The 72,089-nt window shown below is 47.9% G+C and overlaps 1 protein-coding gene across 1 annotated transcript; it reads left to right on the forward strand.

The window, feature by feature from the left end:
- The first annotated feature begins 4,019 nt into the window (after positions 1-4,019).
- Positions 4,020-57,669, forward strand: LOC143998091 (uncharacterized). The gene is made up of 4 exons (XM_077493842.1): positions 4,020-4,859; positions 29,064-29,210; positions 31,149-31,203; positions 57,566-57,669. Exons 1-4 carry the CDS (start codon positions 4,053-4,055, stop codon positions 57,667-57,669), a joined length of 1,113 nt encoding a protein of 370 aa, XP_077349968.1. The 5' UTR covers positions 4,020-4,052.
- The last annotated feature ends 14,420 nt before the right edge of the window (positions 57,670-72,089 follow it).

The raw sequence follows: 72,089 nt of genomic DNA on the forward strand, positions 1-72,089 counted from the left end.
AAGCCGAGATTTTCAGCCCCTTTTTTTAGGCTGAAAGTGCCCCCCTCGGCTTATACTCGAGTCACCGCCGTCTGCCTACTCGATCAGCGCGTCGTGCAGACAGACGGCGGCCATTCCACCATTCAAAAGCCGCGCCTGTCTGTGATAGGCGGAACACTCAATTTCCCAGCAGTCAGTGGTCCGCCTATCACGGACATCCGCTCATCCTCATACTACAGACGAGGATGAGAGGATGTCCGTGATAGGCGGAACACTGACTGCTGGGAAATTGAGTGTTCCGCCTATCACAGACGGAGGCGCGGCTTTTGTACGGTGAAATGGCCGCCGTCTGTCACAGACGAGGAGAAGAGGTGCGGCGATCCTGGCATGACCACCGTATGTTTTTACATGCAGATCGCTGCAGAAGGACACAGGCTGCAGAAGGACAAAGAGGCACAGGACACAGGTAGGCTGGACACAGGGATGGACACAGGTAGGCTGGACACAGGGATGGACACAGGTAGGCTGGACACAGGGATGGACACAGGTAGGCTGGACACAGGGATGGACACAGGTAGGCTGGACACAGGGATGGACACAGGTAGGCTGGACACAGGGATGGACACAGGGATGGACAGGCATGTCTCACCCTCGGCTTATACACGAGTCAATAAGTTTTCCCATTTTTTTTGTGGTAAATTAGGGGCCTCGGCTTATATTCGGATCGACCTATACTCGAGTATATACGGTACATTGAAAGCACAATTAAATAGTCCAAATATCCTATAGTATTTTGATGTGCATAAGACGTTGAAGACTGAAGTAGGCTACGCTCAAATTGAGAAGGAATTATTGGGACTAGTATTTGACTGTGTAAAATTCCATAATTATGTCTATGGCTGCCCTGTGACCATGGAGACAGATCATCAGCCACTCATAACCATATTGAGAAAACCCCTGCACACAGCATCTGCGTGCATCCAGGAATGATGCTAAAGCTTCAACGGTACCACCTGAATGTAATCTATAAACAAGTCAGTGAACTGTTTGTTGCAGATGCTCTTTTATGTGCACTCCTCCCCACTTCTGATAATGCTGAAGCTATTGAGAATTATGAAGTGTTGGCTCTGGATGGAGTGTTGCCATCCAGAAAGATTCTGGAACTAAAGCAAGAAACACAGGCCAATGCCACCTGTCAGCTCCTCATGGACATTATTCTCAATGGGTGGCCTGGCTCCTTTAAGGAAATCCCACATGATATCCGACCATTCTTCTCTATTAGGGATGAATTGACAGTGGATGATGGATTAATCCTGCGTGGTCAGAGATATGTCATCCCTCATTCTCTCCAGAAATACTACTTGACATAGCTCCATCAAGGTCATCCTGGCATTCATTCCACTAAGCGAAGGGCGCGTGAAACTGTGTTTTGGCACACTAGATACACTGACATTGAAAGAGAAGTTTCCAGATGTACAAGAACAGAAAAGATGGATCTCATACCAAGGAATAAAGGTCCCTATCACAATTGAACCAATTTGTCTCATTAGACGGTGTACCTCCACAACTATGAAGTAATCACGGACAAAAAAGGGAAAGACAATAATGGAAAGCCACCATAAAAGTCATCCCATAGGGAAAGAGTTGTATATGGAGAACCAACAATGGTATGTTATTTGATAGTATAGACTTTATTACACAAAATTTACCAAAAATTGCCAAACATTTGGGAGGCACAATGGCCCACCCCATAAACACTAAGGCCGCGTACACACGCGGGGACTGTTCGCTCAACTTTGTCCGCTGAACAGTGTTTCGGACAGTTTCAGCGGACAGTCTGCTGAACAAAGTTTTTCGGAAATTCCGAAAAACTGTCCGCTGAAACTTTGTTTCAGCGAACAGTCCCCTCGTGTGTAGGCTTGTTCGTCAAACTAAGTTCCGCGCATGCTCAGAAAGGATTTACACGCCGAAGTTTGCATTGCAGTGTATAGGACGTCGTTTTCTAGTCCCGTCGTACGTGCCGTTCACGTCATCGCGCACGGTTTCAGCGGACTGTTCGTTCGTCGTGTGTGGGCAAGTCCGTCCATGCTAATTTTGAGCGGACTGTCCGCTGAAACTGTTTGACGGACAAAGTTGAGCGAACAGTCCCCGCGTGTGTACGCGGCCTAATTAAAAAATGGTTAAAAAGACAACATTGTCACTCATACTCAGCACAACAGGACACCACTCACATAAGCAGGTATACAACCATGACCTGAATATACTTCCTAGGGTATTGGGCCATAGAGGTCTAGGTAGGGGGCAGGGCCACCATCAGGGGGGTACAGCCCATATACTTGTAAGGGGCCCCAGTGTGTGGACAGGCCTGGCCGACTGGCAGGGATGTGAGAAGGCAGGGGCGGGTGCAGAGGAGCTCCGTGGATGCTCCTGAATGTGTGTGAGTCGGCAGGCTCCTGTTCTGTCATGAGCTGACATCGGACTCTTTGCTGCTACCTCTGGCCATTTCCTGCATGTGCACCCATATGCACATGGAAATAAGAGCTGGGACTAGGACCACCTTCCAAGTAGGGATGAGCCAAACACTCATCCGCATTCTCATTCGCAACAGAACAGGCAAAAAATGTGTTTGAACACGCAAACACCATTACTCGCAGCTATAATGAATTGTCGGTCCCTGCAATACACATAAAAGTCATTGAAAAAAAGGCATGGGATTCACCCACAGACCATTGCAAGGCCCTTCGGGTCTGGTTTGAATATTAAGGGTGTGGAGGAGATTTTAAAATATAATATTTATAGCAAGGAGCTTAAAGGAAACCATTCTGAGGACTTTCTAATAAAATTTCCATGTCTCGTTTTATGTATATTATATATATATACATATATATATATATCTATATCTATATCTATATATATATATATATATATATATATATATATATATATATATATATATGTATATGTGGGCAGAGGTTTTTACTGGAAGATATCATGATAGATTACCTTTTAGAAATACAGAAATGTCTCCTATCTCGTGGGAACCATTGAATGTCCCCAGGTGTTAGGTGAATTCCCTTTTTGTTTTACCAATCATCTTTGCAGACGTTGAGGCTCCATCTCCCCAGGGGTCATTAACATGCTAATGTCGGAACTGTTTGGGCTGAGGGATCAAAGGAGGTGGTTCATTAATTAATAGACTGAGTGGCACCGGAAGTTTAGGCAAACATGGACATTTCAGTGAGCTTCAGAGTTAGCCAATCAGAGTGTGAGACAACTAGAACCAATAGGCATTTAGACTTCAGAATTAGCCAGAGGTTGATGCAAACTCAGAGCCAATGGGTGTGTTCCATCTTCTGATTGGCCGAGAATGCATATGAAATAGGGGCGACAGGATGTCCGTGTAACGTATACTTGTATCTCTAACCTATTTCTATCTCTAACCTATCTCTTTCCCAGGACTCTCTTCTCCCAGGATCGCTTCTCGGCTTTTTGGCTAAGATCAAGTGTAGTATCGACTATAGCCCTTAGGGGTGTCTCTGCTTCACAGCTAGGACGTTGAGAACCACTTGTATCTATCCAAGCCATTAGGTCCTTGTGGGGTACCCTCTGCTCGGCCTTGTAGGATCGTTGATTAAATTCAGCTTCACCTACTTGCTGCTATTGGGCCAGAGGCTTAGCCCCCACAAGGAACGAGATTGCGGTCTTCCCTCCTCCCCCCCTCCGCATTACTACCTTCGGGCAGTAGATGCAAGAGCCTTTATAAAGGCTTCAGAGCGAAGACGTCGAGGAATCCAGAAGGAAGCCGCCGAAAGAACACCTGAAGCGACTTCTCTCTCTCCAAGACGATGGGGAAGAGCGAGAGAAAGACCAGCAAGAAGAACCCCGCTCCAGCCACTTCCACCAAGGTCCCCGGGGATGTTGCTGCCCCAACCCCCACCTCTACCCCGGCCAGCACCAGCCAGCCGGGACCAGCCAAGCCTTCCCCCCCTGCAGACGGGCTCCCTACCTTGGAGTCCTGGATGAAGCAGACGGTAGTGCTGCAACTGAAGGAGGTGGACGGAAGGGTCCCCGACATGACCCCGGAGATCTTCGGCAAGAAGATGATCCTGGAGCAGGGGTTCAGCAAAGCGGAAACGCTTTCAGTGCAGGCCTTCACAAGAGGTACATTTTTTGTAACTTTTGTGTCTTTCCAGGCCTGCAGAAGATACTGGGATATGGTCAAGGCGAGTGGTCCTGAATCCCCCTTCCGTAAGTTCGCTGCGAACTGCCCCATAACACGGGACGAGAAGTGGGTGACGGTGGCCATGAGGAACCCCCATACCTCAGGTAAGGATATAGCCACTTACCTCCAGAGGTTCTGCACCGTGGTGAAGGACCCCGTCCGAATCCTCGATGCCAACGGCTTCTGGATAGGTAAGTGGTCAGTACTCTGCAAGTTCAGGAAGGACCCTTCGGGGGACATCCTGCACCTGCAGCCCTGCTTCTCCCTGGGCAACTCCGCAGGCATCCTTTTCTACCCCGGTATACCCTTCACCTGCAACAGGTGTAGCAACACCGGACACATGGGGAAGGACTGCAAAGAACCTGCTTGCAGGTCCTGTAGGGTTGCAGGCCACGAGACCAAGGATTGTCCGAGGTCCAAAGCCTGCAACCTCTGCGGAGCGGCTGAGCACGTGTTTAAACACTGCCCCCAGCGGTCCCGGTCCTATGCTGGCGCCCTGATCCAGGGCAAACCATCCTCCAGCACCAGGAAGAAGCCACCGGAAAGGGAAAAAGAGCCACAGAAGACCACGGGTAAGCACACCCCTACCCCCACCCCTGTCCAGGCCCCAGCCCGGACCCCGGCCCCAACCTCCAGCACCCCCCCACCCGCCACCCCGGTGCTGGAGGATACCCTCCCCACCCTCCCCCCACCCACCCCGGACCTGTCCTCCCTGGAGGACTTCCCCACCCTCCCTTCCACCCCCACCAGTGGACTCTCAGGAAGCCGGAAACGGAAGCCTAGTAGTCCAACAGCAGAGGAACCCGCTTCCTCCACTAAAAGGCCCACTGGCGACCGGCGCGAAAGCGAGGGACCAGAGCCAATAGTGGAGGACCTCGAGTCAGCGGGGGAGGAGGATGAGGACGTGGAGGGAGAGGAGGAGGTCATGGCCATCCCTGAGCCTGACCTCCCCTCCGACATCCACGTCCCCATCACCAAGAAAATGATGGATGCTGTCCTGCAGGAGCTCGGCCTGTCCGAGAACACAGGACAAGCAGAAGAGGCAGCAGAAGAAGAAGCGAGGTAAGTTCGGTCCCTTACCGACTAGACCTCATACCCCTTTTTCATTATGGCAGAGATCTCAATCTTTTCCATTAATGTGAGGAGTATCAAGGATACATCTAGGCGGCAAGCGGCACTGACATTTCTTGCCACACAGCAGAGTGATGTCTACATGCTCCAGGAGTGCGCACTTCCTCCTCTGAGGAGGTACACCCATCTGACCTCCCAGTGGACCCTCGGTCCCTCCTACTGGTCCGGGGGTGGCGATTGTAAGTCTGCAGGTGTAGCCATTCTTGTCAGGGGTGGGCGCTTCGCGGTTGACTCCATCCATGAGCTAGTCTGTGGCCGTCTTCTGGTCATAGACGGTTCATGGGTGGGAGAGCCAATTAGGCTCATCAACGTGTACGCCCCCCCAGATAAGAACGAGCGGCTGGAACTTTTCCAGACCCTGCGGACCCAACTCGTCACCACCAGGGCAGTAGTAATCGGCGGTGATTTTAACTGTCCGATAGAGGAGGATGGGCGCAGCTCCAGCATGTACGCAAAACTTGATGCTACATCCAGGCTGCTCAAGGAGATGATCTCGGAGGCTTCCCTGCAGGACACCGTGGGATCCATAGGGAAAGGTACCGTGAACTACTCATGGTGCCGTCCCGATGGATCAGTGCGTTCCAGGATCGACTTCGTGCTCACTTCAAGAGCAGTCAAGCATCGCGATTTCTCCATGATCCCCTGCTTTTTCTCTGACCACAGGGCTATTCACTTTCGGGGTGACCTGGGCGAGGGCTTTGCCCGCGGAAGCTGAATAGTACCCTGCTGGAAAATGAGGAATTGATGGGGGAACTCCGGGAGGCCTATGCCACCTGGAAGGAGGAAAAGCGATTCTTCGGAAGGGTAAGTGACTGGTGGGAGTTTGTGAAAGTCAAGCTACGCAGCTTCTTTCAGGCAAGGGGACGACAGCAAGTGTGTCAGGAAGAAGGAACTCAGGAGACTGCAACGTCAGTTGCAGTCCCTGCAGGACCTTCACCACTGTGGCTGGGACGTTAGGCAAGACCTGGAGGACACCAAGAAGAGCCTGAAAGGGCACTTTGAGGAAGAATCCAGGCACATTGTCTTCCGTGCCAAGGTGGAGAACCTTGAGAAAGGTGAGAAGTGTAATTCTTTCTTTTTCAGGAAACTCCACTCAGGACACACACCCTTGTCTGAGCTGCGTGACGAGACCGGAACACTCCAGAAGGGAAAGGAGGCTGTGATGCAAGTGGTCAGCGACTACTACACCAACCTCTACTCCCCGAAAACAACAGATTCACAGGCAGCCGACAGGTTCCTGTCAGGTATCTCTAACCAAATTGATCCTGCAGGTTCGTCGGACGTCAACGCCCCCTTGGTGTTGGAGGAGCTGCACTCTGCCGCTAGATCCTTTAGGCAAGGCAGGACCCCGGGCTGCGATGGTCTCCCAGTTGAACTTTATGTAACGCTGTGGGATCTCGTAGGCCCGGACCTGCTCGAGCTGTACGAGGAGATGGTGGTGGAGGGCAGAATGCCTCCGACCCTAAGGGAGGGGATGATCACGATTTTGTATAAGCGCAAGGGGGAGAGATCGGACCTGAAAAACTGGCGTCCGATCTCTCTTCTGAACGTGGACTACAAAATCCTCGCCAAGGTTTTGGCCAACAGGCTGAAATCTGTCATCGGACAGATCATCCACCCGGATCAGACTTGTGGCATTCCTGGTCGCAGGATTGCGGACAGCCCCGCGCTTGTCCGGGACACGGTCCAGTACATTCATGGCCGCCGTGTGCACGCGGCCCTGGTCAGCCTTGACCAGGAGAAGGCCTTTGACCGTGTCTCCCATGAGTTTATGTGCAGCGCTCTGCGCAGGTTTGGTCTTGGGGAAATGTTCTGTTCATATGTAAATGTAATGTACAATGAAATTTGTAGTGTGGTGTTGGTGAACGGTTGGAAAACTGACCCCTTTCCAGTGTTGTCTGGGGTCAGACAAGGCTGCCCTCTCTCACCTCTGCTTTTTGTCTGTTGTATAGAGCTCTTCGCCCGAAGCATCAGACGGAACCCAGAGATCAGAGGGATCACCGCACCAGGACCAGACAGACGGGAGGTCAAGTGCTCGCTCTACATGGATGATGTGACGGTGTTCTGTGCCGACCGGCACTCCATCGACACACTCGCCCAGACGTGTGAGGACTTCGGCCAAGCTTCAGGGGCAAAAGTCAACTGCGGGAAGTCGGAAGTCATGCTCTTCGGAAAGTGGTTCCTGCCTTCTTCTGCACCTATGCCCTTCAGCGTCAAAGCAGACTTCATCAAAATCCTTGGGGTCTGGTTTGGAGCAGAGGGCGCAGCCCTGAAGTCCTGGGAAGAACGACTGGCAAAGATGCGACAGAAGTTTGGACTTTGGAGCCTCCGAGAACTCAACATCGAAGGTAAAACACTGGTACTCCGCAGCGAGATTCTCCCTGTGTTGCAGTACCTCGCCCAGGCCTGGCCCCCTCGGGTTAACACCTGCAAGGCCATCACCAGGGCAGTGTTTCACTTCATCTGGAGCTCCAAAATGGACAGAGTAAAGCGGGCGGTTATGTTCAAGGAACCCCTCAAGGGCGGCAAGGGCGTGCCCGACATCGCCACCCTACTGAGGGTCTTCTTTGCCTGTAACTGCATCCGCAGAACTTTGGTGGACAGAACTGTAGACTCTGGCGGTAACTCCATGTCCCGTTTTTTCCTCCTGCCTCTCTGGAGGTCTCTTGGATGGGACAAATGGGACAGCTCCATCCCTTACAACTGGGACACTCCTTGGTATTACTTGGACACTTTCAAGTTTATTAAGGAGCAGGGGCTACATGGAGTGAAGCCCGACTTGTGGAAGCCAAAAACTATCCACAAGTTGATCAGAGCATCAGACATTGTTGAGACTGTTCCAGGCCTCCCTTCAGCCACTTGCAAAGTGGTCTGGAGGAATGTTTCTTCACAGAGACTTACCAACAGGCACAAAGATCTGGCATGGATGGCAATCCAAGGGGGGTTGCCACTCAGGACATTCATGCATGCCAGAAACCTGTGCAGATACAGACACTGCCCCTTTTGCATCATCCAGGAGGAAACTGCTCTGCATGTTTTCTGGGAGTGTCCCTTTGCACAGGGCCTGTTGAGGGCTCTGGAACCTGATCTCAAAGACTTTGTTCCACAGACTGCTATAACACACTTTGGTGTGTTAAACGGACTCTTTTGTGGGACTCACTCACAAGAGGACATTGATAGTGCCTGGCGGGTGCTGTGTTGTTTTAAGGACGCTGTTTGGTGCGCCAGAAAGCGCCTCATCAACCAGAGGGAGAGGATGTCCATCCAGGACTGCCGCAGACTGATTCACAGTCTGCTCAGAGACTATCACCTGATGGACAACAAGGAGGAAGAGGAGGTCTGAAGATTTCCCCTCCCCCCCCCCTCCCCCACCACTATGTACCCTTTTTGGCAGTTCAATAAAGCTTCGGGCCTGTGAACTCTTTCTCCCCCCCCTCCCCACCTTCTCCAACCCCCCCCATCACACCTGTTGCTCTTTGAAATGCCATCTAGATTTTGACTTAGACTAAGACTGTATGACGTGATATGTATTTAGCAATGGTTTTTGGTAATGCTTTCAGGGTAATGCGGCGTCATGCATGATGTGATGTTTCGGGGTATTATTACTCTGCGCAACACATCAGGCATCATACCGCAGGATGAATGTAATTAATTTATTTGTATGTTTGGAACTGTATTGTCATGTAGTGTATTTTATGCGCTGCGTCGCAGTACAGTGTGGAATGTACCCTGTTAAAAGTATTTTGTTTTTTGTATATTTTCTTGAAAAATAAAGTATACATTTTCAATCAAAAAATATCTTTCCCAGGACTTGTCTTGAAATATTGATAACCCTATTGATTGTGTATGTCTATTGTAACCATATGGCCTAAATTATCTTTGCATCCTAAGCAACACTGTACCTTCCCAATCTTTGAGATTGAAATGCACCTGTGGGCCTAGATCACACTGAATGTCCTTGATGTGTGTGAATCTATCTTTCTGTGTAAACTACTAACTGGGGATCATAAGCTTTGTAATTACCGCTATAAATCGTATTGCAATTAGGTGTGCATGAGTTAACTACCTCCTGTACTACAAGTGCGCATAGGTAGGAATGGCCGAACTGTTCACCCGGCGGTCGGTTCGCGGCAATGTTTGCGTGTTCGCGATTCGCCCGAACGGTGGACTATTGCCGCTGTTCACCCGGCGGACATATCTGTTTACAGTGTGAAAGAACTTTGACCCATGATGACACATCCATCATGGGGTACAGGACAGCCAATTGAGAAATTTTTCAGCACATGGACAATTGGACATTCCCCCTACCTTATAAATAGACATGATCTGGCGGCCATTTTACATTCTATCTTATGTCAGTGTAGGGACAGGACGCTGTGTGCAGCAGGGAGACTGTAGTGACACAAATCACTAGCTATTAGGGCCACAAAAGTAATTTTAAGGACTGGTATAGGTGTACAGTATATAGGGTTCTGCTGTGCTGGTGATTGCTGAGTGCACTGCTGACTGATTCTGCAGCTGTCTTTTGTCAATGTAAACCCTGTGTGGAGCAGGGACAGTCAGTTTAATCACTAGCTATTACTATTAGGTCCACTAATTAAGGACTGGTATAGGTGTACAGTATATAGGTTTGTACACGTATAATATACTTTCTTCCGAATATACTTGACTGCTGCCCGATTCTGCAGCTGTCTTTTATCAGTGTAGGGACAGAGGGACAGTCTGCAAATCACTAGCTACTAGGTCCACAAAGGTCCTTGTAAGGACTGGTATAGGTGTACAATATATAGGGTTGTGGTGCACTGCTGCTGACTTCTGCCCTATTCTGCAGCAGTCTTTTATCAGTGTAGGGACTGAGGGACAGTCTGCAAATCACTAGATACTAGGTCCACAAAGGTCCTTGTAAGGACTGGTATAGGTGTACAATATATAGGGTTGTGGTGCACTGCTGCTGACTGCTGCCCTATTCTGCAGCAGTCTTTTATCAGTGTAGGGACTGAGGGACAGTCTGCAAATCACTAGCTACTAGGTCCACCAAGGTCCTTGTAAGGACTGGTATAGGTGTACAATATATAGGGTGCTGGTGCAGGGCTGTGCTGCAGATTACTGCCCTATTCTGCAGCAGTCCTTTATCAGTGTAGGGACAGAGGGACAGCCTGCAAATCACTAGCTACTAGGTCCACAAAGGTCCTTGTAAGGACTGGTATAGGTGTACAATATATAGGGTTGTGGTGCACTGCTGCTGACTGCTGCCCTATTCTGCAGCAGTGTTTTATCAGTGTAGGGACTGAGGGAAAGTCTGCAAATCCCTAGCTACTAGGTCCAAAAAGGTCCTTGTAAGGACTGGTATAGGTGTACAATATATAGCGTGCTGGTGCAGGGCTGTGCTGCAGATTACTGCCCTATTCTGCAGCAGACTTTTATCAGTGTAGGGCAGTGATGGCGAACCTTGGCACCCCAGATGTTTTGGAACTACATTTCCCATGATGCTCAACTACACTGAAGTGTGCATGAGCATCATGGGAAATGTATTTCCAAAACATCTGGAGTGCCAAGGTTCGCCATCACTGGTGTAGGGACTGAGGGACAGTCTGCAAATCACTAGCTACTAGGTCCACAAAGGTCCTTGTAAGGACTGGTATAGGTGTACAATATATAGGGTTGTGGTGCACTGCTGCTGATTGCTGCCCTATTCTGCAGCAGTCTTTTATCAGTGTAGGGACTGAGGGACAGTCTGCAAATCCCTAGCTACTAGGTCCAAAAAGGTCCTTGTAAGGACTGGTATAGGTGTACAATATATAGGGTGCTGGTGCAGGGCTGTGCTGCAGATTACTGCCCTATTCTGCAGCAGTCCTTTATCAGTGTAGGGACAGAGGGACAGTCTGCAAATCACTAGCTACTAGGTCCACAAAGGTCCTTGTAAGGACTGGTATAGGTGTACAATATATAGGGTTGTGGTGCACTGCTGCTGACTGCTGCCCTATTCTGCAGCAGTCTTTTATCAGTGTAGGGACTGAGGGACAGTCTGCAAATCCCTAGCTACTAGGTCCAAAAAGGTCCTTGTAAGGACTGGTATAGGTGTACAATATATAGGGTGCTGGTGCAGGGCTGTGCTGCAGATTACTGCCCTATTCTGCAGCAGTCCTTTATCAGTGTAGGGACTGAGGGACAGTCTGCAAATCACTAGCTACTAGGTCCACAAAGGTCCTTGTAAGGACTGGTATAAGTGTACTATTTGGTGTGCAGTAAATAGGTGTGTAATACACGTATAAAATACTTGTACATATAGAAAGCATAGTATAGAGCATTTCCACTGTGCAGCATTGTGACTGCTGAGCGGTTCTGCAGTGATACTACAAAGAGTGACAAACACAATAAAAAAAAAAGTATTATAACTAGTGTGATAGACCAGTGGCCCCCAAAACCGACAGATTGAAGCGGGGTGTTATATACCTTCTTCCACATACATACTGCACTTCTCTAGAGACTTTTGTCACAGGGTCATTTAAAAAATGACAGGCAGAGGAAGAGGCAGGCCCTTCCGCAAGGGTGGTAGGGGTAGGGCAGGAGCAACAGGCTTGAGCCAAAGTGGCAAATTGCAGAAGGTGCGTGCGATTACATCAAAGGACGCACCAGACTTAGTTGAGTGGCTCACTCTGCCTTACTCTTCTGCACCCTCCTCATCCTCTCGATCTGTGCCCTCTTCTTCACTCTCTGCTATGTGCACAAGAGCATAAAGACACCACCACCACCATATACCTTCCGCTTGAGTCACAGGAATTATTTTCCGATCCATATCAAGACATTTCCGATGCTCAGCTACTTTTGGCATTGGATCAGGAAGAGGAGGTAGCAACAACCGCCACTCAGGAGTCTGATGACAGTACCCAGATCATCCAAAGGAGGAGGTTGGTCCCCGCTGTTGCTGCCTACTCCTTGATATCTAATTATAGCAATGGGGAAGGTGACGTTGATGATGACGTGTCTAGTGATGTCACGTGGGTGCCCACAAGAGAGGAAGAGGAGGGGAGTTCAGAGGGAGATATGGACCAGCAGAAAGGGAGGAGAAGCAGGAAGAACTTAGCTTGCACAGGAGGGACAAAGAAGACTGCGAATGTATCAGGGCGAGGCATCAACCATGTACGGTCACATCTGGTGCTCCCAGGACCCTGGCACATGGCTCCGCAGTGTGGGCTTTTTTTAACGTGTCCGATGCTGACAATAGTGTTACCATCTGCAATCTTTGCAGTCAACGCATAAGTCGCGATAAGCCCAACACTCACCTAGGGACGACCGCCTTAAGAAGGCACATGAGCTGCCATCACCGAGCCCAGTGGGAGCAACGGAACACACAAAGCCACACTCCAGGCTCTCACCATCCAGCCTTGTCTTCTACTACGACTTCTCCTCTCTCCTCACAATTGTCCTCCACTCCACCTTCCATCACGCCATCCTCACGTTTTTCTGGAAAAAGGCAGGCTTCCGTGGGCCAAATGTTCGAGCGTAAAAAAATGATGACGTCGGACAACCCTCTTGCCCAAGGCTGGCTTGTCAGAACTGATAGCCCGCCAACTACTGCCATATAAACTCAGAGGCCTTTCAAAAATTTGTGGCCATTGGAACACCACAATGGAAAGTCCCAGGAAGGAAGTATTTCTCACAGAAGGGCATCCCAGAGCTATATGGCCATGTTCAGCGGCAAGTGAATGTATCTCTGGCACACAGTGTGGGTGTCAAGATACATCTGACCACAGACACGTCGTCTAGTAAACACGGGCAGGGAAGGTATATCACTTTAACTGCCCACTGGGTGAACCTTCTGACGGCCGTCAAGCATATAACCCGTGGCACCCGTGTAGATTTGGTTTTACCACCACGGATTGCATGCAGGCCTGCCTCTTCTTCTCCTCCTCCTACTCCATCCTCCTCCCTCTCCTCCTCAGCTGACTCCTCCGTTTCCGCTGCTAGCGTCTCTTCCGCTGTGCCGCCAAAGCTCCCCAGAACCTATTCAACATGCCAGGTGAGACGTCATGCTGTGTCTGTTGTGCCTGGAAGCCAAGAGCCACACTGGCCCTGCACTCCTTTCAGCTTTGCGTTCACAGGCAGATCAGTGGCTAACACTGCTCAATTTGACAGTTGGTAAAGTGGTGTGTGACAACGGTGCCAATCTGCTTAGCACATTGAAACAGGGCAAAATTACGCACGTGCCATGCATGGCACACGTCTTAAACTTGGTCGTGCAGCGATTCGTTGTCAAATACCCTGGGATCCAGGACATCTTGCGGCAGGCAAGGAAAATCTCAGCCCATTTCAGAAGACCTTACACGGCCATGGCTCGCCTTGCTGACATTCAGCAGTGACACATAGTGATGGACGAACTTCCGACGGGACGTTTCACGAATGCGGACCGCGAACGCGGCTGATAGTTTGCGAACCGTAACGTTCGCGGCGGGCCCCATTGACTTCAATGGGAGGCGAACTTTGCAAACCTACAGGTCAATTTTGCAGCCACAAAATAATTACTAGCTGTGCAAACATAGTCCCACCACATGGCCAATGACATAACACATGTATGAGGTGAATCTGGGATCGACAACTACAAGCATTCTTTTTTTTATATGTGAAATTGTGACAATTCAGGACTGTGGAGCGCATGAAGGCAATGGAGGAGAGGGAAGGTCAGGGTAGGCAAAGAAGAGGGTGCAGGAGATGATCACCAGCAGCGTGACATACAGCAATGACACCTGCACTGTGATAGTCATCTGACACCAGCACCGTGATAGAGAGCACTGACATCAGCAGCGTGACATAAAGCACTGACACCAGCACCGTGATATACAGCACTGACACCAGCACCGTGATATACAGCACTGACACCTGCACCGTAAGCAGCCCCAGGAGGAAGTCAGCATAGCACAGGGATGGTGGGAGCCCCTCATAATGAGCATAGCAAAGGGATGGTGGGAGCCCCTCATAATATGCACAGCAGAGGTACAGCCCCAGGAGGAAGTCAGCACAGCACAGGGATGGTGGGAGCCCCTCATAATAAGCAACCCCAGGAGGATGTCAGCATAGCACAGGGATGGTGGGAGCCCCTCATAATAAGCAGCCCCAGGAGGAAGTCAGCACAGCACAGGGATGGTGGGAGCCCCTTATAATAAGCATAGCACAGGGATGGTGGGAGCCCCTCATAATGAGCATAGCACAGGGATGGTGGGAGCCCCTCATAATATGCACAGCAGAGGTACAGCCCCAGGAGGAAGTCAGCACAGCACAGGGATGGTGGGAGCCCCTCATAATAAGCAGCCCCAGGAGGAAGTCAGCACAGCACAGGGATGGTGGGAGCCTCTCATAATAAGCAGCCCCAGTAGAAATATGACATCGCTCAACCTCTTCAAACAGGAGGGTATGGGCATATAGTACGGTGTGCTTTTTTTGGACAAGGAAGTGAGCCAAATGAAGAAAGAAGGTCTGTGTGCTCGAATAAAAAAATCGTTTATAGACATATACATGGTCTACTGGTCACATGTGTTGAATTCCTCTGAGATCCATGCCTCATTCATTTTTAGAAATGTGAGGTAGTTAACACGGTCGTGAGCTAGGCGAGTACGCTTTTTGGTCACGATCCCCCCTGCTGCGCTGAATGTCCTTTCGGACAGGACACTGGACGAGGGGCAAGCCAACAGTTCGATTGCGAATTGGGCAAGCTCTGGCCAGAGGTCAAGCCTGCCCACCCAGTAGTCCAGGGGTTCATCACTCCTCAGAGCGTCCACATCGGCCGTTAGCCCGATGTAGTCGTACACCTGACGGTCTAGGCGTTCCCTGATACTGGATCCGGATGACACCTGTCGATGGGTTGGCTGAAAGAATGAACTCATATCAGAAGTCACCAACACATCTTCAAACCGGCCTCTTCTTGCAGGCGCTGTTGGATTGGTACCCGCAACTCCTTCTCTGGGAGTGGGAATTGCTCCTCTGCCAGCGCACGCAAAAGCAGAATGCAGCATTTCTCCAAGCAAGACCTGGAAGTGCTCCATTCTGACAGCCCTCTGTGACAGCGGTAACATTTCCGCCATTTTGTGTTTGTACCGGGGGTCTAAGTACGTTGCCACCCAGTACTGGTCCTTGACCCTTATGCTTTTTATACGGGGGTCCCTATTAAAACACTGGAGCATGAAGGCCCCCATTTGCACTAAACTGGAAGCGGTGTGGTGGCCTGGCTCCTGCTCATCATCCAGGATAATGTCGTCCTCTTCATTCTCCTCTCCCCATCCACGCACAACAACAGGGATCCCAGAAAGGTTTAAAGCATGCTCTTCTTGCTCCTCCTCATCCGCCCCGGCACCATCCTCCTCTGACTCCTCTTCAGACTCCTGTTGTTCACTTGTCTCAGAGTAGCCCCCCCTGGGAATTCATCCAGCATTGCGACTTCCTTATCTTCCCGCTCCTGCTCCTCCACAGCTTGATCAATAACACGACGCAATGCACGCTCCATAAAGAAGGCATAAGGTACCATGTCACTGATGGTGCCATGGCTGCGACTGACCAGTTTGGTGATCTCCTCAAATGGCCGCAGAAGTCTGCATGCGTCGCGCATGAGCAGCCACTGGCACGGTGAAAAAAAACCCAGCTCCCCAGAACCTGTTCTGCCGCAGAGTTCATACAGGTTGTAAGGCTGGCCGCAGGCCAGCCTGTATTTGTAGAAGGAGCCTGAGAGGGCTATTTAAACCTCCTCCTCTGTCAGGGCCAGTGTTGTTAGGATTTCTGGGAGGATGGTCGTCACTTCCAGCTCCCCCCGCGCCCCCCCCCACCGGCATGTTCCAGCATGTCCCCCCTGACTGATGGAGGATCAGTTCCTCGTCTGTCCCCATCATCCCTGGGTTCTACTTGGGCCGCCCTGCCCATCCTTGCGCCCCCATGCTCCAACTTCATGGGGGGGGTTCCTGGGGAGCGTCCTCCTCCTCACACTCTCCCCCTTTGCTCATTCTGGCTGGTGTGCAGCCCTCCCCACTTCCCGCGGCGCTCATGCCAGGGGGAGCTGGGGGGGGGGGGTGGTGTCCGCCTGCCCGTCCTTCCTTCCAGCCTCGGTGTGGCTGGCATGCCCTCAGTCCGCCAACCACATGGCTGTCAGAGCCCTTGGCTGTTGAGCAGGGAACGAGGGTTAGATCGTCAGCTCTTGGGCACACATGGGCGTGTATGTGTCGTGGCGATGTCCCCTCCCCTCACTGTCACTCCAGGAACAGCTGCTGCTTCGTCCTCCTCGCTGTGCACACAGCCCGGGGCCCCGGTCCTTGTACCTGCCTCCTTGGCAGCTGCCGTTGTAGTCTGGCTCTCTGGACATCGCGGCAGCCAGGCACCACTTGGCCAAGTTTTGGGACGCTCCGACGAGGTGGGACAGCGGCGACATCTCCGGCAGTGACAGGTGCACGCCCTGCCGGGACCCCTCGGACTCCTTGGAGGCGTATTGTGCTCTGCCCGCCATTTCTCCTGGTGAGGGGAGGGAGAGGTAGTCGGCCGCCGCCGGCTCCCCTTCTCCCCTCGCAGGTACGGAGCACCCGTCGTTTCTCCTCGTGGGGGGAGGGGGAGGTGATCAGCCGCGCCGGCTCCCCCTCCCCCCTCACATATGCAGTGTACCCGCCGATTCTCCTGGCGGGGGGAGGTAATCGGCCGTGCCAGCTCCCCCTCCCCCCTCACATATGCAGTGTACCTGCCGATTCTCCTGGTGGGGGGAGGGGGAGGTATTCGGCCGCACCGGCTCCCCCCCCCTCACATAGGCGTTTTTCGTCCGGAAAGTAGGCACGGTGATTACAAAATCAGCAAACACTCAGTTTCCTGAGCTCCACGTGGTGGGCCTCCTGAGCTCCACGTGGTGGGTCCCCCCCTTTCTGAGCTCCACGGGGTGGGCCTCCTGAGCTCCACGTGGTGGGTCCCCCCCTTCCTGAACTCCATGTGGTGGGCCTTCTGAGCTCCACGTGGTGGGCCTCCCCCCGCCTGTGCTCCACGTGGTGGGTTTCCTCCCCCCACCCGCCTGAGCTCCACGTGGCGGGTCTCCCCATCCGCCTGTGCTCCACGTGGTGGGTCTCCTCCCCCCACCCGCCTGAGCTCCACGTGGCGGGTCTCCCCATCCGCCTGAGCTCCACGTGGTGGGTCTCCCCACCCGTCTGAGCTCCTTGTGGCGGGTCTCCCCCCCCCCCCGCCTGAGCTCCACGTGACATTTCTGTCACAACACTCAGTCTAGCATTTCTGTCACGGCAAGTAGGGGGGGCTTAGCGTTTCTGTTCAGCATTTCCGTCACAGCGCTCTGTGTGGCATTTCCATCACAGCGTTCTGTGCGGCATTTCCGTCACAGTGTTCTGTGCGGCATTTCCGTCACAGCGTTCTGTGCGGCATTTCCGTCACAACGTTCTGTGTGGCATTTCCGTCACAGCGTTCTGCGCTGCATTTCCGTCACAGCATTCTGCGCTGCATTTCTGTCACAACGTTCTGTGCAGCATTTCCGTCACAGCGTTCTGTGCAGCATCTCCTGTCAGCGGTCTGTCCAGTATTGTTGTCATGGCGGTCTGTCCAGCATTACTGTCATAGTGGTCTGTCCAGCTTTTCAGTCATAGCGTTCTGTCCAGCATGTCTGGCATAGCGTTTCTGCCCCTGGATGCCTGTCATAGCGTTCTGCCCCGGCATGTCTGTCATAGCGTTCTGCCCCTGGACTTCTGTCTGCCCCTGGACTGCTGTCATAGCGTTCTGCCACTGGACTGCTGTCATAGCGTTCTGAACCAGCATTTCTGTCATGGCGTTCTGAACCAGGATTTCTGTCATGTTGTTCTGAACCAGGATTTCTGTCATGGAGTTCTGAACCAGGATTTCTGTCATGGCATTCTGAACCAGGATTTCTGTCTTTGCATTTCTGTCCAGGATTCTGCTGTTGCGTCGCTGTCTCAGTTTTTCTGTTATAGCATTTCTGGCCCAGGATTTCTGGCATTTTATTTATGCCTCAGCGTTTCAGTCTTGGTTGTTGCTGTCATTGCGTTTTGCCTCTGGTTCTGTCACTACGTTTCGGCATCAGCGTTAAGTTTCAGCGTTTTCTGTCATAGTGTTTTTCATCATGGCATGTTGTGTTTCTGTCTCAGCGTTTTTCTGTCTCAGCGTTTTTCTGTCTCAGCATTTTCTGTCTTTGTGTTGCTGCCAGCATGCCTGTCATAGTATTTCAGACTTGGTGTTCAGTCTCAGATTTCTTAGAGGGGCGTTGTTCACTCATGGCATACTCTGGTAGTCGTTCGTCTTTGTTGATTGTCATGTCCCATCGTGTCTGTGTCATGTTTTGTACCTGGGTCAGGTAGCTAGGGCTCACACGTCAGGATCTGTCACGTCTATAGATCCATACGGGCTGTGGTTTCGTTTATTAGATTGTTGTCCACAATCTTCTCGCCCGTATACCATACGTCATACGTTGCATGTTCATTCACCACATCCATACGACTACCCACCATTGCCTGTGGGTACACTAGCCCTGAGTTTTCAGTTAATTACCTGTCTCTGCACTGCAGGTTACTCGGGTTTACTTACCACTTACGTGTGGGTGGGGGGGTCCGTCCGTCAGGTTCTTTTACGCGCAGTGGTCTTGACTTTTCTGCTCATATTTCATTCTTAGTTAGGCAGGGGGTATTGTTGTTCTTATGTCTGGTTGTCTGTCGTTTCTCTAGTTTGTGTTTCAGGTTGGCCCGTCTTGGCATCCATACCGATATCATCCATGCCTGCTATCACTTCCTTCAGCCCGGCCGTTGTTGGGGGCTAGTTGATTGGTGCTGATGTCTTTTCACCACTGGGCTCACCCTTGGGTCAGAAGTCGAAAAAATTTCCTTCAGTTGATGTCCTGTTGTGTTGAGGCCCTGGTTACTGCCCAGGGATGTGTAGTCTCTCTCAGGGTGTTTGTTAAGCCACTTCCCCGTGACGGTCCTTGGGGGGTAGGTTGGGCAGATGTCATAATGGCTTTGGATTCCACTCTTGGCTCTGATCTTGTTTGAACTTATTGCCTGGAGTTCCACTTAGGGATATCAGTCCAGTCGTCTTTTCCGATCCCCAGCTTGTTCCAAGTAGGGGGGGCTTGGGTATGTCTGTATCATGCCATGGGGACTATTTCCCCGGGAGGGAGTCTGGCCCTCCTTGGTTCAGGATTCTGTCCCTGCTGTTGGGTTCAGGCTGTAGCATGACCCGGTCGTATCCGGTGGGACCTGGGTCCTGCGTCCGGTATGGTTTCTCCAGGTTGACAGTATTATTGCCATGGTGCATGGGCCTTATCCGCTTACTCCGTCACATCCATCAGGTTTCCAGCTTTTCACACTCCTGCTAGTGGTCTTTTTGCCACTCACCCTCTTGGGGGGGGGGGGTATGTCTCTGGGCTATTTCACTGGTGTTCATTGGGGTATTTCGCCATCTTTTGCAGGGATTTTCCTCGGGCCAGGCCTTGTTCCTTTCCCCTCTCGTATCCTCTCATTTCACAAGCAGTGCATTCTCGGGTCTGGGTGTCACGGGCTTCCGGCTCAGTTCAATCTTTCAGGGGTTGTTCAGTTGGGTTCAGGGTAGTGTCACAGGTTCGATAGGGGGTTCCTTCTCATCGCCAAGTCAGGAGTCGGTGTGTTCTTTTGCCACTGCGAACACTTTCCAGTTACTTGCTGGATACGTACTGCTGCCGTCCGGGAGCACACCTTTATCCGTGATGGTTCATTACCTTCCCTTCTTCACCTAAATTTTGTGTCTTTTGCCCTCTTCTCAGGCATACTGACCAGCTAGGCCAAGGCACACCTCAGGCCTTGGTTCTTAGGAGTATCACATTTCCCGCTTGAAGACTCTGACTACAAGTTGTAAGGCTGGCCGCAGGCCAGCCTGTATTTGTAGGAGGAGCCTGAGAGGGCTATTTAAACCTCCTCCTCTGTCAGGGCCAGTGTTGTTAGGATTTCTGGGTTCCCACCCACCCGTTCCCCAGTTTCATACATTCTCATAGTATTTTGTTCTTATTCTTACATTCAGGGTATGCCCTCTTCTCAGGCATACTGACCAGCTAGGCCAAGGCACACCTCAGGCCTTGGTTCTTAGGAGTATTGCATTTCCCGCTTGAAGACTCTGACTACAAGTAGACATTAACTGCACGTTTCTGCTGGAGCAGCCTATCAAGCATATAGAAGGTTGAGTTCCATCGCGTCGGACAATCGCAAATAAGACGTCTGACCGGCAGATTGTGTCGCCGCTGAATGTCAGCAAGGCGAACCATGGTCGTGTAAGATCCTCTGAAATGGGTCGAGATTTTCCTTTCCTGCCGCAAGATGTCCTGGACCCCAGGGTATTTGACAACGAATCGCTGCACGACCAAGTTTAAGACGTGTGCCATGCATAGCACGTGCGGAATTTTGCCCTGTTTCAATGCGCTAAGCAGATTGGCACCATTGTCACACACCACTTTACCAACTGTCAAATTGAGCAGTGTTAGCCACTGATCTGCCTGTGAACGCAAAGCTGAAAGGAGTGCTGGGCCAGTGTGGCTCTTAGCTTCCAGGCACAACAGACGCAGCACGGCATGGCAACGTCTCACCTGACATGTCGAATAGGTTCTGGGGAGCTTGGGTGGTGCAGCGGAAGAGACGCTAGCAGCAGAAAAGGAGGAGTCAGCCGAGGAGGAGAGGGAGGAGGATGGAGTAGGAGGAGGAGGAGAAGAGCCAGGCCTGCATGCAATCCGTGGCGGTAAAACCAAATCTACACGGGTGCCACGGGTTACATGCTTGACAGCTGTCAGAAGGTTCACCCAGTGGGCAGTAAAAGTGATATACCTTCCCTGCCCGTGTTTGCTAGACCACGTGTCTGTGGTCAGATGTATCTTGGCACCGACACTGTGTGCCAGAGATACATTCACTTGCCGCTGAACATGGCCATATAGCTCTGGGATGCCCTTCTCTGATTAATACTTCCTTCCTGGGACCTTCCATTGTGGTGTTCCAATGGCCACAAATTTTCGAAAGGCCTCCGAGTCCACCAGTTTATATGGCAGTAGTTGGTGGGCTATCAGTTCTGACAAGCCAGCCAACAACCGCTGGGCAAGAGGGTTATCCGGCATCATCATTTTTTTACGCTCAAACATTAGGTCCACGGAAGCCTGCCTTTTTACAGAAAAACGTGAGCTTGGCGTGATGGAAGGTGGAGTGGAGGACAATTGTGAGGAGTGAAGAGAAGGAGAAGTAGAAGACGAGGCTGGACGGTGAGAGCCTGGAGTGTGGCTTTGTGTGTTCCGTTGCTCCCACTGGGCTCGGTGATGGCTGCTCATGTGCCTTCTTAAGGCGGTCGTCCCTAGGTGAGTGTTGGGCTTACAGCGACTAATGCGTTGACTGCAAAGATTGCAGATGGCAACACTATTGTCAGCAGCGGACACGTTAAAAAAAGCCCACACTGCGGAGCTGGGAGCTGGGAGCGCCAGATGTGACAGTACATGGTCGATGACTCGCTCCTGATACATTAGCAGTCTGCTTTGTCCCTCCTGTGCAATGTAAGTTATTCCTGCTTCTCCTCCCTATCTGCTGGTCCATATCTCCCTCTGAACTCCCCTCCTCTTCCTCTCTTGTGGGCACCCACGTGACATCACTAGACACGTCATCATCGACGTCACCTTCCCCACCGCTATAAGTAGAGATCTCGGAGTAGGCAGCAACAGCGGGGACCAACATCCTCCTTGGGCTGATCTGGGTACTGTCGTTAGACTTCTGAGTGGCGGTTCTTGCTACCTCCTCTTCCTGATCCAATGCCAAGAGTGGCTGCGCATCAGAAATGTCTTGATATGGATCAGAAAATAATTCCTGTGACTCAAGCGAAAGGTATGTGGTGGTGGTAGTGATGTTGGTGGTAGTGTCTTTGGGGGTGCACATAGCAGAGAGTGAAGAAGAGGGTGCAGATTGAGAGGATGAGGAGGGTGCAGAAGAGTAAGGCTGAGTGAGCCACTCAACCAAGTCTGGTGCGTCCTTTAAAGTAATTGAACGCACCTTCTGCAACTTCCCACTTTGGCTCAAGCCTGTTGCTCCTGCCCTACCCCTACCACCCCTGCGGAAGGGCCTGCCTCTTCCTCTGCCTGTCATTTTTTAAATGACCCTGTGACTCTCAGTCCCTATACTGATAAAGGACTGCTGCAGAATAGGGCAGCAGTCAGCAGTAGTGCACCTCAACCCTATATATTGTGCACCTATACCAGTCCTTAAGGAATAGCAGACTGTACCTCACTCAACCCTATGTACTGTAGTACACTATACCTTACCAGTCCTTATAAGGACCTTTGTGCAACTAGTAGGTTGTGATTAGCAGACTGTACCTCAGTCCCTATACTGATAAAGGACTACTGCAGCAGAAGGGCAGCAGTCAAGTATAATATTCTTTCTATATTTGGAAGAAAGAATATTATACGTGTACAAGCCTATTACCATACCAGTCCTGAAAAGAACCTTTGTGGACCTAATAGTAACAGCTACTGATTAAACTGACTGTCCCTCACTGCCACACACAGCTTACTGCCTGTCCCTATTTAAACTGACAAAACACAGGCTCCTGCAACAAGAACATGAATAGCACTCAAAACTATATCCTGTACTACTTTACCATACCAGTCCTGAAAAGGACTTTTGTGGACCTAATAGTAACAGCTAATGATTAAACTGACTGTCCCTGCTGCACACAGTGTCCTGTCCCGCTCTCTACACTGACAAAAGACAGGCTGCAGCAACAATGACTTGAATAGCAGTGCCTCAAACCTATATCCTGAACTACACCTAACACCTATACCATACCAGTACTTAAAAGAACTTTTGTGGACCTAATAGCTAGCGATTTGGGTCACTGCAATCTCTCCCTGCTCCACACAGCAACCTCTCCCTATAGTGACATATGAAAGAATGTAAAATGGCCGCCTGATCGGGTCTATTTATAAGTTGGGGGAATGTCCATGTGCTGTAATATCTCAATTGGCTGTCCTGTACCACATGATGGATGTGTCATCATAGGTCAAAGTTCTTTTACACAGTAAACACTGGCGAACAGCGGCAATAGTCCGCCGTTCGGGCGGACCGCGAACAGCCGAAATTTGCCGCGAAACGACTGCCGGGTGAACTGTTCGGCCATCTCTAGTGACACAATCTGCCAGTCAGACATCTTATTTGCGATTGCCCGGCGCGATGGAACTCAACCTTCTATATGCTTGATAGGCTGCTCCAGCAGAAACGTGCAGTTAACGTTTACCTGCACAAACTCTGCGGCAGAACAGGTTCTGGGGAGCTGTTTTTTTTTCACCATGCCAGTGGCTGCTCATGCGCGATGCATGCAGACTTCTGCGGCCATTTGATGAGATCATCAAACTGGTCAGTCGCAGCCATGGCGCCATCAGTGACATGGTACCTTATGCCTTCTTTATGGAGTGTGCATTGCGTTGTGTCATTGATCAAGCCATGGAGGAGCAGAAGCGGGAAGGAGTGGGAAGATGAGGAAGTCGCAATGCTGGATGAATTCCCAGGGGGGGCTACTCTATCTGAGACAAGTCAACAACAGGAGTCTGAAAAGTCAGAGGAGGATGGTGTCGGGGCGGATGAGGAGGAGCAAGAAGAGCATGCTTTAAACCTTTCTGGGATCCCTGTTGTTGTGCGTGGATGGGGAGAGGAGAATGAGGAGGACGACATTATCCTGGATGATGAGCAGGAACCAGGCCACCACACCGCTTCCAGTTTAGTGCAAATGGGGGCCTTCGTGCTCCAGTGTTTTAACACGGACCCCCGTATAAAAAGCATAAGGGTCAAGGACCAGTACTGGGTGGCAACGTACTTAGACCCCCGATACAATCACAAAATGGCGGAAATGTTACCACTGTCACAGAGGGCTGTCAGAATGGAGCACTTCCAGGCCTCGCTTCCAGAAATGCTGCATTCTGCTTTTGCATGCGCTGGCAGAGGAGGAATTCCCAATCCCAGAGAAAGAGTTGCGGGTACCAATCCAACAGCGCCAAGCAAGAAGAGGCCGGTTTGAAGATGTGTTGGTGACTTCTGATATGAGGCCATTCTATCAGCCGACCCATCGACAGGTCTCATTCGGATCCAGCATCAGGGATCGCCTATACCGACAGGTGTCCGAATACATCGGGTTAACGGCCGATGTGGGCGCTCTGAAGAGTGAGGAACCCCTGGACTACTGGGTGGGCAGGCTTTACCTGTGGGCAGAGCTTGCCCAATTTGCAATGGAACTGTTGGCTTGCCTCTCATCCAGTGTCCTGTCTGAAAGGACGTTCAGCGCAGCAGGGGGGATCGTGACCGATAAGCGCACTTGCCTAGCTCACAACAGTGTTGACTACCTCACATTTATAAAAATGAATGAGGCATGGATTTCGGAGGAATTCAACACATGTGACCAGTAGACCATGTATATGTCTATAAACGATTTATTTAATCGAGCACACAGACCCTTTTTCTACCTTTGGCTCACTTCCTTGTACAAAAAAAGCACACCGTACTATATATGCACGTACCCTCCTGTTTGAAGAGGTTGAGCGTGTCATATTTTTGGGGCCCAGCAGCGAGTTGCTGGTATCAGTGCTGCTGTCAGTGCTCTCTATCTCGGTGCTGGTGTCAGTGCTCTCTATCTTGGTGCTGGTGTCAGTGCTCTCTATCTCGGTGCTGGTGTCAGTACTCTCTATCTGGGTGCTGGTGTCAGTGCTCTCTATCTCGGTGCTGGTGTCAGTGCTCTCTATCACGGTGCTTGTGTCAGTGCGCTCTATCACGGTGCTGGTGTCAGTGCGCTCTATCACGGTGCTGGTGTCAGTGCACTCTATCACGGTGCTGGTGTCAGTGCACTCTATCACGGTGCTGGTGTCAGTGCACTCTATCATGGTACTGGTGTCAGTGCTCTCTATCACGGTACTGCTGTCAGTGCTCTATATCACGGTGCTGGTGTCAGTGCTCTATATCACGGTGCTGGTATTAGTGCACTCTATCACGGTGCTGGTGTCAGTGCGCTATATCACGGTGCTGGTGTCAGTGCTTTATATCACGGTGCTGGTGTCAGTGCTCTCACGGAGCTGGTGTCAGTGCACTCTATCACGATGCTAGTGTCAGTGATCTATACCGCGGTGCTGGTGTCAGTGCTCTATAACACGGTGCTGGTGTCAGTGCGCTCTATCACGGTGCTGGTGTCAGTGTTCTATATCACGGTGCTGGTGTCTGTGCACTCTATCACAGTGCTGGTGTCATTGCACTCTATCACGGTGCTGGTGTCAGTGCTCTCTATCACGGTACTGGTGTCAGAGCTCTCTATCACGGTACTGGTGTCAGTGCTCTATATCACGGTACTGGTGTCAGTGCTCTATATCACGGTGCTGGTGTCAGTGCTCTATATCACGGTGCTGGTATTCGTGCACTCTATCACAGTGCTGGTGTCAGTGCTCTATATCACGGTGCTGGTGTCAGTGCTTTATATCACGGTGCTGGTGTCAGTGCACTCTATCACGATGCTGGTGTCAGTGCACTCTATCACGGTGCTGGTGTCAGTGCACTCTATCACGGTGCTGGTGTCAGTGCACTCTATCATGGTACTGGTGTCAGTGCTCTCTATCACGGTACTGCTGTCAGTGCTCTATATCACGGTGCTGGTGTCAGTGCTCTATATCATGGTGCTGGTATTAGTGCACTCTATCACGGTGCTGGTGTCAGTGCTCTATATCACGGTGCTGGTGTCAGTGCTTTATATCACGGTGCTGGTGTCAGTGCTCTCACGGAGATGGTGTCAGTGCACTCTATCACGATGCTAGTGTCAGTGATCTATACCACGGTGCTGGTGTCAGTGCTCTATAACACGGTGCTGGTGTCAGTGCGCTCTATCACGGTGCTGGTGTCAGTGTTCTATATCACGGTGCTGGTGTCAGTGCACTCTATCACAGTGCTGGTGTCATTGCACTCTATCACGGTGCTGGTGTCAGTGCTCTCTATCACGGTACTGGTGTCAGAGCTCTCTATCACGGTACTGGTGTCAGTGCTCTATATCACGGTACTGGTGTCAGTGCTCTATATCACGGTGCTGGTGTCAGTGCTCTATATCACGGTGCTGGTATTCGTGCACTCTATCACAGTGCTGGTGTCAGTGCTCTATATCACGGTGCTGGTGTCAGTGCTTTATATCACGGTGCTGGTGTCAGTGCACTCTATCACGATGCTGGTGTCAGTGCACTCTATCACGGTGCTGGTGTCAGTGCACTCTATCACGGTGCTGGTCTCAGTGCTCTATATCACGGTGCTGGTGTCAGTGCTCTATATCATGGTGCTAGTGTCAGTGCTCTCACGGTGCTGGTGTCAGTGCACTCTATCACGGTGCTGGTGTCAATGCACTCTATCACGGTGCTGGTGTCAATGCACTCTATCACGGTGCTGGTGTCAATGCACTTTATCACAGTGCTGGTGTCAATGCACTCTATCACAGTGCTGGTGTCAGTGCTCTATATCACGGTGCTGGTGTCAGTGCTCTCACGGTGCTGGTGTCAGTGCACTCTATCACGGTGCTGATGTCATTGCTCTATATCACGGTACTGGTGTCATAGCTCTATATCACGGTGCTGGTGTCAGTGCTCTATATCACGGTGCTGGTGTCAGTGCTCTATTGTCACGGTGTTGGTGTCAGTGCTCTAAATCATGGTGCTGGTGTCAGTGCTCTATATCATGGTGCTGGTGTCAATGCTCTATATCACGGTGCTGGTGTCAGTGCACTCTATCACGGTGCTGGTGTCAGTGCTCTATATCATGGTGCTGGTGTCAGTGCTCTATATTACGGTGCTGGTGTCAGTGCACTCTATCACTGTGCTGGTGTCAGTGCTCTATATCACGGTGCTGGTGATCATCTCCTGCACCCTCTTCATAGCCTACCCTGACCTTTCCTCTCCTCCATTGCTTTTGTGCGCTCCTGAGTCCTGAATTGTCAAAATTTCACAGATAAATAAAGAATGCTTGTAGTTGTCGATCCCAGATTCACTTCATACATGTGTTATGTCAGTGGCCATGTGGTGGGACTATGTGTGCACAGCTAGTAAGTATTTTGTGGCTGAAAATATGACCTGGAGGTTTTTAAAGTTCGCCTGCCATTGAAGTCAATGGGGCCCTCCGCAAACTTTTGGCCGCGTACGCGAAACATCCCGTCAGAAGTTCGTCCATCTCTACGCATAAGCTCATGTTTATCCAAGTTTGTGCTAAACATTCTTGAGATAATAGAAGTAATAACCTTTTGTTAAGCATTTCTTTTGGAATACTTTAGAAAATCCACGGGAAGATTGAACTATTATAGTTTGGAAAATCACCAGGCTAATTTTTTTGAAGGACTATAGTCAGAACAGGGAACATTCGGAGTAGTACGCTAGCAGCCCGCACAGGCCACGTACAATAATTGGAGAGGCGGGGCCGGTTATAGTGATAAAGGCGCAAACAATAACCGCTCCAAAAGTAAAGCGCCGGGTTCTCTGTACGCAGACCCCGAAAAGAAAAACTGTTCTGATAAGTAGTGAAAAAAAGCAGCAACGGTGACAGGGGTGGTACCTGTCAACCCAATTCTTGGCCAGAGAGTAGCTACCTCTGGGGTAAAGACAACCTGTAAAAAGGTTGGGGGAATCAAGGTCCAGTGTCTGAAAAGGATGGGTAATCGAATCGCTTGAAAGAAGGCGTCTAACCGTGGGGAACCCTACCACTAGACCCCGAAGGAAGAGATGATATATAAATATGGGCCTTGGGTTGTGAAATATATGCAAGATTGGGATCAGAGGACTGGCAAGAAATATTCCAAAAGAGGTACTTTTAAGCCAAAAGCTTGGGAAGTCCTGTGGTACAATCACCGCGGGAAGATGACATGGACAAATGACACGGACTAATGACAAATGAAAGAGATGCGTGGAGCGCATGGATGGTAGAATCCATGCATAGAACTGATGATGTGAATATTTTTACGGTGGGAGTTAAGGAGAAAATGCACCAAATGATTCTGCGAAGTAGGGATAAGCAGGGACAGCCACTCTCCAGTGTAGTGACAGTGATGAACAAGGGGACGATGAGAAATCGTCGGGAGTGGGGCCTTATACAATTGCCCGTTCCTTGTTGGCGAGGTATTTAGAAGCTGATAGGAATGGTATCTATCAGCAGATATAAGGAAAGGAAAGGGAAAGCCACAACTGGCTGGCAAGTTTAACACCCCATTTAAAACCCCCAATGAATCACAGAACAACTCTTCGTGTGAAACATTGAACCACAAGGCAATGCTGGAATCAAGGGGGAGAAGCCTCCCCAGTTCCAGAGACCATATACCATCAAAAGGGATACTTTTTTTCCAATCTGACGGAAGAACCTCCTGGATATAGTAACCCCCCCCCGCATTTACTGGCTGCGAGCCAGCATTCTCCCCTAAACGGCAGTCAGCTAGCAATTCTGCTGCTGTAAGCAATATAGGTTGTTCTGCTGCAGAGTACACGGCCTATGTACCTTTATACCCCCAAGTAACTAGCACCCCACAGCAAGGACCTGTGTATCATGGAACAGTTAATGCCACCTTTCAGGGCACTTTGCAGTTGGATAAAGTGCCCCCACCTGGCAGCAACAATATTCCCCAGTCTTATTGAGATTCTGTGACAGAATCCCAAAAGACCAATCCACAACTGATATCTTTTTCAGATGACATATCTGTCTATCCTGTAAGAGAACAGGTGGTTTATGACAACAGTGGGAGATCCACGGGAAAGAAGACACATCACGTGCCATTGACTTCCTTTGAGATGAAGGGATTTCTGAGTGTTATCCCCCATCCAAGGACAGATCCTATTAAATTTGGTAAAGAGCTGCTGGACATCCAGGCAAGCTACAATGCAAACTGGAGTGATATGCTTCAAATAATGAAAAGGGTTTGTGGAGAGGGGGACTTTGATGAAATCCTTAGTAAAACTAATATTCCTCGGACCCTGTATGTTGACTCCAGCCATCAAGGAGATATACTCAATAAGCAATTGGCACAGTTGATTAAAACAGTCTATCCTCCCCAGTCTTGAACCAAGGTGTCAGGAGTGATCCAAAGTCCAAAGGAAGATTGTATGACATACTACAATCACTTTAAGCAAGCCGTGGAATCAGCTGGTGGGGACATTACTAACAGTGCCCTATCACCCGTATTGATACATAGCTTCATTACTGGGTTAAGAGGAAACATCCAGGAAAAACTGATGACTGCAAATCCAGACTGGAGAGATAAACCCCTCTCCTCTTTGTTGTCACTTGCAACTGCTATTGAAAGGAATATAGCAGATTGGGAGTCACAAAAACCTCAGAAGATCTGCCTTGTCACTGATCAGTTGAACAGTGCAGATCTTGGACAGAAACCAAGAGGGAGACCGGTTTGTTTCAACTACCACAGACCCGGTCACTACAAGGAGTGTAGAGCTCCAGAATACAGTAGACCATCACAATATGGAGAGGAAATGGCCATGCTGGCATTAAGGGAGGAAAGTCTCCAGGCAGAAGGGACACTTTCTGTCCCTCAAACAGGTAGAGGATGTGAAATTAAATTTCACTGAAAGAAGCTGTAAGTAAGCGCGCAGGAAAAATGCCACTAATCTTTGTGGCCAGGTGGTTAGCAAAACAGTATGAACATGTAAAAGTGCAAATTACATTCATAAAAGAAGAGCTAGAAATGACCAAAGGTAACATCAGTAGTTTAGAAGCTTCTATGTCAAATTCGGAGGCTATCCACCAGCAATTAGTACTAGAAAACAAAAGATTACAGGAGGATGTTCATCAGAGAAAGGGCTAATGAAATGGGATGGGTTTCTGAAAGAATTTCAACCTTACCAAACAGAGGTTATGGGTTTAAGAAGAAGCTTATTATAGATGACCTGCTGATATGTGCAGGGCCGTCTTTAATATTGATTGGACCCTGGGCAAAACTTTTCTTGGGGGCCCCCCCATGCAGTTTCACTCTCCACCTGCTCTGATACATACAATAAATAGCAGCTAGACTCAAAACCAGTTTACCGAATCAGATCAGGAAGCTATTGCGATTGGTTGCCAGAGGTTACAGTGTATCATTACCGCTCACTGACTGGTTGCTAGAGGTTACAGAACACATTACAGCTCACTGGTTAGTTGCTAGAGGTTACAGCACATGATTTCTGCTTGTTGATTGGTTGTTAGAGATTACTGTGCATATGACCTCAGGGGGCATGATATACATATCAATGCTGCCGGCCACCTCTATTTACATATGAATGCCAGTAATTTACATGTAAACACAGGGTCTGCAGGGGAGTCATCTGTACACAACAATAGGGCAGAGCTGGACAGCATTAGTAGCAGCACTTCAAAGTGAGATATTGGAACACAGCACAGGACTAAACCCTCAAGGGGCGAGGGAATTTAAACCAGGATAGTTGGCAAGTATGAAGCAGCTGCTTTGGGCCCCACAACAATGACAGGGCCCAGGGCAGCTGCCCCTTTTGCCCTGCCTTAAAAACGGTCCTGGATATGTGCGATGTCTAGAGGTCATCTTTGACCTAACTAATTGTGTGTGTGTGTGTGTGTGTGTGTGTGTGTGTGTGTGTAATATGAAATATATGTTGTGTTGTGTGATGTCTGTTGTCTCAGCTGCTGACAGCCCACCCAAATGACCCCCCTTCTTTCTGACCAAGTCAGTGAGAGTGTAAAGCAAACAGTTTTGACATGCAAATTACCTGAGCCAAGATAATTATTATCCGTAATACTGAATTGAAATGTGCATTTACTAAATTGTGTTTGTTTTCCAGAGAAGACAGTTCTGCGAGAGGTTTGTGGTGAGGTATTATAATTTGTTGATAAATGGTACCGCTAAAAGATTTATTACGATTTGCAAATTTTTTTCTCACCATGGTGAATACATTTATTTTTATTTTTTGGGGAATTATTGGTATACCATAAAACAAAAATCCACGTGGTATATGTATTAAGTAATACATATTAATAATAAGTTGAGCTCAATGATTTTTGGTATTTTAAAAAGTGCACTGTTTATGTAACGTAATGTATATTTGTTTCATATGCTAATGTCTGGTTACAGGTATACAGGTCCTTCTCAAAAAATTAGCATATTGTGATAAAGTTCATTATTTTCTGTAATGTACTGATAAACATTAGACTTTCATATATTTTAGATTCATTACACACAACTGAAGTAGTTCAAGCCTTTTCTTGTTTTAATATTGATGATTTTGGCATACAGCTCATGAAAACCCAAAATTCCTATCTCCAAAAATTAGCATATCATGAAAAGGTTCTCTAAACAAGCTATTAACCACTTGCCGACCGCCGTACGACGATGTACGTCGACAGAATGGCACGGGCAGGCATATGGGCGTACCTGTACGTCCCTGCCTTCCCGCGGGTGGGGGGCCCGATCGGGCCCCCCCCCGGTGCCAGCGGTGGTCGGTATCCGTTCAGGAGCGATCCGGGATGAGGGGGCGGCCATTCATTCATGGCCACCCCCTCGCGATCGCTCCTGACGAATGGAAGTGAAGCATGACATCACTTCCTCTCCTGTAATGTAAACACAGGCAGAGGAAGTGATGTAATCTCTCCTCCGTGTCGGTATTTTTCGTTCCGGCACCGAGCAGAGAGGATCGGTGAGTTGCACCAACACGACACTACACAGTAGAACATGCCAGGCACACTCTCACCCCCCCTTCACCCCCCGATCACCCCCCCAATCACCCCTGCCCCCCCAGTCACAGTGACACCAATTGCATTTTTTTTTTGCATTGGTGTCATTTGTGACTGTAATAACTGTTAGGGCAGTTAGGGTTAGCCCCCTTTAGTTCTAAGGTACCCCCCCTAACCCCCCCAATAAAGGTTTAACCCCGTGATCACCCCCCGTCGCCAGTGTCACTAAGGCTGGGTTCACATTGCAGTGGTTTATGAGAACGGATGTGATTCGCACCGCACTGCAGTGCAAATCACATCCGATCTCTGTGCGATTCGAGTTCAGCCATACAGATAGTATGGCTGAATTCGCGTCGCACCCGCCGCACCCGCCGCAAACTCGCACGGGACCCTTTTTTTGGTCCGCAGCAGAATCGGATCGCATGGGTGTTCACACCATGCGATCCGAGTTTGCAGATCGCACTGCGATATGCGAACTGATCTGGGGGTGTCATTAACATTTCACTGATACTCCCAGCAGTTCGCATAGGGCAGTGTGAACTGCCGCCGGGAGGCATGCGATGCCGGAACCCGCCGCGGATTTGTGGCGTTCCCGCATCGCTCCAATGTGAACCCAGCCTAATAAGCGATCGTTTTTCTGATCGCTGTATTAGTGTCACAGGTGACGCTAGTTAGGCAGGTAGGTATTTAGGTTCGCCGCAGCTTTTTATAGCGCCAGGGACCCCCATATACTACCGCATAAAGCCCCCTGATTGCCCCCTAGTTAACCCTTTCACCAGTGATCACCATATAACTGTTACAGGTGACGCTGGTTGGTTAGTTATTTTTTTATAGTTTCAGGGCACCCGCCATTTATTACCTAATAAAGGTTTAACCCCCTGATCACCCGGCGGGTGATATAAGTTTGAGGGTCAGATAAGGTCTGCGTCGCCCCAGGCAGCGTCAAGTTAGTGCCAGTACCGCTAACACCCACGCACAAAGCATACACCTCCCTTAGTAATATAGTATCTGATCAGATCTATATTAGCGTCGCCAGCAGTTTAGGTTTCCCAAAACGCATTGTTAGCGGGATCAGCCCAGATACCTGCTAGCACCTGCGTTTAGCCCCTCCGCCAAGCCCAGCCCAGCCCACCCAAGTGCAGTATCGATCGATCACTGTCACTTACAAAACACAACACACATAACTGCAGCGTTTGCAGAGTCAGGCCTGATCCCTGCGATCGCTAACAGTTTTTCTTGTAGCGTTTTGATACAGTCGCTGACAGCCTAGGTGCTTTTTTACCTGTGAGTCTCACTAGTGTACCCCTAAATTTAGGGGTGTCTACTTTCCAAAATGGGGTCATTTGGGGGGGGGGGGGTTTGTGCCATCTTGGCATTTTATGGCCTTCAAAACTGTAATAGGTAGTGAGGAGTGAAGTCAAACATTTACGCCCTTAGAAAGCCTGAAGGCGGTGCTTGGTTTTCGGGGCCCCGTACGCGGCTAGGCTCCCAAAAAGTCCCACATATGTGGTATGCCCGTACTCAGGAGAAGCAGCAGAACTTATTTTGGGGTGTCATTTCACATATGCCAATAGCATGTGTGAGCAATATATCATTTAGTGACAACTTTGTGAAAAAAAATAAAAATAAATAAAAGTTTGTAATTTTCCCGCAACTTGTGCCAAATATAAAATATTCCATGGACTCAACATGCCTCTCAGCAAATAGCTTGGGGTGTCTACTTTCTAAAATGGGGTCATTTGTGGGGGTTTTGTGCCATCTTGGCATTTTATGGCCTTCAAAACTGTGATAGGTAGTGAGGAGTGAAATTACAAATGTATGCCCTTAGAAATCCTGAAGGCGGTGCTTGGCTTTCGGGGCCCCGTACGCGGCTAGGCTTCCAAAAAGTCGACCACATGTGGTATCCCCGTACTCAGGAGAAGCATCAGAATGTATTTTGGGGTACAATTCCACATATAACCATGGCATGTGTGAGCAATATATCATTTAGTGACAACTTTGTGTAAAAAAAATAAAAAATAAATAAAAGTTTGTAATTTTCCCGCAACTTGTGCCAAATATAAAATATTCCATGGACTCAACATGCCTCTCAGCAAATAGCTTGGGGTGTCTACTTTCTAAAATGGGGTCATTTGTAGGGGTTTTCTGCCATCTTGGCATTTTATGGCCTTCAAAACTGTGATAGGTAGTGAGGAGTGAAATTACAAATGTATGCCCTTAGAAATCCTGAAGGCGGTGCTTGGCTTTCGGGGCCCCGTACGCGGCTAGGCTTCCAAAAAGTCGACCACATGTGGTATCCCCGTACTCAGGAGAAGCATCATTGGGGTACAATTCCACATATAACCATGGCATGTGTGAGCAATATATCATTTAGTGACAACTTTGTGTAAAAAAAAAAAAGTGCCAAATTGTAAAAAGACCTCTGGTCATTGACCAGCAAAATGGTCCGGTCTGAAAGTGGTTAACCTAATCATCTGAATCAACTAATTAACTCTAAACACCTGCAAAAGATTCCTGAGGCTTTTAAAAACTCCCAGCCTGGTTCATTACTCAAAACCGCAATCATGGGTAAGACTGCCGACCTGACTGCTGTCCAGAAGGCCATCATTGACACCCTCAAGCAAGAGGGTAAGACACAGAAAGAAATTTCTGAACGAATAGGCTGTTCCCAGAGTGCTGTATCAAGGCATCTCAGTGGGAAGTCTGTGGGAAGGAAAAAGTGTGGCAGAAAACGCTGCACAACGAGAAGAGGTGACCGGACCCTGAAGAAGATTGTGGAGAAGGACCGATTCCAGACCTTGGAGGACCTGCGGAAGCAGTGGACTGAGTCTGGAGTAGAAACATCCAGAGCCACCGTGAACAGGCGTGTGCAGGAAATGGGCTACAGGTGCCGCATTCCCCGGGTCAAGCCACTTTTGAATCAGAAACAGCGGCAGAAGCGCCTGACCTGGGCTACAGAGAAGCAGCACTGGACTGTTGCTCAGTGGTCCAAAGTACTTTTTTCGGATAAAAGCAAATTTTGCATGTCATTTAGAAATCAAGGTGCCAGAGTCTGGAGGAAGACTGGGGAGAGGGAAATGCCAAAATGCCTGAGGTCCAGTGTCAAGTACCCACAGTCAGTGATGGTCTGGGGTGCCATGTCAGCTGCTGGTGTTGGTCCTCTGTGTTTTATCAAGGGCAGGGTCAATGCAGCTAGCTATCAGGAGATTTTGGAGCACTTCATGCTTCCATCTGCTGAAAAGCTTTATGGAGATGAAGATTTCATTTTTCAGCACGACCTGGCACCTGCTCACAGTGCCAAAACCACTGGTAAATGGTTTACTGACCATGGTATTACTGTGCTCAATTGGCCTGCCAACTCTCCTGACCTGAACCCCATAGAGAATCTGTGGGATATTGGGAAGAGAAAGTTGAGAGATGCAAGACCCATCACTCTGGATGAGCTTAAGGCCGCTATCGAAGCATCCTGGGCCTCCATAACACCTCAGCAGTGCCACAGGCTGGTTGCCTCCATGCCACGCCGCATTGAAGCAGTCATTTCTGCAAAAGGATTCCCGACCAAGTATTGAGTGCATAACTGAACATAATTATTTGAAGGTTGACTTTTTTTGTTTTAAAAACACTTTTCTTTTATTGGTCGGATGAAATATGCTAATTTTTTGAGATAGGATTTTTGGGTTTTCAGGAGCTATATGCCAAAATCATCAATATTAAAACAAGAAAAGGCTTGAACTACTTCAGTTGTGTGTAATGAATCTAAAATATATGAAAGTCTAATGTTTATCAGTACATTACAGAAAATAATGAACTTTATCACAATATGCTAATTTTTTGAGAAGGATCTGTATAACCATTGGTTTATTTTGTGTCTAGGAGGAAAAATTTAATGTTTATTACTAAAATTTTATTGGTGTTTTTATCCCTCAGATTCGATAATTGGGTTTTAGGGCTTTCAGAATAAGGAATATCACAGCCTCCATAGACATTTTTTTATTTTTCCCGGTTTCAGCACCATTATCTAGTTGGTACTTCTATTTGTCAGCCCATTTGGCTGTGTTTTGGACTACCTAAGTGTGTGTTGTATGTTGTGATCAAATTCAGTCCTTGGCTTTTAACAGTCCAAACCCATGGAAGTGGGATGTCTTATGCAATGGTGTGGATCTGCCTAGCGTGAATGAGTGGATGAATGGAAGGCCAATGAATTAAGAAATGAGAGGCGTGCATATGACTGTAGACTGGCAGGATCCCCAAGGATATGATCTGGATTTAGACTTACATCTAGATGGCCCATTTGTATGGCCATTCTGCAACGCATTTGATGAAGGCTGTTGGACCTTCATGCAAATGACAAAGCTTAAGAACAATGACATATTCCCCGGGATAAGTACCCCCGTTATTGACCCTAAACGTTGGTATGCCTGGAAAGGGCGAGGAAAGATCTGTGTGACAGTTGTACGGGTACCCAATGAGTTAGATGTTCTTGTGGCAGCAAAAATTAGTTCAGACTCCTGTAAGGCTCCTATAGTGAGGGCAGCAGATCTAGTCATCCCTTTACTCTCCTCTCACTGGACAGTATTAACAGACACGCAATTTATGTTGTATACATGGAGGATAACCTTATTGGATTTCCGGGTGGATAAGTGGGATAAACGGTGTGCAGCCTTCACAAAGAATCATGTATACATGTTGAAGGGGTGGCTGCAATCTGGATATTCAGAATATTCCCACACTAGAGTAAAGAGAGACCTAATAGAGACTGCCTTAAGAGCAGGGGGTGTTGCCCTGGGTAGCCTAAACACTATGGATTTAGAAGTACTCAGAAACGGGGCGTGGCCTCAGGTGCAATGGAGTAGGACATCTGTAGTAGGAGCTCCGCTCGTCCACACTCCTGTAATCTCCATCCTGCACCATCCTTCCTCGGAATAGTTCCTGGACGACCCTGCCTTATCCCTCACACTATCCCTGGAGCCCTCTGCCCGATTTGGACGCCGCACGGAGCCGCTCCGGTAGGATTTCCACACCTGGGGGCTGCCTGTAGGACAGACCGTGGCTTCCGCCTAGTCGCCGGAGCGGCGGCCATCTTGCTCCACCCGGCGGCGGCTCTCTCAGGCCTCCTCAGCCCTCCAGGCCACTCCAGAGCCGCTCCGCAGCACCCCCGACCGCCGGACCTCCCTCGGCCGTGGGTGTGGTGACTTTTTTCCCGATAGCGGCCGGTGGGACAGTCCACGGCTCCGGCCTGGTCCCTGGAACGGCGGCCATCTTGCTCTACCCGCGGCAGCCCCTATAGGCCTCTCTGACTGCCTGCATGCTAACAACCACCTGCCATGGCCACCAGCTTGCTCCCTGCCACCTGTGAAGTGCCCCTCTACCCTGCAGCGGCCGGTGGGATAGCCTGTGGGGCCGGCCTGGGCCTTGGAGCAGTGGCCATCTTGTTACACCCAATGCGGTCCTGTGCCAAGCAATCTGCGATCCCCTGACCGCCCTGTGCCCGGTTCTCCCCTGCTGCAGCCGCTGATCTTTGTAGGCACCTAGCCCCTATCTATAACCCTAAGTGCGGCACTTTACAGTCGCTGCGAGCGGGGAGGTTGAAGAGTTGGCCTAATACACAGTGGCCATCTTGGAACACTCCGGACCATTTACGGATCATGTCCCCACCTAAAAAGTCCAACGAGGCCGCTGACAAGCTTGCCAGGTACCGCCGCCATGAAGAGGAAAACCGGGTCAAAGATGGCGCTGGTGCTTCCTCTGACGCAGACCACTCTGCGTCGGCCACTAACCAAGTCCTTGATGCTATAGCCCTATGCCAGAGCACACTCACCTCCAAAATTGAGGAGGTCAAAATTGATGTGTCCCTCATCCGGCAAGATCTCTCTACCCTCTGGGACCACGTGGCGGAGACGGAGACCCGTATCAGTAAAGCTGAAGACATCATACATCCCCTGCAACACACCACTGACGCCACCAGCTGCAACAGATTAGCGCGAAACAGGACGACATGGAAAATCGTCTCTGGAGATGCAATCTCTGCTTTATCGGCCTCCCTGAGACAGCTGAGGGCAACGATCCGGCGGGTTTCCTTGAAAATCTCCTGACCTCCACCTTCGGAAGAGAGGCATTTTCGGTGATGTTCACGGTGGAGAGAGCTCATCGAATTCCTGCCCATCCTCCTCCCCAGGGGGCCCCACCGCCCACCCTGATAGCGAAATTTCTTAACTTCAGAGATCGCGACAAAATCCTCCGCCTGACTAGAAAGAGGGGTAATATCCCTCATACCAATACGCATGTGGCAGTATTCCCAGACTTCTCCAGTGAGGTACAACGGCAGCGATCCAGGTTTCAGGATGTTAAGCGACGCCTCCGGGATCTACACCTCAAATACGCAATGTTGTATCCTGCGAAGCTTCGCGTTGAACACGAGGGCCGAACCCACTTTTTTGAAGACCCTGCATTGGCATCCACCTGGATTGATTAGAGGGAACACCGAGACTGAACATGTTACCCTACCTATAAGCTGTGGATGCTTTTCTTTCTTTCTCCCACCCCCCTAGGTGCCCGCGCTATCTCCTGCTGCTACTTTTATGATTAAGTCGTTGATGGGCACATTACAAAAAAAATGCCCATTGCAGGAGCAGGGGGCAAACCCGGAAATTCCTTTACACCTCGTACTGGATCTCACAGCATGACTATCGCCTCCAGGCAACCTCGCCGACCTGCGATCCCTGTCTCCCCTATACCTGAGGAGCGCCTGGGGAAGACTGTAGATTAAACGACATCCATAACTTCTCTACTATACTTTATCCACCATCTCTATGGCGGGCGGAGCTCCCCCCTGCTCAACCATAATGGCGTTAGACCTTTTTGGCTCCTACTCCCCAAGCACTTTCCAGAGAAGAAGTCGCCCCCCCTAGGATTTTTAGGATTTTTGTGTACTTCTAACTCCCCCGTTTGACTTTTTTTTCTCCCCCTTTGTTTTTTTTCTTTGTTACCATGGGTATCTATGCTCCTCTGCAATTAAGTTCCATGCCTCCAATGGGTCCTAAGCATTGGATGTCCCCTGTTGGTACCCGGTTATGGGGTAAATTTGTCCAAGCCGTGTTGGGGTGGCGCTGGACTGGCTGGGGGGTGGGGAATTTAGTGGTTTGTATTTTTCTTACACCACTATGTTTGCAAACGTTTGTTTATGCTGAAGGTACTATGTTAAAGTCATACATGCACTATTGATATTGACTGCTATTGTGTTTTATGCAAACTGATTTGGCCATGACTGCTCTGCTGATTTTACTCCACCTATGGTTTATTGTATGCACCCTGCACCCGCCATGAGCTCTCTAAAGTTCCTTACATGGAATGTCAGAGGCATGCGGAACAAGATAAAACGCACTGCCGCACTGGCATTCTTTAAGTCCCAGCGTGCTGACATTATCACGCTTGTTGAGACCCATGTTACTGGCCATCTTCAATCCTCTCTCAAAAAGCCGTGGATAGATTGGGCATATCATGCCACCCACACCTCATACTCCAGGGGGGTTTCGGTCCTAATCAGTAAAAGGGTGCTGTTTGACCTAGTGCTGCTCAAGACGGATCGGCAGGGCAGATTTGTAATTCTACACGCCACCATCAACGGATCCCATATTTTGATACTAGCCTGCTATGTCCCCCCTCCCTATAACTCAGTTGTAATTAAGGAGGGCCTTGCATTTATGGCACAATACCCCTCGGTGCCGGCAGTGTGGATGGGGGACTTTAATATGACCCTCATTCCCGCTCTGGACCGAATGGGCACACCGGACTCCCCTATTGACCCGCCAGCCCATATCAGACTACATCGTATATTGACCGACTTTGCTCTTGTGGATACTTGGCGCCACAAGCATTCGCATGCTAAAGCATATTCGTGCTTCTCAGCCAGCCATAACACAATGTCCCGAATCGATTTCATCCTCATCTCACAGACTTTGACACCCAAACTGGGAGATGTGGGCTTCGCTCTGAGAATCCTCTCGGATCACGCCCCCTACTGGATTACGGTGCAACTCCTGAAGGCCTCTCCCCCTCCTACTTAGCGGCTGAACCCATATTGGTTGACCACCCTGCAGGAGCAAGAAGACATCCCTACGGAATTGCAACACTATTTTACAGTTAACAGGGACTCCGCTACGCACGACATAGTGTGGGAGACATTTAAGCATTATGCCCGCTCCCTGCTCACCACGTGTATTAACAGACTTAAGCAGTCGTCAAAACTTGTTGTCCAACAGGCTACAGAACACCTACAAAGACCAGAGGAGGCGTTTCATCGAGACCCCTCACCTGACACAGCTAATAATCTTAAGATTCAGGTACAACAGGTCACCCAACTGTATACGGAGAAGGCCAAGCGGCGCATCTTTTTCTGTAGGCAAAGGATATTTGAGTATGGAGAAAGATCGGGCAAACTACTTGCTTACCTTGCCCACTTAGATTCCCATCCCACAGTGGTGGTGTCACTGATAGACATCCAGGGGAATGATATTACTGATCCACAACAAGTGGCGGAGGAATTTGCGAGATTTTATCGAGCACTTTACGCCACCCGGGTCACTCATACTCCCCAAGACACCAGAGACTACCTAGCGAGAATTACATTCCCCAAACTGACAGACGCCCAACGTGAGCTCTTAGAGGCCCCCATTACTGAGGAGGATATTTCCGAGGCTATCTCCTCCCTGGCCACTTCTAAAGCACCAGGACTGGACGGTCTACCACTTCAATTTTATGCCACCTACTCTGAAATCTTGACCCCTAAACTCCATAACCTATATGAATCCATATTTGACACGGGAATCCTACCCCCCTCTATGAGAGAAGCTCAAATAGTAGTAATTCCAAAGCCCGGGAAGGACCCAAACTATCCGGAATCATATAGACCTATCTCCCTACTACAGGTCGACATTAAAATACTGGCTAAGATTCTTGCCTCCCGCCTTAACCAGGTCATCCTTTCACTGATCCACCCTGACCTGCTTTATGCCAGGAAATAACACCGCCATGAATATCCGCCGCTTACTCATGAACATCCAGGGATCCCATGATGAAGTCGGCTCGCGGGTCGTGGTGGCCCTAGATGCTGCCTTCGACTCCGTGGAGTGGAACTACCTGTGGGAGAGCCTATTGGGATTTGGACTTGGCCCCAACTCTATTCGATGGGTCCAACTCCTGTATCAATCCCTGAGGGCCAAGGTGTTTGTGAACGGTTAGCTCTCTGACCAGTTCCCGCTGGAGAGAGGGACTCAACAAGGTTGCCCCCTTTCTCCCATGCTGTATGCGTTGGCTGTGGAACCACTGGCTATTATGGTTCGCGCAGACACCAGAATCCATGGCCTTAGGATAGGGAATCTGGAAGAAAAGATTGGGATGTATGCTGATGATACACTCCTATACTTAGCCGACTCGGGTCCCTCCCTTCGTGCAGCCCTTCACACCATAGACTGTATTGGTAGTCACTCAGGTCTGAGTATCAACTGGTCTAAATCCCAGATCCTTCCGCTTGATCATTTCCCCACTGTACCCACGTCCCCTCCTCTGAATCTCCCTTGGGTCTCTGTGATCAAGTATCTAGGAGTGCAGGTCACTAGATCGCTGACAGACTATGTACCCTTAAACATTGAACCCCGTTACACCCTGATCAAGAACAAGACACAAACCTGGGCCAGACTACCTCTGGGTGTTATGGGATGCATTAGTCTGGTCAAAATGATACTCCTACCTAAGATACTTTATTTGGTGTGGCATGCACCCCTGTATATACCACAAACATTTTTCAAAACAATTGAATCAATTCTTAATTCATTTATATGGGGTCACAGCAGACACATAGTCTTGGAGAATTCTGAAGAACCCAGTGACAATGGGAGGGGCTGCTCTTCTAGATTTCCAGGATTATTATCTTGCCTCCCAATTGTCCCATTTCTATCATTTTGACAAGAGTGAGCTACCAAGATACCAGACATTACTTTGTAAATGCCCTGACGACCCAGCCCACACCCCACTTCAGTCAGTCCTTAGAGCCCCATTGTCAAGACGTTCCCCCATCACAAAGTAGACATGCTGACACACCACCGGAGGATATGGCGGACAGCCCTTAAAAAACTTGGGACCCCACAGGTCCATTCTTATACTCCTCTCTGGTTCAACACTCATTTGCCTGAACTGTTGTCCGTCCCAGACCCCGCAGCTTGGATACGTTATGGGATCCTGTACATGCACCAAATTATGACTAACACTGGGCTCAAATCATTTCAAACGTTAAAGGAAGAATTCTCACTCCCTAACCATCTCTTCTTCAGATACTTACAGCTCCGACATGCTTTACAGACTCAATTCGCCGCTTCCAACCCCACTCTGACAGTCCGGTCCCTCCTATAGTTGACATAATCACAGGCGCTGAGCCAACCAAGCTGATCTCCACCCTCTACTCCACCATCCGTCTCCCAGGCACCGTGGCATTGGCTTATGTTGCTAAGACCAGATGGGAGGTGGATGTTGGAATAATTGAGGATGAGGAGTGAGACGAAGTCTTGGGGGACGTGAAGAGAGTCTCCCCCAGGCTGTCGGACCGCCTCACACAGTTGTACATCATACATAGGACATACAGTACCTGACTCCCCAGAGGATAGCACGGTTCAAACCCATGTATAATCCAGGATGCCGCTTATGCGATCACACCCCAGGCTCCTTTTATCACCTTATATGGTCCTGTCCAGTTATCCAAACATACTGGATATAGGTGATTCGCTTTCTCCATGATCAGATGGGCTCTCCTGCTAGCCTTGACCCAAAGATGTGTCTGCTTGGTCTGTTGCCAGATTTAGATGCTGACAAACCCCTTCGCACCTTTTTACATGAAACGCTGTTCCTAGAAAGAAAAGTGATTGCTCGAGGCTGAATGCAGGCCCTCCCCCCCCCCCCCCACGGTCCAATGCTGGAAGAAAGAGATTAACGATACTCTCCCGTATAAGAAATTGATCTATGCACATAGAGGATGTCCACTTAAATATGAGCAGATGTGGAGTAGATAGTTGGGGGATGGGGAGACATGTACTTGAAACGTTGCTATATTGATCCCTTGCTCCCCTCCCCCCTCTGCTTTTCCCTTTCTGTGCTTCTTCCACCCCATGGGCTTCCTCTTATTACGTCCCCTTCCCCCTCCCCTTTTTTTTCTTTCTCTGTCTGCTCCCCCTTCCCCGGTTGACACAAAATGGCTTTATAATGACTTTACCCATGGTGGGTATCTAACCCTATACAGCGCAGCTAACCCAATGCACTCATGTATGCAATACTGCTTTGGCCAGGTTGGCCCATGTTACTTGTACCTTATGTATGCCTACTATGTTTGCCCTTTTCTCTGTTTCATTCTCCTTTCAATAAAGTTTGTTTTTCGATTAAAGAAAAGAAGTACTCAGAAACAAGTTAGGAGGGTTGGCACAACATGATGGGGAAGGGGTTAAGGTGCAGCTAGACGTGAATCATATTCTCAAAAATCTACAACGTGCTTTTCTTGATCATACATCACAGGACACAGGAGCTCATTACATAGTGGGTTATATAGGCACCTCTGGTGATTGGACACTGGTTAACCCCAATTAAGGAGAATTCCTCCCCTATATAACCCCTCCCATATGGGAGGCACCTCAGTTTTTTCGCCAGTGTCTATGGTGGTTGGTCACGTAGGGCTACAACAAACCGGATCCATATCTCGGGCCGATATTTTGACTCCCAAGATGGTATGATACCCGGGCCTCGTCATCCGAAGAAACGAGGTTTGGCCTGTAAGTCCTCTCCTATTGGAAGACTGGGCTCTGGGGAAAACCAGACTTGGTGTACTATTTACATAGTGGCACGAAAGTTTCTGGCAGAGTCTTTTACATGGTCCAGGTAGGAGGTTCTTCTGAGAAAGAACCCCAAAAAAACCTGAAGGTTGGCACAACTCTGCCCGCCGTGATGGGTGAAGGCTGGAATCTGTCTGTTTTCAGCAATTCCTGCGGCGAGGACAGGTAAGGGAAGTTAATTCTATATATATTATGGATTTCTTCATTGAGTAGTAGTATGTCTTACCCGGTATCCACCACTAGAGGGAGTAAGGGCAGCCTGATGCATACTTACATGCCTTTTCAGTACACACGCTCAGTGAAGCTTGGTTCTCCAGCTGTCTCACGTCTCCACTGCAATCCCTGCCACAATAGAGGTAATACAGAGGTCCCACATAGTCTGGGGGTCCCACATAGCTCCGATGGAGTTTCCCTTTCCCCCCCTGGATTCAGCGGTCCTCGTGCATGCGCGCCGGGCACACTCCCGGCCTAATGGAGGAGGGGGGAGTGTGGTTGTGAGCTGTGCATGGCGCAGTACTGCGTAGGCGCCAGGCGGCAGTTTTAAAAAGCCCAGAGCGTCAGGGGGCTGTAAGTGGAGACACAGGAGCTGTAGGCAGTAAGCATCCCAAGGGATTGGATCCAGGCAAACCTTAGACACCTACTCAGCATCAGGTTGTGCAGTTTAAGCATAAATATTTATTGTGAGACTTTAAGCACAACAGTGATTGCACTTTGTACTAGTACCTCTGCTTTGTAGCTCAGGACTATGTCTCCTCGTAAGAGGGTCTCAGGGGGAGGTAACAAGGGCACTGGTAAATCACCGCCTAGGTCCAGGGGTTCTAAAAATACCTGTAAGTTACCATCCCCCCTGCAAGACTGGAGCCAGCCTCACAGGACGAGTCAGTGCCCCTGTCAGGTTTTTCAGCCTCCCCTAATGTGTCAGCCCCGGTATATTTCACTGAGGACTCCCTTAGGGCTACATTGGAGGGTTTTGAAGGGAGAATAATGAATTTTATTTCTGCTTCCCTGAAAGATAGCAGGAAAAGGGGTAGATCCCCTCCCTCTGCTGAGATTCCTCTTTCAGATGACTCTTCCGACAATGAGGAGAGATCCCTATCTTGGGACAGGGATCTTGAGCAGTCAGAGGAATCAGAGGAAGAGGAGAGAGTCCCCTCCTCCCAGGCGCTCAGAAAACAGGTACAGTATTATTAATACCCTTAATGGATAAATTGTTGTATGAGGATTGGGGACATCCTGATAAACTGTTTGCACCTCCTAAAAGGTTTTCTATGCCTTATCCTCTGGAGGAAAGTTTCACCAAGAAGTGGGGGGTCCCATCTGTTGATGCGGCTGTTTCTTGCGTGAATAAAAACCTGACTTGTCCGTTGGATAATGCTCAGGTATTTAAAGATCAAACTGATAAAAAGCTGGAAACATTATTAAAAGCCTCCTTTTCCATGACTGGCGCTGTAGTGCAACCTATAGCTGCAGCCGTGGGGTTGTGTCAGTTCCTCAAGGAACAGGTTAAGCAGATACTTGGCCTCCTTCCCAGTGGGGAAGTAGAGAATTATGCAGAAATACCTCAAATTCTGTATTTCATGATTGATGCGATTTTGGATTCTGTCCAACAAGCATCTCGTTTGTCTCTCCTGTTGGTACACATGCGAAGGGCCCTATGGCTAAAGAATTGGGCAGCTGAGCTGTCATGCAAGAAGCATTTGATTGGGTTCCCGTTTAAAGGGGAACGTTTGTTTGGAGAAGAATTAGACAAATTCGTCCAAAAAATTTCAGGAGGTAAATCTATTCTCCTTCCAGTCAAAAGGAGCAAACGTCCATCATTTAGGCGTGCTCTCTGTCCCGGAGCAATAAGCTCTAAGCAGTGGCGACGGCCTTCTCAACCCTCCTCTACAGGAAAGGCTCAGGGCCGGGCCCAGGGGCAGAAAAAGACTTGGGGGCGAAAGCCTGCCAAGAAGAGCCCAAAAGCTTTCTTGTGAAGGGGCGCCCCCGCTCGGCCGAGTGGGGGGAAGGCTCCTGCAGTTTGCAGGAGCCTGGCGGGAAGAGATCCGGGACAAGTGGGTGATCTCTTCGGTATCTCTGGGCTACAGGCTAGAGTTTCAGAAGATTCCACCTTCATGCTTTCTAAGGTCAAGGATCCCTAGGGATCCAGTAAAGCAAAAAACGCTATTTTTGGCCTTAGATCACTTACTATCCCAGGGAGTGATAGTAGAAGTGGACTCAAAAGAACAGTGTTCAGGGTTTTACTCAAATCTTTTTACCGTTCCCGAAGCCAAATGGAAGTGTCAGACCTATCCTGAATCTGAAGGATCTGAACCGGTTTTTATGCATCCGGTCCTTCCGAATGCAGTCAATTCACACTGTGGTCTCCTTCCTGCAAGGGGGAGAGTTTATGGCATCAATAGACATCAAGGATGCATATCTCCATGTGCCAATTTTTCCCGCACACCAAAAATATCTAAGGTTCGCAGTAGAGCGGCGCCATTTTCAATTTGTGGCCTTGCCGTTCGGGCTTGCTACGGCCCCTCGAGTCTTCACAAAGATTCTGGACCCTCTCTTGGCAAACCTAAGAGCTCAGGGTATAGCCGTCATGGCTTATCTAGACGATTAGCTTCTCATGGAGAAAGCAGTAGCGTTCCTGAACCACAGCGTTACCAGAAACCTAGAACACCTGGAAAGCCTAGGTTGGATTATAAACCTAGAAAAGTCGTCCCTACAGCCTGCCACCAGGTTGGAATACCTGGGTATGATTATCGACATCGCTCAGGGCAAGGTGTTTCTTCCAAGGCCAAAAGCCTTGGCCATTGGGGATCTGGTGCGCCTAATTCTGGGCAGGAGATCTTCCCCCATTCGGTTGTGCATGAGTCTGTTAGGGAAAATGGTCGCCTCCTTCGAGGCCGTCCCATTCGCCCAGTTCCATTCAAGGCCTCTGCAAAGATGCATCCTTGCGGCTTGGAACAGGAAGCGCCAATCCTTGGATCTTCCTATGCGTCTATCCCCAGGGACACGCAAGAGTCTCGTCTGGTGGTTACAAACCAAGAATTTGCTGAAGGGCAAAACTTTTCTTCCTCTTCCATGGAAGATTATCACGACAGATGCCAGCCTGACAGGCTGGGGAGCAGTGTTGGAGGAGACGTGGAAATGGTCTGCGATCGAGAAGCTATTGCCCATAACTACCTTGGAGATCCGGGCAGTTTATATGGCTCTCATAAAGGGGTCTTACAGACTACGAGGTCTCCCTGTTCGGGTTCAGTCCGACAATGCCACAGCAGTGGCCTATATCAATCACTAGGGCGGTACCAGGAGTCTGGTTGCGCAAAAAGAGGTGAATCGCATACTTGTCTGGGCAGAAAACCATGTTCCATGCCTTTCTGCAGTCTTCATTCCAGGAGTGGAAAATTGGCAGGCGGATTTTCTGAGCCGCCAGCAGTTGTGCCCAGGAGAATGGGCTCTGCACTCCGACGTGTTTTGGAACATATGTCGCAAGTGGGGTACTCCAGATGTAGATCTGTTTGTGTCCAGGTTCAACAGAAAACAGAACAAGAGATACACTTGCTCAGGGGTCAGATGCTCTGACAGTTCCCTGGGATCAGTACAATCTGATTTATGCTTTCATCCCGTGCCCGCTTCTGTCATGGTTCCTGGGAAGAGTCAAGAGGGAAACAAAGTCGGTCCTTTTGGTAGCCCCGGCTTGGCCCAGGCGACCGTGGTACGCAGAGATCATGAAGTTGGCAGTAGGCAGGCCGTGGATCCTCCCTCTCCGGCCAGATCTGCTCTCGCAGGGTCCAATTTACCATCCTGCTTTACACAGTCTGAATTTGATGGTTTGGCTGCTGAGACCCACATTCTGAGAGACCGTGGCCTTTCGGGGCCAATCCTTTCTACTCTGGTCAATGCCAGAAAGCCGGCCTCCAGGCTTATTTATTACAAAATCTGGAGGGCTTATGTTTCCTGGTGTGAACTCAGGGAATGGCATCCTAGAAAGTATGTCATTAGCAGGATCTTGGCCTTTCTCCAGTCAGGCCTAGAAATGAATTTGGCCATAAGCACTATCAAGGTGCAGATTTCGGCCTTGTCAGTGTTTTTTCAGAAGCCACTTGCATCGCATTCCCTGGTGCGGGCTTTCATCCAGGGGGCCATGCGGATAAGACCGACAGTCAAACCTCCGGTATGCCCATGGGATCTGAATTTGGTTCTCTCGGCCTTGCAGGGGCAACCATTTGAACCTTTGCATCTGGCTTCATTAGTTCTCCTGACTAAAAAATTGGTTTTCTTGGTAGCCATATTCACGGCTAGAAGAGTATCAGAACTAGCATCTCTTTCCAGTAAAGAGCCGTATCTAATTATTCATAAGGAACAGGTGGTCATGCGTCCCAACAGGTCCTTTCTACCTAAGGTGGTTTCGGGATTCCATTTGAATCAAGATGTAATCCTACCATCCTTTTTTCTGGACCCACAGTCCGCAGAAGAAGAATCTTTGCACACTTTGGATGTGGTTAGAGCAATCAGTATATATCTTCAAGCAACTGCTCAAATAAGGAAAACTGATTGCTTATTTATTTTGCCGAAAGGCGCTAGGAAGGGCCAGGCGGTGTCAAAATCCATTCTCTCAAGGTGGATTAGACAGGTTATTTCTCAAGCCTATAGTGTTAAAGGGAAAATCCCTCCTTTTCAAGTAAAAGCGCACTCTACTAGGGCTGTAAGTGCTTCTTGGGCAGTGCATCACCAGGCCTCCCTGGCTCAGATCTGTAAGGCTGCAACTTGGTCATCAGTCCACACATTCACCAGATTCTATCAGGTGGATGTCAGAGGGCAAGAGGATATCGCCTTTGGGCGCAGTGTGCTGCAGGCTGCAGTTTAGGTCCTCCGGTCCCTGGCGGTCTATAATTATGATCTGTGTCTCCCTCCCCTCAATCTGAGCATTGCTTTGGGACATCCCACTATGTAATGAGCTCCTGTGTCCCATGATGTATGATCAAGAAAATAGGATTTTTATATACAGCTTACCTGTAAAATCCTTTTCTTGAGAGTACATCACGGGACACAGGGCTCCCGCCCCTCTTGGGTTTTACATGGTTTCTTATTGCTTTGCTACAAAACTGAGGTGCCTCCCATATGGGAGGGGTTATATAGGGGAGGAATTCTCCTTAATTGGGGTTAACCAGTGTCCAATCACCAGAGGTGCCTATATAACCCACTATGTAATGAGCTCCTGTGTCCTGTGATGTACTCTAAAGAAAAGGATGTTAAAGGTAAGCTGTATATAAAAACCCCCATTATATCGATGCTACTGCCTCACTATGTGAGGTAATGAAACAGAAGTTCACAGGATTGATAGCGGGTTTATCCAAAGTACAGGAAAGCATCCAACTTGCTTTATCTTGCACCCAGGTACAATCAGAACTGTCCCAGGACCTCAGACTAATGATTGCTTCTTTTTCAGCAGGACAATTTCCACTAAATTTAAGAAAACAAGCAGGTAGTATCTTGGTAGTATCCAAGTTTGCTATGAGTCATATGGATTGGTGGATGACTCAAGTCCATGGCTGTAAAAACTTGACTTGCACTGTCTCATCCTCGATTCCGGTTGCAGGGACTGAACATCGTGCTTATACCACAGTCAATTTGGGTACTATCCTATTGGGCTCTACCTTATTACACCCCCGATCTGATGGTTTATGAGTTCATACAACCTCAAATGATTGATACTGATGGGTACTTGACAAAGGAAGGGGTGGTGTTATGCCAAGGGAAGCAGGACAGAATCCTGAGACAACAATGCTGGCACAAGAAAGGGTCGTGTCTTATGGATGCCGAGGAAATGTCCCAACCTTATGTAAAATACTTGGGGCAAGGGTATTGGTGCTGGGATCAAATGTCCAGTGATGCCCTGTATTCTGCATAAGGGTTGAACTGCAGTCAGTGTGCCACGCTACCTCAGGGAGTCTACTGCACATCGTCCCCTGTCCTTGGAATAGATATAGCAGGGACACAAGGGGCGGACCCCTATTACCCCAGAGAAAAGGCTTGATATCAAACCTGACACCCCCATACATTTAGAAAAACTTCCTCTGGGATTTGGGGCTGAGTTAAAAGCTTGGCTAGTTGATTTCGGGCAACAGGATGAAATATTAAATGTGCTAAGAGATGCTGAGGAACAAGCCACCATACGTCTCACCCATGATCAAAATAGATTGATCCAAGTATCCCACACTTTAGACGCAGACGCTAAGGTTTCCTGGTGGGAAAGTTTTTTTGGGTACAGCCCTAATGCTACAGCTTTCCTAAACATTTTGCTCCACCCTGTTGTTGTCCTAATCTGTGCAGCCTTATTGCTTTCCCTGATACAATTAATAATGTGCATTACTATCAGGAGAATAAACTTTTACATTTTTTTCCCTCCCTCTCGTTGCTAATATCCGCGTACCTGACCTGCAAAAAATACTGCTAATTACTAGTATGGGAGAAGAGTTTTTTTTGTTTTGTTTTTTAAAGGAACTATATTTGTTAGTTATTTTTATTGTTTTTTCTTTTTTTTTCTTTTTTTTATTATTATTATTATTTATTTTTTACTCCAACTGATGTATTCATTTTTTAAATACGGATTCCGTGTTCTTTAACAGTCTTGGTTGGAGCAGCATTAGATCTGTAGTTTTTTTTTGTTTTATTGGTTTCTTTTTCATTACTATTTCCACTATTTTCTTGTTCACTTTCATTACTCACCTCTCTTCCATTCCTTTTCCTTCTTTAATAGTATGCTAAGTTTTTTTCTTTTGGTTTCTATCATCTATCTTCTCAAGATAATGTAACTAAGACATCCGTCATATCATTTCTGTTTAAAAGGATTTTTCCTGCCTGCCAGTACCATACGTTTAACCAAAGTATCTCTGGACATCCCGTGTTTTTATGTCTTAATGTAATGCTACACCCCCCATAGTCTACCTACTACTTTAACCTGAGCCCCGCGAGCAGGTGTGGTGAACCTGGCAATAGCAGGCAGTGTTGACTATCCCTGTCATCAAGGGCCATGGATGATACTGGCTGTTGCCTGGACTCTGTTCCATGTGGGGAACACACTTTACTTGTCCACATTACACCCCTTATAAGTATTAAGTCTTAATGGCCAACCCGCTGCTCCTGTCTGCTATTCCTCCACTAGCTGTACACTGACCTTCTCCTTTTTTTGTTGTTTTTTGTATTCATGCATGACTGTCCGGAGGCCCGTCCAACCACCACCGGAAGACAACCAAGTCATCTCTTGAGACAAATGTGCAACAAATAAGACTCTCCTGGACTGTCCTTCACCATGCTGAAAAGTGCGGCCTCGTGGTCCGATCCAATCGCAGTAACCATTACACGGTCTTACCAAGTTACAGGACCAGTTATGCCAGGATCCTGCCATCAATGTTGGAGTTCCGCTCTTACAAGGCAGAGGGGCGATGAAACATTGCAGTACAGACACTCATGGTTTGGATGTGCAGTCTCGAGGGCACCAGGATTTCTTTGCTGTCTCAAGCCTACATGGAGTTGTTTCGGCGTGTTCAAGAAAGGAAGAGGTGGTGTTGGGGAAAGGTTGAGACTTCTAGGCTGTTGTGGATGGGTAGTAGGGATGAGCCAAATACTCCACTGTTCAGTTCGCAGCAGAATAGGCAAAAAATGTGTTTGAACACACAAACACCGTTAAAGCCTAGGGGATACGAACATGAAAAATCAAAAGTGCTAATTTTAAGGGTTAATATGCAAGTTATTGTCATTAAAAGTGTTTGGGGACCTAGGTCCTGCCCCAGGGGACATGTATCAATGCAAAAACAATTTTTAAAAAGTTCAGTTTTTCCGGGAGCAGTGATTTTAATAATGCTTAAAGTGAAATGATAAAAGTGAAATATTCCTTCCCCAAACACTTTTTTATGGCAATACCATGCATGTAAGCCTTAAAAATTAGCACTTTTGTTGTCTCCCATAGACTTTTAAAGGGTGTTCCGCGGCTTTCAAATTTGCCGTGAACACCCCAAATTGTTCGCTATTTGGCGAACAGGCGAACACCCGATGTTCGACTTGAACTTACGTTTGACTCGAACATCAGGCTCCTCTCTACTTACAAGTAAGGAATGTTTTGCGGGTGGGGGGCGTGTGTGTGACTGTGTACATGCCTGTGTGTGTACATTTCTCTGTGTGTACAAGTCTCTGTGTGTATACATGCCTGTGAGTGTGTACATGCATGTGAGTGTTTACATGCCTCTGTGTGTGTACATGCCTGTGAGTGTGTACATGTCCTGTGTGTGTATGTCTCTCTGTTTGTACATGGCTTGTGTGTGTGTGTGTGTGTACATACCTGTGTGTATGTCTGTGTGTGTGTACATGTCTCTGCGTGTGTACATGTCTCTGCATGTGTCTATACATTACTGTGTCAATACTTGTGGGCTCCTTGAGGGTAGGGATCGATGTGAGTGCGCAATGTACAGGGATAGGGACAATTGTGGACACTCACTCAGGTTGAACTGGATGGACTGGTGTCTTTATTCAACCTCACTAACTATGTAACATGCCTGTTTGTGTACATGACTGTGTGTACATGTTTCTGTATGTGTACATGTCTTGTAAGTGTATACATGCCTGTGTGTGTGTGTGTACATGCATGTCATATATACACACACATGTAAGTGGAGCTGGGACTATACAAGTGTGAGGGGCCAGAGAGCGTACAGGTGTGAGGGGGCAGAGAGCGTACAGGTGTGAGGGGGCAGAGAGCGTATAGGTGTGAGGGGGGCAGAGAGCGTATAGGTGTGAGGGGGGCAGAGAGCGTATAGGTGTGAGGGGGCAGAGAGCGTATAGGTGTGAGGGGGCAGAAAGCCTATAGGTGTGAGGGGGCAGAGAGCCTACAGGTGTGAGGGAGCTGAGAGCCTACAGGAGTGAGGGAGCTGAGAGCCTACAGGAGTGAGGGAGCTGAGAGCCTACAGGAGTGAGGGAGCTGAGAGCCTACAGGTGTGAGGGGGGCTGAGGCACTGAAGGACTTGGTGGGACCTTGGGGAATGTTGGTGGTCAGGCTCAGGACCAGGCCTAAAGCTGTATAAGGGGCCCCACAGTTTCTGATGGCTGCCCCGGTAGGGGGTCATTAAGTGCTAAGCACTAACTGTCCTTTACAAAGCTAGTTGTAGGCTATGTGCAGCACTGATTCCTCTGTAACCTCCGATAATTTCATGTTCCGTGTAAGGCTGGCCAAGTATCTCCTAGAGAAATGTGCACGTGATGGTTCTGATGTTTAAGGACTGGTATAGGTGTACTATTTGGTGTGCAGTATATAGGGGTGTAATACACTTATAAAATACTTGCACATATAGAAAGCATAGTATAGTGCATTTCCACTGTGCAGCATTGTGAATGCTGAGCGGTTCTGCAGCGATACTACAAAGAGTGACAAACGCAATTAAAAAAGTAGTATTATAAATGGTGTGATAGACCAGTGGCCCCCAAAAACGACAGATTGAAGCGCGGTGTTATATACCTTCTTCCACATACATACTGCACTTCTCTAGAGACTTTTGTCACAGGGTCACTTAAAAAATGACAGGCAGAGGAAGAAGCAGGCCCTTCCACAGGGGTGGTAGGGGTAGGGCAGGAGCAACAGGCTTGAGCCAAAGTGACAAATTGCAGAAGGTGCGTGCAATTACGTCAAAGGCCGCAACAGACTTGGTTGAGTGGTTCACTCAGCCTTACTCTTCTCCACCCTCCTTATCCTCTCGATCTGCACCCTCTTCTTCACTCTCTGCTGTGTGCACCCCCAAAGACACTACCACCAACACCACCACCACCATATACCTTACGCTTGAGTCACAGGAATTATTTTCCGATCCATCACAAGACATTGCCGATGCGCAGCCACTCTTGGCATTGGATCAGAAAGAGGAGGTAGCAAAAACCGCCACTCAGCAGTCTGACGACAGTACCCAGATCAGCCCAAGGAGGAGGTTGGTCCCCGTTGTTGCTGCCTACTCCGAGATCTCTAATTATAGCGGTGGGGAAGGTGACGTCGATGATGACGTGCCTAGTGATGTCACGTGAGTGTCCATGAGAGAGGAAGAGGAGGGGAGTTCAAAGGGAGATATGGACCAGCAGATAGGGAGGAGAAGCAGGCAGATCTTAGATTGCTCAGGAGGGACAAAGCAGACTGCTAATGTATCAGGAGCGAGGCATCAACCATGTACGGTCACATTTGGTGCCCCCAGGACGCCGGCACATGGCTCCGCAGTGTGGGCTTTTTTTTTAACGTGTCCGCTGCTGTCAATAGTGTTGTCATCTGCTGCCTTTGCATCAACGCATAAGTCGCGGTAAGCCCAACACTCACCTAGGGATGACGGCCTTAAGAAGGCACACGAGCTGCATCACCGAGCCCAGTGGGAGCAACAGAACACACAAAGCCACACTCCAGGCTCTCACCGTCCAGCCTCGTCTTCTACTTCTCCTTCTCCTCTCTCCTCCCAATTGTCCTCCACTCCACCTTCCATCATGCCATCCTCACGTTTTTCTGGAAAAAGGCAGGCTTCCGTGGGCCAAATGTTCGAGCGTAAAAAAATGATGACGCCGGATAACCCTCTTGCCCAACGGTTGATGGTTGGCTTGTCAGAACTGATAGCCCGCCAACTACTGCCATATAAAAACTGGTGGACTCGGAGGCCTTTCGAAAATTTGTGGCCATTGGAACACCACAATGGAAGGGACAGGGGCAATTGGATAGGGACAATTGTAGACACTCACTCAGGTTGAACTGGATGGACTGGTGTCTTTATTCAACCTAACTAACTATGAAACTATGAAACTAACTATGAAACTGTCCACTGGGTGAACCTTCTGACGGCCGTCAAGCATGTAACCCATGGCACCCGTGTAAATTTGGTTTTACCACCACAGGATTGCATGCAGGCCTGGCTCTTCTTCTCCTCCTCCTACTCCATCCTCCTCCCTCTCCTCCTCGGCTGACTGCTCCTTTTCTGCTGCTAGCGTCTCTTCCGCTGCACCGCCAAAGCTCCCCAGAACCTATTCGACATGCCAGGTGAGACGTTGCCATGCTGTGCTGTGTCTGTTGTGCCTGGAAGCCAAGAGCCACACTGGCCCTGCACTCCTTTCAGCTTTGTGTTCACAGGCAGATCAGTGGCTAAATAATAAACAAACAAAAATATCGCGCTTGGGGCAAAACCTAAGAGCTGCAACTAAAAACCATCAAATATCAAATTATGGATCAAATCAAAAAAGTTATACATAAAGTTGCGCTAAATATGCGTGAAAGCTAAGGTGAAAAAGAGTAATAAAACTCAGTATAAATTGTATAGAAAGAACAACAAAATCAAACAAACACCATATACGAAATTCAATCAAAAAAAGAAAGTCCTTATAATTAAGAAATCCTGGTTCCAACTAAAAAATAATGAACAGGGAGATCAGTCCTTTTCACAAATTCGATGAGACCTTCCTGGCTTTGCCACTATTGCTTCCAGACCGGAAAAAAAAAAGAGTTTGACTCTTACCGCAATGGATGGACTCCAAATCAACTGAGTCGTTAGCACTGGCAGACAGCCCTCTGCAGGGTTCGTTTGTTCGTATTCCGTCCCCACACACTACTGAGGTACGAGTGAGTACGTGCGTATCATTGGAAGGTTACTGGCCCCAGTCGAAGAGTTCCAGAACTCGTCGAACATCCTGCTTTTCCTCTTGGTCACCACGGGGAAGAGACAAGGTGGCCGTCCGTTCACTCTGAATTCCTGGAGTTATCTAGAGCTCTCCAACGAATCGTAAATTACAAAGGTTTTTCAATCCGCAAACCTGCAGTGAAACACAAAATACTCGGGCCTCCCAGCCACGAGCGAGGGGAGGGGGAAACAAAAGTGGACTCTGATCGTGAACGTACCGTTAAACAATCGACAAATTTATTAAATAAAAATAGATACACAGCAGACCAAAGGTATGACCCAAAAGGCCGGATTATAACAAATAAAAAATATGCATAAAAAAATGGTTAAATTAAAAGAAAATATACACCCGTGCGAGGGAATATTCTAAGCGTGGTGGTATCAGCACAAACAGCCCGACATGTTTCGTAAAAACTTACATCCTCTTGGGGCACAGGTGATATGCTGATCCATCACGTTAAATAGCAACACGGCTTAACCAAGCCTCAGTTCCGTTCGGAAAAGGTCGAGGTCGGCATTACGGCCGAACCAAGCCTCACTTCCGTTCAGCTACCATTTTTTTGAAGACCAAGGAAGTAAATCGAACCCCCCCGGGGTCAGACCAGACCCCGGCCACGTCCCGCCTCCATTCTCATGGGGAGCGAACGTGATCTGGGTCCAAAACATAGTCCCAACACAACTCAAACTCCATTTTTTTGTGGACTGAACCTACATCGGGAACTGTGCGACTATACACATTCGAATGTCACGCAGTACCCGATCCCCGCTCCAAGACAAACCTTCCTGAAAACTAAATTAAAATGGAGGGGAATAATCCGTCCTCATTTGATTAATTAAGAGGAAACAAAAATCTACCACCCACCTAAAAAGATACGTATTTGTGCTAATATCACAGATGTAAATTAAATCTACATATCGGGAGGGGGGAACTCCTAAACAGTTATGTTATAGGGGTACAAGAACTAATTCAATCGTAAAAATGGAGAACCAACAAATAATAATGATTAAAAGAATAACATAATGCTTACAGGTTCCTCAAAGTTATAATTGAGTCGATTTATGCTCATCATTATACCCATACCCCTGTACTAACTAAAAAAATAACCCAAACATTAAAATTCAACTAATTTCAAAAGAAGGGTTATGTGACCAAAATACACTAGGAAATGAACTTTGAGCATTTTATACACCTCTCATGCATTGTCTATAAAAGCATTGATCTCTATGTCTATGTTGAGTCCGAAGGGTTTAAGGCTTTTAATTTTGTATATCCAACTCATTTCGAGTTGTGAGATCGCCATTCTTTTTAGGGCCTCCTCTCCAAGGCAACTGTAATTTATCAATTCCTAAAAGGGAAGTTCCCCGGGGATTACAATCATGTACCTCCAGGTAATGTTTTGAGACTGGATGTCCTTTAAAACCCCTTATGATATTTCCCAGATGTTCCCCTAGTCTCACTTGGAGAGGGCGCAAAGTGCGGCCCACATAGTGGAGCCCACAGGGACAGGTTAGGAGGTACACTACTACCTCTGTAGAACAAGTTATAAATGATTTAATGGCGAAAATCTGTTTAGTATTTCCTGAACACAATTCTGTTGTTTTCTTTTTCTTTATATTATTAATGGAACATACACTACACTTATTACACTTAAAACCCTATTAAATTCTGAAAGAACATGGGTTTAATTGTCGGAGGGTTGCACACATTAGGTGCAATTTTATGTCTAATTGATGGTACACCCCTAAATACCACTTGTGGTTTCTCGGGAAGGGATGAGCCCAAAACCTGATCATTTTTGATTATGTGCCAATGTTTTTGTATGATCTTTTTAACTGAAAAATGTTGTTGGGAGAATCTAGTGATGAATGGACATTTAAAATTGTTGTTCATATTATTATTCCTCTCAACCTCCGCTTTTAAGTAAAAGGCGACGATCAATCTCCCGTACTTCCCTAAGTTTTTCCTTCAGATTTTGTTCATCATAGCCTCTTGCAAGCAATCTTTCCATGAGGACACCAGCCTGCGCATCAAAGTCTCCTTCACGGGAACAGTTGCGTCTCATTCTGATAAACTGGCTCTTAGGAACTGATTGCAATCACGCCTTATGGTGGCAACTGTCCCCGTGGGATAAATGCATTACGGTCAGTGTCTTTAAAGAAGGTGGTTGTCAATAGGGTATCACCCTCACTCCAGATCTTAAGGTCTAAGAAGTTAATGGTATGTTGACTTGCTTCATATTTGAATTCAATCCCTCTATCATTCTTATTGAGCTCCATCATGAATCCCTTCAGGGACTCGAAGGAACCATTCCACAGGAGGAGGACGTCCTCTATATACCTGGCCCAAAGGACCAGTTCTGGTCTCTTATCCAAGTAGATGACGTCCTCCTCCCATTTCCCCATAAAGAGGTTCGCCAAGCTGGGGGCAAATTTAGCCCCAATGGCTACTCCTCTCTTCTGGAGAAAAAAAGCCACCCGCATGCCAGAAAAAATTGTGCGTAGTGGCATATTCTAGAAGTTCCATAATAAAACCCTTCTGTCTATTTGCCAAACCTGAATTCTTATCCAAAAAGTATTTTACTGACCTAAGACCCCAGTAGTGTGGGACCATATATATATATATATATATATATATATATATATATATATATATATATATATATATATATATATCGTATATAAGGATGTCACATCAGCTGTGACCATCCAAAAACCTTCCTGATATTGACAATCCTTAAGAATATTGATAATATGGCGGGTATCTTTAATGTAGGCCGGTAGAAGTTTAACTAGTGGTTGTAGGTACCCGTCAATGTACTTCCCTGCTCTTGATGTTAGCGAATCTATCCCGCTCATATTAGGTCTACCTGGCGGATGAACCGGGTCTTTGTGTATCTTAGGTAGGTAGTACATGACGGGTATCCTAGAAGAGACAGGGACTAAGAAGGACTTCTCCTTCTTATTCAGAATGCCTGTCTCAAAACCATGTTTAACCACTTGCCGCCCGCCCTATTACAAATAGACGGCGGCAAAGTGGTTTCATAATCCTGACCGGACGTCATATGACGTGATCAGGATTATGAGCCGCTGCGCGCCCCGGGGGCGCGCATCGCGGCGATCGTTGTTGCGGGGTGTCAGTCTGACACCCGGCAACTACGATCTCGGTAAAGAGTCTCCGACGGAGACTCTTTACCACGTGATCAACTGTGTCCAATCACGGCTGATCACAGTGTAAATGGGAAGAGCCGGTGATCGGCTTTTCCTCACTCGCGTCTGTCAGACGCGAGTAGAGGAGAGCCGATCGGCTGCTCCTCTGACAGGGGGGGTCTGTGCTGATCGATTATCAGCACAGCCCCCCCGCGGATGCCCACACTGGACCACCAGGGACGCCACCAGACCACCAGGGATGCCCAGCAGAGGTAATCCTCCAGGGATGCCAGTCAGGCACAATGGATGGCAATCAGTGCCCATAATGGATGGCAATCAGTGCCCACAATGGGCATCACTGATTGGCATGCATTATTGTTTGGCACTGATTGGCATCCATTAGTACAGTATAACACCTGTGTTGCTAATGAGTGCCCACCTGTGCCGCTAATGAGTGCCCACCTGTGCCGCTAATGAGTGCCCACCTGTGCCGCCTATCAGTGCCCACCTGTGCCGCCTATCAGTGCCCACCCATGCCCATCTGTGCCGCCTACCAATGCCCATCTGTGCCGCCTACCCATGCCCATCTGTGCCGCCTACCCATGCCCATCTGTGCCTCCCATCCATGCCAATCCGTGCCAGCTATCAGTGCCAATTTGTGCCACCTATCAGTGTCCATCCGTGTCGCCCATCCGTGTCGCCTATCAGTGTCGCCTATCAGTGCCGCCTATCAGTGTCCATCAATGCCACCTCATCAGTGCCACTTCATTGGTGCCCATCAGTGCCGCCTTATCAGTGCCCATCAGTGTAGCCCCATCAGTGCCCATCCGTGAAGGAGAAAACATACTTATTTACAAAGTTTTGAAACTGAAACAAAAAAAAAACTTTTTTTTTTTCAAAATTTTCGGTATTTTTTTATTTGTAGCACAAAAAATAAAAACTGCAGAGGTGATCAAATACCACCAAAAGAAAGCTCTATTTGTGGGAAAAAAAATGATAAAAATTTCATTTGGGTACAGTGTAGCATGACCGCGCAATTGTCATTCAAAGTGCGACAGCGCTGAAAGCTCAAAATTGGTCTGGGCAGGAAGGTGTTTAAGTGCCCTGTATTGAAGTGGTTAACAATATCTTCCAATTCCTTTTTGAATTTAAATCTTGGATCACCAGATAGTGATGTGTAAGTATCACTATCTCCAACTATTTTGTTGAGTTCAGCTAAGTAATCCCCTTTATCCAAAATTACTATGCCCCCACCCTTTATCTGCGGGCCTGATGACTAGATCTTTCTGATTACAAAGTTGATCAAACCCTAATTGCAATTCCTTTGTCATCCTTGCCTCCTTAATTTTTAAACATTCAAGGTCTCTCAGGACCACGTCCCTAAAGACCCTGATTGATGCAGACAAACCGCCTGGGGGGTTAAAAAGAGATGCATTGTTTAAACCCGAGTGTTTAATGTCTGTCTGACTAACCACACTCCTGTCTTGTGTATTAGACAACATATACCTTTTAACATTTAATTTCCTAGTATATTTTTGTATGTCCATGTACATTTCAAATTTATTAAGGGCCTTAGGAGGGGCAAACTTCAGTCCCTTATCTAGAATGGAAATCTCAGCCTCAGTTAGAATGACACTACTGAGATTGAAAATTCCCTCCCCACTTATTCTTTTTTGTTTTGCTTTTTGATCTCCGTCTACCTCTCTTTCCTCTTTGGGTTCTGACGGTCTTTCTGAATTTTGTTCTACCCTGGGAAAACCCCACTGTCCTGACTGTTGTTCACCCCATCGGGGATATTGAGGAGGTCCCCACTCTGATTCCCTCCTTTGAGGATAAGGGGGTTGATACTACACAGGTTTCTCTCGCCCCCCTCCTCTCGGTCCCCTATGTTCCCCTGGTTGATCCATCCTATTTGCGAAGTATCCATCCTGGTCATTCATACCCTGAAATCTATTCTGAATTGGGACATTATATTCCAAGTATCTCTCATCTCTATAAAGATTCCCTGGGTTCCCATATGGTCCATAATCATTCCCATACACCCCATTCAAAAATGCGGTGTACGGATAATTACTCCCTTGCCATGTGTCATTAAAGGGCTTCCTATTATTAGGTTTCCAATAGGGGGATTTCTTTCCAGGGTTTTTTGGGGGGTATCCTGGAGTTTTTGGTCTCAATTGAGGTGGTTTATAATATCTCTATGGAGATCTATAAGACACCCTCCTATTACTGCCCTGTTGTTGGGATTGGCCTAGTTGGGGCCTATACTGATTATTATCTGTTTTTTTATCTGTTTTTTTAGTCTGACTAGTATTACCCTGACTTGTACTAGACATAGAGGGTTCAGATACTTCTGAACAAACCATAGGTTCTATTTCATTATTGGCAATTTTACTTTGCCACTCAAAAACTAAACCACTTTTATAGTCTCCTATATCTCTGTTATAGTTTTTCCTTTTTTTATTCTTTTGTTCAACCTCCTCCTTTTCTAATAATTTTTTTAAGGCTAGCAGATCTTTCTTTATATTCTTCCCTTCCAATGTGAGGCAAACGTTTATCTTTAATCAGTTTAATTTCTGTGTCCAAACGGCTAAGTTTATTATTTTTCCTCTGTGTTAAAAAAACAAGGAATTGGACACCGGCTACATTGAAATATTTGAACCAATCCTCAAGATCTGCCTCACCTTTTTGGGGGCCAACGTCCCACCTCAAGCTACGTGGGACCATGGATTCTGCCACATATTGTTTAAAGAATGCTATATCCCATTGTGTGTGGATTTCAGAAATCATTAGATTTTTTAATCTCATAAACAAACCTCCAAGTCTCCCTCTGGTTCCCTATTCTCAAATACTCCATCTTTTTTAATGACCCTTGCGGATCTGTATTCAAAGACGTCCATATTAATCAAACACCATGTGCATCTTTAATGAAAGAATTAAATAGTCCCTATTATCAATTGAGTGTGTACTACAATCCTATAATCGTGTGTGTCAAAAAAGTGTATTAATCCAAAAATTGCGTTAAACAAATTTTTTTTAAAAAGTGCACCGTTCTTTAACAAAGCACCAACTTTAAAATGTGCACATCCCCAGCTGCTGATATAACGATATTACCCAAATAGTATAAATAATAAACAAACAAAAATATCGCGCTTGGGGCAAAACCTAAGAGCTGCAACTAAAAACCATCAAATATCAAATTATGGATCAAATCAAAAAAGTTATACATAAAGTTGTGCTAAATATGCGTGAAAGCTAAGGTGAAAAAGAGTAATAAAATTCAGTATAAATTGTACATAAAGAACAACAAAATCAAACAAACACCATATGCGAAATTCAATCAAAAAAAAGAAAGTCCTTATAATTAAGAAATCCTGGTTCCAACTAAAAAATAATGAACAGGGAGATCAGTCCTTTTCACAAATTCGAAGAGACCTTCCTGGCTTTGCCACTATCGCTTCCAGACCGGAAAAAAAAAGTTTGACTCTTACCGCAATGGATGGACTCCAAATCAACGGAGTCATTAGCGCTGGCAGACAGCCCTCTGCAGGGTTCGTTTGTTCGTATTCCGTCCCCACACACTACTGAGGTACGAGTGAGTTCATGCGGATCATTTGAAGGTTACTGGCCCCAGTTGAAGAGTTCCGGAACTCGTCGAACATCCTGCTTTTCCTCTTGGTCACCATGGGGAAGAGACAAGGAGGCCATCCATTCACTCTGAATTCCTGGAGTTATCTAGAGCTCTCCAACGAATCGTAAATTAGAAAAGTTTTTCAATACGCAAACCTGCAGTGAAACACAAAACACTTGGGCCTCCCAGCCACGAGCGAGGGGAGGGGGAAACAAAAGTGGTTTCGTTTGAGTGGCAAAGTAAAATTGCCAATAATGAAATAGAACCTATGGTTTGTTCAGAAGTATCTGAACCCTCTATGTCTAGTACAAGTCAGGGTAATACTAGTCAGACTAAAAAAACGGATAAAAAAACAGATAATAATCAGTATAGGCCCCCACTAGGCCAATCCCAACAACAGGGCAGTAATAGGAGGGTGTCTTATAGATCTCCATAGAGATATTATAAACCACCTCAATTGAGACCAAAAACTCCGGGATACCCCCCAAAAAACCCTGGAAAGAAATCCCCTTATTGGAAACCTAAGAATAGGAAGCCCTTTAATGACACATGGCAAGGGAGTAATTATCCGTACACCGCATTTTTGAATGGGGTGTATGGGAAGGATTATGGACCATATGGGAACCCAGGGAATCTTTATAGAGATGAGAGATACTTGGAATATAATGTCCCAATTCAGAATAGATTTCAGGGTATGAATGACCAGGAAAGTGGTCAAAGTGAGGTGGACGGAGATCAAAAAGCAAAACGAAAAAGAGAATAAGTGGGGAGGGAATTTTCAATCTCAGTAGTGTCATTCTAAATGAGGCTGAGATTTCCATTCTATATAAGGGACTGAAGTTTGCCCCTCCTAAGGCCCTTAATACATTTTAAACGTACATGGACATACAAAAATATACTAGGAAATTAAATGTTAAAAGGTATATGTTGTCTAATACACAAGACAGGAGTGTGGTTAGTCAGACAGACATTAAACACTCGGGTTTAAACAATGCATTTCTTTTTAACCCTCCAGGCGGTTTGTCTGCATCAATCAGGGTCTTTAGGGACATGGTCCTGAGAGACCTTGAATGTTTAAAAATTAAGGAGGCAAGGATGACAAAGGAATTGCAATTAGGGTTTGATCAACTTTGTAATCAGAAAGATCTAGTCATCAGGCCCGCAGATAAAGGGGGGGCATAGTAATTTTGGATAAAGGGGATTACTTAGCTGAACTCAACAAAATAGTTGGAGATAGTGATACATACACATCACTATCTGGTGATCCAAGATTTAAATTCAAAAAGGAATTGGAAGATATTGTTAAACATGGTTTTGAGACAGGCATTCTGAATAAGAAGAAGTCCTTCTTAGTCCCTGTCTCTTCTAGGATACCCGTCATGTACTACCTGCCTAAGATACACAAAGATCCGGTTCTTCCGCCAGGTAGACCTATTATGAGCGGGATAGATTCGCTAACATCAAGAGCAGGGAAGTACATTGACGGGTACCTACAACCACTAGTTAAACTTCTACCGGCCTACATTAAAGATACCCGCCATATTATCAATATCCTTAAGGATTGTCAATACCAGGAAGGTTTTTGGATGGTCACAGCTGATGTGACATCCTTATATACGGTGATCCCACACTACTGGGGTCTTAGGTCAGAAAAATACTTTTTGGATAAGAATTCAGGTTTGGCAGATAGACAGGTTAGGTAGATAGGTTTTATTATGGAACTTCTAGAATATGCCACTACGCACAATTTTTTCTGGCATGTGGGTGGCTTTTTTTCTCCAGAAGAGAGGAGTAGCCATGGGGTCTAAATTTGCCCCCAGCTTGGCGAACCTCTTTATGGGGAAATGGGAGGAGGACGTCATCTACTTGGATAAGAGACCAGAACTGGTCCTTTGGGCCAGGTATATAGATGACGTCCTCCTCCTGTGGAATGGTTCCTTTGAGTCCCTGAAGGGATTCATGATGGAGCTCAATAAGAATGATAGAGGGATTGAATTCAAATATGAAGCAAGTCAACATACCATTAACTTCTTAGATCTTAAGATCTGGAGTGAGGGTGATACCCTATTGACAACCACCTTCTTTAAAGACACTGACCATAATGCATTTATCCCATGGGACAGTTGCCACCATAAGGCATGGTTGCAATCAGTTCCGAAGAGCCAGTTTATCAGAATGAGATGCAACTGTTCCCGTGAAGGAGACTTTGATGCGCAGGCTGGTGTCCTCATGGAAAGATTGCTTGCAAGAGGCTATGATGAACAAAATCTGAAGGAAAAACTTTTACTTAAAGAAAAAACGGAGGTTGAGAGGAATAATAATATGAACAGCAATTTTCAATGTCCATTCATCACTAGATTCTCCCAACAACATTTTTCAGTTAAAAAGATCATACAAAACATTGGCACATAATCAAAAATGATCAGGTTTTGGGCTCATCCCTTCCCGAGAAACCACAAGTGGTATTTAGGGGTGTACCATCAATTAGACATAAAATTGCACCTAATGTGTGCAACCCTCCGACAATTAAACCCATGTTCTTTCAGAATTTAATAGGGTTTTAAGTGTAATAAGTGTAGTGTATGTTCCATTAATAATATAAAGAAAAAGAAAACAACAGAATTTTGCGCCCTCTCCAAGTGAGACTAGGGGAACATCTGGGAAATATCAGAAGGGGGTTTAAAGGACATCCAGTCTCAAAACATTACCTGGAGGTACATGATCGTAATCCCCGGGGAACTTCCCTTTTAGGAATTGATAAATTACAGTTGCCTTGGAGAGGAGGCCCTAAAAAGAGGGCGATCTCACAACTCGAAATGAGTTGGACATACAAAATTAAAAGCCTTAAACCCTTCAGACTCATAGTAGACATAGAGATCAATGCTTTTATAGACAATGCATGAGAGGTGTATAAAATGCTCAAAGTTCATTTCCTAGTGTATTTTGGTCACATAACCCTTCTTTTGAAATTAGTTGAATTTTAATGTTTCGGTTATTTTTTTAGTTAGTACAGGGGTATGGGTATAATGATGAGCATAAATCGGCTCAATTATAACTTTTAGGAACCTGTAAGCATTATGCTATTCTTTTAATCATTATTATTTGTTGGTTCTCCATTTTTACGATTGAATTCGTTCTTGCACCCCTATAACATAACTGTTTAGGAGTTCCCCCCTCCCGATATGTAGATTTAATTTACATCTGTGATATTAGCACAAATACGTATCTTTTTAGGTGGGTGGTAGATTTTTGTTTCCTCTTAATTAATCAAATGAGGACGGATTATTCCCCTCCATTTAAATTTAGTTTTTAAGAAGGTTTGTCTTGGAGCGGGGATCGGGTACTGCGTGACATTCGAATGTGTATAGTCGCACAGTTCCCGATGTAGGTTCAGTCCACAAAAAAATGGAGTTTGAGTTGTGTTGGGACTATGTTTTGGACCCAGATCACATTCGGTCCCCATGAGAATGGCGGCGGGACGTGGCTGGGGTCTGGTCTGACCCATTGGAGATTCGATTTACTTCCTTGGTCTTCGAAAAAATGGTAGCTGAACGGAAGTGAGGCTTGGTTCGGCCGTAATGTCGACCTCGACCTTTTCCGAACGGAACTGAGGCTTGGTTAAGCCGTGTTGCTATTTAACGTGATGGATTAGCATATCACCTGTGCCCCAAGAGGATGTAAGTTTTTACGAAACATGTCGGGCTGTTTGTGCTGATACCACCACGCTTAGAATATTCCCTAGCATGGGTGTATATTTGCTTTTAATTTAACCGTTTTTTTATGCATATTTTTTATTTGTTATAATCCGGCCTTTTGGGTCATACCTTTGGTCTGCTGTGTATCTATTTTTATTTAATAAATTTGTCCATTGTTTAACGGTACGTTCACGATCGGAGTCCACTTTTGTTTCCCCCTCCCCTCGCTCGTGGCTGGGAGGCCCGAGTGTTTTGTGTTTCACTGCAGGTTTGCGTATTGAAAAACCTTTGTAATTTACGATTCATTGGAGAGCTCTAGATAACTCCAGGAATTCAGAGTGAACGGACGGCCACCTTGTCTCTTCTCCGTGGTTACCAAGAGGAAAAGCAGGACGTTCGATGAGTTCCGGAACTCTTCGACTGGGGCCAGTAACCTTTGAATGATCCGCCCGTACTCACTCGTACCTCAGTAGTGTGTGGGGACGGAATACGAACAAACGAACCCTGCAGAGGGCTGTCTGCCAGCGCTAACGACTCCGTTGATTTGGAGTCCATCCATTGCGGTAAGAGTCAAACTTTTTTTTCCGGTCTGGAAGCGATAGTGGCAAAGCCAGGAAGGTCTCATCGAATTTGTGAAAAGGTCTGATCTCCCTGTTCATTATTTTTAGTTGGAACCAGGATTTCTTAATTATAAGGACTTTCTTTTTTGATTGAATTTCGTATATGGTGTTTGTTTGATTTTGTTGTTCTTTCTATACAATTTATACTGAGTTTTATTACTCTTTTTCACCTTAGCTTTCACGCATATTTAGCTCAACTTTATGTATAACTTTTTAGATCAGTGGCTAACACCGCTCAATTTGACAGTTGGTAAAGTGGTGTGTGACAACGGTGAAAATCTGCTTAGCGCATTGAAACAGGGAAAAATTACACATGTGCTATGCATGGCACACATCTTAAACTTGGTCGTGCAGCGATTCGTTGTCCAATACCCTGGGGTCCAGGACATCTTGCGTCAGGCAAGGAAAATCTCGGCCCATTTCAGAAGATCATACACGGCCATGGCTCGCCTTGCTGACATTCAGTTGCGACACAATCTGCCAGTCAGACGTCTTATTTGCGATTGCCCGATGCGATGGAACTCAACCTTCTATATGTTTGATAGGCTGCTCCAGCAGAAACGTGCAGTTAACGAATACCTGTACGAACTCTGCGGCAGAGCAGGTTCTGGGGAGCTTGGTTTTTTTCACCGTGCCAGTGGCTGCTCATGCGCGATGCATGCAGACTTCTGCGGCTATTTGATGAGATCACCAAACTGGTCAGTCGCAGCCATGGCGCCATCAGTGACATGGTACCTTATGCCTTCTTTATGGAGCGTGCATTGTGTCGTGTCATTGATCAAGCCGTGCAGGAGCAGGAAGATGAAGAAGTCGCAATGCTGGATGAATTCCCAGGGGGGGCTACTCTATCTGAGACAAGTCAACAACAGGAGTCTAAAGATGAGTCAGAGGAGGATGGTGCAGGGGCGGATGAGGAGGAGCAAGAAGAGCATGCTTTAAACCTTTCTGGGATCCCTGTTGTTGTACGTGGATGGGGAGAGGAGAACGAGCAGGACGACATTATCCTGGATGATGAGCAGGAGCCAGGCCACCACACCGCTTTCAGTTTAGTGCAAATGGGGGCCTTCATGCTCCAGTGTTTTAACAGGGACCCCCGTATAAAAAACATAAGGGTCAAGGACCAGTACTGGGTGGCAACGTACTTAGACCCCCGGTACAAACACAAAATGGCGGAAATGTTACCACCGTCACAGAGGGCTATCAGAATGGAGCACTTCCAGGCCTTTCTTTGAGAAATGCTGCATTCTGCTTTTGCGTGCGCTAGCAGAGGAGGAATTCCCACTCCCAGAGAAAGAGTTGCTGGTACCAGTCCAACAGCGCCTGCAAGAAGAGGCTGGTTTGAAGATGTGTTGTTGACTTCTGATATGAGGTCATTCTTTCAGCTGACCCATCGACAGGTGTCATCTGGATCCAGCATTAGAGAAAGCCTAGACTGACAGGTGTCCGACTACATCGGGTTAACGGCCGATGTGGACGCTCTGAGGAGTGATGAACCCCTGGACTACTGGGTGGGCAGGCTTGACCTCTGGCCATAGCTTGCCCAATTTGCAATGGAACTGTTGGGTCTCCCCTCATCCAGTGTCCTGTCCGAAAGGACGTTCAGCGCAGCAGGGGGGATCGTGACCGATAAGCGCACTCGCCTAGCTCATGACAGTGTTGACTACCTGACATTTATAAAAATGAATGAGGCATGGATCTTGGAGGAATTCAACACATGTGACCAGTAGACCATGTATATGCATAACTCTATAAACTATTTATTTATTCGAGCACACGGACCTTTTTTCTACCTTTGGCTCACTTCCTTGTACAAGAAAAGCCACTGTACTAAATGCCCATACCCTCCTGTTTGAAGAGGTTGAGCGGTGTCATATTTTTGGGTCCCGCAGCGAGTTGCTAGTATCAGTGCTGCTGTCAGTGCTCTCTATCTCGGTGCTGGTGTGGTTTCAGTGCTCTCTATCAAGGTGCTAGTGTGGTGTCAGTGCTCTCTATCTCGGTGCTGGTGTCAGTGCTCTCTATCTCGGTGCTGGTGTCTTTGCTCTATATCTCGGTGCTGGTGTGGTGTCAGTGCTGTCTATGTAGGTGCTGGTGTGGTCTCAGTGCTCTCTATCATGGTGCTGGTGTCAGTGCTCTCTATCTAGGTGCTGGTGTCAGTGCTCTCTATCACGGTGCTGGTGTCAGTGCTTTCTATCATGGTGCTGGTCTGGTGTCAGTGCTCTCTATTTTGGTGCTGGTGTGGTTTCAGTGCTCTCTATCTCTGTGCTGGTGTGGTCTCAGTGCTCTCTATCATGGTGCTGGTGTCAGTGCTCTCTATCTCGGTGCTGGTGTCAGTGCTCTCTATCTTGGTGCTGGTGTCAGTGCTCTCTATCTTGGTGCTGGTTTCAGTGCTCTCTATCTCTGTGCTGGTGTCAGTGCTCTCTATCACAGTGCTGGTGTGGTGTCAGTTTTCTCTATCTCAGTGCTGGTGTGGTTTCAGTGCTCTCTATCACAGTGCTGGTGTGGTGTCAGTGCTCTCTATCTCGTTGCTGGTGTCAGTGCTCTCTATCTCGGTGCTGGTGTAGTGTCAGTGCTCTCTATCATGGTGCTGGTGTCAGTGCTCTCTATCACGGTGCTGGTGTCAGTGCTCTCTATCACGGTGCTGGTGTCAGTGCTCTCTATCTCGGTGCTGGTGTGGTGTCAGTGCTCTCTATCTCTGTGCTGGTGTGGTGTCAGGGCTCTCTATCTCGGTGCTGGTGTGGTGTCAGTGCTCTCTATCACGCTGCTGGTGTCGGTGCTCTCTTCCTCAGTGCTGGTATCGGTGCTCTCTATCTCGGTGCTGGTGTCGGTGCTCTCTATCTCGGTGCTGGTGTCGGTGCTCTCTAGTTCGGTGCTGGTGTCAGTGCTCTCTATCTCGGTGCTGGTGTCAGTGCTCTCTATCTCGGTGCTGGTGTGGTCTCGGTGCTGGTGTCAGTGCTCTCTATCACGGTGCTGGTGTCAGTGCTCTCTATCTCGGTGCTGGTGTGGTGTCAGTTCTCTCTATCTCGGTGCTGGTGTGGTGTCAATTCTCTCTATCTCGGTGCTGGTGTGGTGTCAGTGCTCTCTATCTCGGTGCTGGTGTGGTGTCAGTGCTCTCTATCTCGGTGCTGGTGTGGTGTCAGTGCTCTCTATCTCGGTGCTGGTGTCAGTGCTCTCTATCTCGGTGCTGGTGTCAGTGCTCTCTATCTCAGTGCTGGTGTCAGTGCTCTCTATCACGGTGCTCGTGCCAGTGCTCTCTATCACGGTGCTCGTGTCAGTGCTCTCTATCACGGTGCTCGTGTGGTCTCAGTGCTCTCTATCTCGGTGCTGGTGTCAATGCTCTCTATCTCAGTGCTGGTGTGGTGTCAGTGTTCTCTATCTCAGTGCTGGTGTGGTTTCAGTGCTCTCTACCACGGTGCTGGTGTGGTTTCAGTGCTCTCTATCAGGGTGCTGGTGTGGTTTCAGTGCTCTCTATCACAGTGCTGGTGTGGTGTCAGTGCTCTCTATCACGGTGCTGGTGTGGTGTCAGTGCTCTCTATCACGGTGCTGGTGTCAGTGCTCTCTATCACGGTGCTGGTGTCAGTTCTCTCTATCTCGGTGCTGGTGTGGCGTCAGTGCTCTCTATCTCGGTGCTGGTGTGGTGTCAGTGCCCTCTATCTCGGTGCTGGTGTCAGTGTTCTCTATCTTGGTACTGGTTTCAGTGCTCTCTATCTCGGTACTGGTGTCAGTGCTCGGTCTCTATCTCAGTGCTGGTGTCAGTGAGGGAGATAGCAGCGGAGAAGCCAATTAGCAGGCAGTGCCAGCACCATGGCTGAGGATCAACACTGGACTGGCGCCTCCGGACCACCGCAGTGGAGCCTTTCATAGGTGGGGGTTAGGGCCGCCCAGAGGGAGGGGCTCAAGCACAGGTTGGCACACTGGGACACTGGCACAGGACTGCGCTGCCCTGACTGTAGCACTGATCATCTCCTGCACCCCCTTCATAGCCTGCCCTGACCTTGCCTCGCCTCCATGGCCTTCATGCACAGCTGAATTGTCAAAATTTCACAGATAAAAAAAGAATGCTTGTCATTGTCGATCCCAGATTCACTTAATACTTTTGTTATGTCGGTGTCCATGTGGTGGGACTATGTGTGCACAGCTACTAAGTATTTTGTGGCTGAAAATATGACCTGTAGGTTTTTAAGGTTCGCCTGCCATTAAAGTCAATGGGGCCCGCCACGAACTTTGCAGTTCACGAACTTTTGGCCACGTTCGCAGTTCGCTTTCACAAAACATCCCGTCGGAAGTTCATCCATCACTATTCAGGACCCCAAGCACAGCCATCTGCCACTGTGCCAACTGACTATCAACAACGGATGTAACACACAACCACAACAAAACAATGACGACAACAGGCAAGAGGTTTCAGACTCGCAAGCCCCTCAAATTTTTACTTGATCTGGAAGAGTGTGTAAACCCAATCCAAAGTTCCAAAACTTTATCACACACTGACTCTTACCCAGTATTTTGTTTTATATTGTAGTTTGTTATTGTTCCTTGCAAAGCTGCACTCCTTGTCGGTTACTGAAATTCTATTGAACGGAATGGTACCAGCTGATTGAAGAAAAGCCAATGTAGCACCAATATTTAAAGAAGGACTAAAATACATCCCTGGGAAGAACAGAACAGTTAGCCTAACATTGATATCAACATCAAGCTCTTGGAAGGGTGCTTAAGGGACTATATACAAGATTTTTGTAATGAAAACTATATCATTAGCAGTAATCAGCTTGGATTCATGAAGAATCATTCTTGCCAAACCAATCTATTAGCCTTCTATGAGAATGTGAACTGCCATCTAGATAAAGGAAGGCCTGTAGACGCGGTGTATTTGGACTTTGCAAAAACATTTGACACCGTTCCCCATAAATGTTTACTGTACAATGTAAGATCCGTTGGCATGGACCATTGGGTGAGTACATGAATTGAAAACTGGCTACAAGAGCGAGTTCAGAGGGTGGTGATAAATGGGGAATATTCGTAATGGTCAGAGGTGGGAAATGGGGTCCCCCAGGGTTCTGTGTGGGGACCAATCCTGTTTAATTTGTTCATAAACGACCTGGAGGATGGGGTAAACAGCTCAATCTTTGTATTTGCGGAAGATACTAAGCTATGCAGGGCAATAACTTCTCTGCAGGATGTGGAAACCTTACAAGAAGATCAGAACAAATCATTGGGGTGGCCAACTACATGGCAAATGAGGTTCAATGTAGAAGAATGTAAAATAATGCACTTGGATGACAAAAATATGAATGCAATCTACTCATTAGGGAGTGAATCTAGGATGGAAAAGGACCCGGGGGTCCTAGTAGATGATAGGCTCAGCAATAGTATGCAATGCCAAGCTGCTGCTAATAAAGCAAACAGAATATTGGTATGCA

Source organism: Lithobates pipiens, unplaced genomic scaffold (genome assembly GCF_037356315.1).
Source record: "Lithobates pipiens isolate NorthernLeopardFrog02 unplaced genomic scaffold, aLitPip1_a1.2 Scaffold_19, whole genome shotgun sequence".
NCBI lineage: Eukaryota > Metazoa > Chordata > Amphibia > Anura > Ranidae > Lithobates > Lithobates pipiens.

Excerpts from the sequence above, each read along its gene's own strand:
- LOC143998091 (XM_077493842.1), top strand. The coding sequence starts at position 4,053 with ATGACCCCGGAGATCTTCGGCAAGAAGATGATCCTGGAGCAGGGGTTC. Across the intron at positions 4,860-29,063 it reads CCCCCCCACCCGCCACCCCG|GTGGTTTATGACAACAGTGG; the intron begins GTGCTGGAGGAT and ends GTAAGAGAACAG. Across the intron at positions 29,211-31,148 it reads AAGAGCTGCTGGACATCCAG|AGAAGACAGTTCTGCGAGAG; the intron begins GCAAGCTACAAT and ends TTTGTTTTCCAG.